Consider the following 72,089-nt stretch of genomic DNA (forward strand, 5'->3'; position numbering starts at 1 on the left):
TAACAAACATCCAAGGAAAAAAATAACAAAATTCTACACAAAATCCTTTAGAATTTTACACAAATTTCCTTCACAAATTATCTCCAGAGGAAATACTTTCCAATTCATTCTTTAAAACTAGCATTACCTTCACAACAAAACCAGACAAACACATTACAATTAAAAAAACCCTGCAGACCCATATCTCACAAGAATATAGATTCAAAAACTGTTAAAAATTTAATAAATAGAATCTGAAAATTGATAAAATATACATATTTCTGGTTAACACCAGAAATGCAAATTTGGTATAACAGTCTAAATGAATTCAATCACCATTTTAACAAACTAAGAAATACCCATATGATTATCCTAAAGGATATTAAAAAGAAAAACATTTGACACAATCTGGCATTCATTCCTGATTAAAAATTCATCAAAAAATAGAAAGTTTCTCAACCCGATGATAAATGGAAACTACCAAAAAAACCTACCACTAACACAGTTCTAGTGGTGAAAGACTCAATCCTTTCTTTATAAGATCAGGAACAAGAAAAAGATATCCCCTCTCTCCACTCCTATTCACTGTTTACAGGCGATATTAGCCAGCACAATAAGGAAAGAAAATAGAAGGAATACAAGACAACCAAGATGGGAAAGAAGTAAAAGTGTCCTTGTTCGTAGACAAAGGATGATGTGTGCAGAAAAATCTGATGAAATCTACACACAAAAAAGCTTTAAAACTAATAAATGAGTTTAGAAAGGTTACAGGATACAAGATCAATATATGAAAATCAAATTTACTTCTATGTATCAACACTCAACAAGCAAAATTTCAAGTCAAAAAGAAACACCATTTACAATGCCCTAAAATATTTAATAACTGCTTACTAAGTAGTAGATTCCACGTTATAATGGCAAAGAAAACAGGGGGCAATGGCCTCAGGAAACTTTATAAGTATGGAAACAAACATTAGGACAGATATAACTGCACTGTGGGAAGTAGAGGAATGGAGGACATTCCATCAATTATATTAACAACTCTTTTATTAGGAAACTGTTATGATCTGGAATGCCCCCACTACGCTCAAGTGTTAAGCAACAATGTTTAGAGGTGACATTTTTGGCTCATAAGGACTGCCTCCTCATCAGTGTATTAACCATTTGATGAAATAATAATTTGAATGGACTTGCTGGAAGGTAGTGAAAACAGTAGGCAGGTGAGACATGGTAGGAGGGAGCAGGTCACTAGGGGCATGACCTTGGGTACCCTATGTATTCCTGGTTCCTTGTCTCTCTCAGTTTCTCAGTTGCCATGAGGTGGGCAACTTTCCTCTTCCACCCCCTTCTGCCACGGTACTTGTGCCTTGGAGCCAGTTGACCATAGACTAAATAAATCCACTGGACTGTGAATCAAAATAATTTTTCCTCCTCTAAGTTGTTCTTGTCAGATATTTTGGTCACAGAGAAGCAAAGCTAACACAGAAACCTATTCTTCCATTGTCTGAGAAGGACCCACCAAGCAATCTAATTCCCTAAACTGGATCAGCACAACCAGAATGCCTAATGCTACTAGAATAGTGCTTTGTACACTGCCTACAGTAAGAGATTAAGTGATTTTAATCCACATTTGAGGTTTTATTATCTAATGAACCAATTCTCTTGACTGAAGAATTGGAGACTGGGAGGTCCTGTCTAAAAGATGTCAACTGCCCATTCCTCTTTGCATTTGTACCAGTTGGCAGGACCTGAGAATGTGCGAGAGTACCATAGGCCTGTAAGAGTGGAGCCACCACTAATCCAATAGGCCTGACCCAGAATCCTCTTTTGTGTTTTTTTCAAGGGTGTGAATCAAGAGCTGATTAATTAGAACCCGAGTAGAATCACGATTTTTAAGTAAAATAATTCAAATTCTTTAGAAAAAACAAAACAAATCCTTGAGCACTCAGTTACAAACAGAATTTTTATTCTGGGCTGCTTGATTTGTTAAGGGCGTCCCTTCAGGGCCTCTACTAACTGGGTTCAATAACCAGTTTTGAGTTCTTATTCCGATTCCTTAAGCATAACGATACCCAAGTGTTGTGGTAAGCCTGCCTTTTTAAGGTGTCCGATGTCAAAGCATATCACACCCAAAACCATAGACCACAAGGAATCTAAATCTCTGTTGTTCACACAGGCAAATGGAAACCAGTAGGGATTCTCTGACTACGGGATGGACCTACCATCAAAGGGTACTCCAAGGTCCACTAGAAGAGAAGAGAGAAAGAGAGAGATCCAAGGTCAGGGCTGTATCTATTCCCCCTTCCTCACGACATTTCTGAATCATGCCAAGCAGACTAAGTTCTGGCAGTGTCGGAGAGAGAGAGGGGCAGGGGAGGTTGCCTTACAAGTGAGGGTGTAGCAGAAGCAAGTACAGGGATTTTGCTAGTCTGTCAGTTTTCCCCTGGGGGCGCACATGGAGTGACTGCCAGTTTTCATTCTGACAGTTATTGAAATATTTTGCCAAATATCATTATGCTGGGGTGATTTAATTCCATTTCTATGCAATAAACAAGAACCTTTCTATCTAAAATGAAAAATGGACATGCTAACAAGTGAAATAACAATGTGATCCGTTCAAAAATAGACTTATATATGAGTATCAGAGCAAACCAGCATCCTGTCGCAGACATCACAGGAAGGCAGCGTTCCATCAGGGTTGTGGCGGAAGCTGGAAATGTGCCCGTGGACAAGGGAAGGAAGGGAAGTCCCCGCTAAGGGCTAGACCAGGTGAAGAAAGGTAGGCATGAAACAGTATGCATCCACAGACTCCGTGAACAGATTGGGACTGCTGGGCACAAATGACTGGGGAGAGTGGCAGATGAGGTCACTGAGAAGAGGGGGCCAGCGTGTGGACCTCAGCTGTGCTAAAGTGCTTGGGCTTCATCCAGTAAGCTAAAAAGACTTCTTGAAAGGTTCTAAGTGAGGAAGGGACAAGGTCAGATTCTCCTTTTCAAAGAAGGCCTCTGATAAAATGGCTGGGGAAGTGCTGAGGACACATCAGGAGCGAGTCAGCTGGGAAGCTCCCAAGAGCATCTGACACAAGCACCAAAACACCACCGGACTTATAATAAGGGTGGAGGCCAGGAAGCACATCAGCAGAGGTGAGGGATTAGTTACCAAAACACAAATCAGATCCCCTCAGTCAGTCTCCTGCTTCCCTCCTTCCTTGGTACATGCTCCTTCCAAGCTGCCCTCTCCTCTGCCTTCTCTCACTCTGCCTCCTTCATCAGCATTATCCTCTCCATCTTCTCTCTGTTCACACCCAGCCTACTCTTCAGAGTCAACTCACTCTGCCTCCCTTTGAGGCCCTCACATGATTACAACTCCCAGTAATCTCCTCCCTTAATAAATAAATCAAAATCAAAATGTATTTTCTCTGCATCCCTGAAATACCACACATACGCACCTTTGTGTATATGTGTGTGCACGTGCACACGCACACACACACACACACACACACACACAATGATATAATATGCAGTGTCCTGACGAATTATAGAAACCAGAAATCTGGGGCCATCCTTGCTTTGTGTCCTTTACTTCCCCAACATATTCACTAATCACACAGCTTGATCAGACCTTTCTGAAATATCTCCTGAATTTGACTATTTATGTCCTGTATCCTCCTGCATCAGCCTTCTTCTCTTATTTGAATTGTGCCTCCCCAGATCTCTCATTCCCATGTATTATCCACAATATAATAAAAGTGGTCTTAATAAAATGCCACTTTTTTGTGTATACCAGGGATGAACCCAGGGGCACTCAACCCCAGCACTTTTTATTTTTTATTTTGAGACACAATCTTTCTGAGTTGCTTAGGGCCTCCCTAAGTTAATGAGGCTGGTTTTGAACTTGTGATCCTCCTGCCTCAGCCTCCCAAGGCACTAGGATTACAGGTGTGCACCACTGCGCCTGGCATAAAACACTACTCTGAATCGTGTCACTTGTGAATGAAACATTTCAGCAACTCCCCTCTCCTCATGATATGGGTCTTGATTTCTCTACATGATACAATATTCTACAAAAGCTGACCCATGATTATCACCAATTCAGTTTCATCTCTATTTACCTGCATTACACTCATCTATAAACTTTTAGAAATTCTGCATGCTGTGCCTGAATACTCTTCTACCTGCCCTTTGGCTAGCTAACTTTTATGTATTCTCCTTATCTCAGTTTAGATACTTCCTCTTTTTCTGGAACTTTCTAATACCAAGATAGGTATTCTTCCTGTGAGATACCAGATCTCCCTATGCTACCATCCCTTTTCAGAGCTTCGGTCCCTAGCTGGCAATGATGAAACTGAATCTAGTTATTTAAATAGTGCAGAAATACCTTAAATATTAGGCAGCTGATAGCACCTCTGTGTGTTGCATGATGGAGTTTGGAAGCTACTTGGACAGTGTTAATGCCCCAGGTCTCACTATGGAGTGGCTTCAGTGGACACACCTGGACTGCATGGATGACCAGAAGCACCACTGATGCTGGGTGCTGGGTGCTGGGTGCTGGGTGCTGGCACTAGGATTCTCCCCCTGCCTCGGATGGGTGGGGCCTAGTTCCCAGGCCTGTACCCTTGCTGCAGGCAAGCTGGGAAAGCAAGCTCCTCTTATCTATCTTGGGGAGGACTCAGATGAATTGCTATACAGTTTTGTTGAAGAACAGCTGTAGGATTGGTAGTCACAACCATTTATTAAACGTAAAATCATTCATTCGTTTCTCAAAAAAAGGTTGCAGAAGGTAGTCTGTATCTTGACAATTTTCCAGAGACTTCTGTGGACATCATGTCCATGCCTAATAATAACAGGGGCTTATTAAGAGCATGGATTCGTGAATGAAATAGTGTCATATACTCTCTGAGCACAGAATGCACACCAATGGATAGGAATAAAGATTGGAAAGCAGGCAAGCTTTAGTCACAAATAAGGACAGGAAGAGTTTTACCCTCAGTCAAAGGACAGAGCCAAAATTCACAGCCTGGTTGGAAAAATTGGGGCACTGAAAGGTACCAATAAAGTGGCCAGAGAGGGACAGAATTGTTACAATGTGCTTCCATAACACTCCATACTTCTCTATTCCTAGTACTCACCAAATTTTATTAACTGGTTTGTTAGTTTCCTGTTACTCTTACAGAGTTATAAGATCTATGAAGAGAGGGACAGTACCAAAGTCCATCCAGTCTGCAGATGATGTGAAATGGATTTTTTTAAATAAATGAGTGAATAAATAAATGAAGGAGGTGAGGATGAAGGCACAGAGGTGGTAGAGGGTGTGGGCGTCAGAAAAGAGGGCCAGGTTCCAGTGGGGTGACTCAGATCAGCTCAGGCCCTCAGCTGGCCACTCCCACACAGCTCCTTTCTTTCCAATCCACTTCTCATTCTTCTTGGGAAGGATCGAGGTCTCTGGAAAACAGCCAAGAAACTGTTATGGGAACAGCAAGCCCAAATAATGCTCAGGCATCAGGAGGATCTGAGCACTGAAAGCCACTTCTGTTCCCCCTCCTTCAGCAGAGGGGCGGAGAAGGGTTCCCAAAGCCATAACTCCTTTTAGGGGGATTTAGAAGGCATACAAAAGCCCCTGGCTTCCTCATTCCTCAGTCGGTGCCAGAACTCTTGATCCTGCACTGGGAGAAAATGTCTATCCAGTAAGTATCTCTGGGAGTTTTGTTTTTTTTTTTTTTTTAAATACCTTAGTGATGGCATTTTATGGTGATGAAGAGTTTGTAACAAGACACTGGTTAGTGACTTGTTTAAAGAAAACCCTTAGGTCTTGATGCAGGAATTTCTCCATGTATTGAAGTAAATGTACAGAATTTTGGTAAGGCTTGTGTGACAGACTGGGGCTTGGAAGCATGGAGATTTCAGGCAGACTTGGGCTCCAATTCTTATAGAGTCATTTTCTAACTGTATGTCTTTGGACAAATCACTTAACTTTTTAAAGCCTAAACTACTTGTTAAAGGTTTTCCATACATGAAATGAGTAAAACAATAGTACTTACCTCACTGTGTTATGAAATTTGAATGAGCTGGTACTATGCAAAGTTCTTCTTATGGTATGTGGTACATAATAAATGCTTCATAAAGAGTAATTCTAATTAGGAAGTCTGAGGAGAAGTCTAAGAAGTCATAAAATGGCGGCAAACAGAAGATGTAGGAACTAAGTAAAAATACTCAACCTGAATCACTTGATCTGACTAGTTCTAGAAAGTACTATAGTTCTCAATGATTGGTAGAGAAATTAGATGATGGTAATAAATGATAGTATAATATGGGTGAAGGAAAAAGGATGAGGTATCTGACTTTAAATGATGTTGTCTCCCAATCTGTAGGAGCCAGAGGAACGAGTCTCTCCATGAGGCCAGAAAGTCAATGATGCATTCAGCAGAGAGTGTCAATAGGGCAGGGTAATTCTATTTTTTTTTTTGTTTTGGTTCTTTTTAGTTATACATGACAGTATAATCCATTTTGATACAATTATAAAAGCATGGAATATATCTTACCCTGTTTAGGACCCCATTTGTGTGGATATGCACGATGGTGGTGTTTTTGTGTATGTACATAGAAAACTTATGTTAGATTCATTCCACTATCTTTTCTTTTCCTATGCCTCTTCCCTTCCCTCTATTGTTGTCTAATCTACTGAATTTCTGTTCTTCCCTTCCCCCTAACCATTGTGGGTTAGCGGCCACATAGCAGAGAAAACATTCAATCTTTGGTTTTGGGGGGACTGGCCTATTTCACATAGCATTATAGTCTCCAGATCCATTAATTTACTGGCAAATGTCATTAAGTCATTTTTCTTAATGGCTGAGTAATACTCCACTGTGTGTATATATATATGTGTGTACCACATTTTCTTTATCCATTTATCTATTGAAAGGCACCTAGTTTGGTTCCGTAGTTTAGCTATTGTGAATTGTGCTGCTATAAACATTGATGTTGCTGTGTCATCGTAGTAAACAGATTTTAAATCCTTTGGGTAAATACCAATGAGCAGGATACCTGGGTCAAATGGTGGTCCCACTCCTAGTTTTTTGAGGAATCTCCATACTGCTTTCCATCGTGGTTGCACTAATTTCCACTCCCCACCAGCAATGTAAGAGTGTACCTTTTCCCCACATCCTTGCCAACATTCATTGTTACTTGTATTCTGGATAATTAGGGCAGGGCAATTTTTAAGAAAGGTCTTGTATAGAATCAAAGTTCAGGAAGATAAGTGATAGCAGATTTGTTGATTTGTCTTCAGAAATAAAGAAAAACTGAAGATGAAACAATTGAGTCCCCTGTGACCCCTGACTTGAAAGGAGGAGCACTGAGCAGGGCCGCCCTCTGTCCCTGAGTATGTCTCTCTCCCCACAAGCCCCAAGGGCTCCCTGCCAGACTGGCAGCACATTGGCTTGGAGCTGAAGGCACCTTCTCTCTTGGAGTGCTGTCTCTGTCTCCCTGGACTTCTTTGAGTATCAGTGCGAACCTCTTCCTTATCATCCTACCATTTCAGAGTGGAGCATCCTGCTGGTGGCTACAAGAAGTTGTTTGAAACTGTGGAGGAACTTTCCTCACCACTCACAGCTCATGTTACAGGTTGGTAACTATCGCGAAGCCATCTTCTTTGCTGTGAGGTCCCTCTTCTCTGGCTTCCTAGTCATTGACACTCTAAGTACTGGCTTCCACAGGAAAGGGAAATCGGAGGTTTAGGGTTTTTGGTTTTTTTTGTTTTGTTTGTTTGTTTGTTTGTTTTGTTTTGTTTTTTCAAATCCCAAGAATACATTTCCTCTCATTTACCCATACTTCACTTCTCTGAGGTAGATAAGTATTACCTAACTGGAATTCCTTGAGGACCTGGACTACACCTATGTCTTCTTCAAGTCGACAGCCCACCTCAGTGCCTGGCACATAGTAATCCCCTGTAAATAAAGTCTGTTGCACCAGGATCAGAGTAAGTGAGGGCCTGGTGACAAACATCTGGGAATATGACATTAAAGGGGAGGGTGGGGTTCATGCCTATTTTGTGGGAAGTCTTGGTTCTGTAGGTATAGTCACAGCTCTATTACATCACAATCTGTGAATCCTAAAAATTACTTAAAACTTCTGAATCTCAATTCCCTCACCTACCAAAATACAAACATTTTCCTCACGAGGATGTTGTAATTAAATGAGGTAATATAAATAGAATAACTAACCCAAAATCAGATACAAAGTGATCAATAGGTGGTAGTTATTATTACTGTCACCATCTATGTCCAGAGACTCCATGTGATCCATACAGTCTCCTTGCTTGGTATTTTATAGGAAGGGTCAATACCTGGGCAAAGCTCTTTCCTCTTGGTTTCCTCCTCTGTGGAAGGGATGAAGCAAATGATCTAGAGTCTGATGCTAATGATCTAGGCACTAGCAATTGAAAATTAGCATTGTGCTTTTAGGTAAGCCATGAATTCTCTTTTCAAGCTTTTATCCTATTCAGAGAAACTGCTGAAATTGATTTATAGGGAATAATCCATTTGTTTTAAAAAAAATCCTAGTGGGAATTGAACAGACACTGTACTTCTCAAAGGATAATAGGACACAAACCTCACTGTGTGAGCAGAAAGTCCTTAAGGGCAATTATGGGTACACTTCATTTTGCAGAAAAAGAAACCCAAGTCCAGTGAGCGCATGCAGCACATCCCGTACCAAAATCCAGGTCCCTACGCAATTTCTGCTACAGCAAGTTGACTTTCATCTAGACAGTAGTTCATACCATCAGAGGGATGGAGTTTTACATTTTTAAAAACCAGCACTCCCATTGCTTCATTTAAATGTTTCTTCTGTATACACACCTCTTTTAATGACTTGATCCCAACTCCTAATCCATTCTGCTATCCTTTAATTCACCACCATACATTAAGAAATTTTAAATTTGTATTAAAAGTGAGAGAGCTCACTTGTTATCTGGGAAAGTCTATTAGGTGAAGAATCCCATTCACCCCAAGATGCCTTTCCTTCACTCCTTCCAGCCTCTTATCCAAACTCTGGGGCATTGAAAAGTTTTCCACCATCCAGTCTCCTAGTGAAAGGAGACTCAAGTCAGCAGACACCTTCTAAGTGCTATCTGGCATGAGAGCTAGGAGGGGAAGTCACTGCCAGCTTTGTCCAGTATAGGTTTCCCAATCAGGCTGCGAGTGCTCTTACTTCAACTTAGAAGGGATGAACCTAGCCCCAGAGCAAGGACAGGAAGCAATGATCTGCGTCTCACTTCATCATAGGCAGGATCCCCGTCTGGCTCACTGGCAGTCTCCTTCGATGTGGGCCAGGACTCTTTGAAGTAGGATCTGAGCCATTTTACCACCTGTTTGATGGGCAAGCCCTCCTGCACAAGTTTGACTTTAAAGAAGGACACGTCACATACCACAGAAGGTAAGGGAGAATGGGGTCCCAGTCAGCTCCACGTCCCCTGTGTCTTTTAACCCGAACCAGTAAGACACTTCTAAACCCACTTCCTTCTCAGAATCTACCTGGATCAGGTGTCTACAGAGACACCTGGAAACCCTACCATGAGATAATGAAGAAGTTAGGAACTAGAGCCCTGGGATCTGACACACCTGGCTTCAAGTCCTATACCCACCAGGCACCACTTGCCTTGATAGATGACCTCTGGCAAGATGTTGAACTCTAATTCTCGGTTTTCTCAACTGTAAAATGAGAGAAATAATACAATCTACTTGACAGGTTCATTACAAGGATTAAATGAGAACATAGTGTCCAGCACCTGGGAAGAGCACCCAGTAATCCAAAAGTCATGGGATGGTTATTATTATTAACTATTAGATCATTGGTTATCTTGATTCCTTTCCTGTTAAAACCAGAAAGCACTAGAAAGGAGACAGGAGTGACACAAAGGAGGGAAGGACCAAGTATTCCATCAGGATACCAGGAAGAGTTGTTTTTTAAAAACCTGAAGTTATTACTAAAAGTCCTGAAAGTCTAGGTCAGCATTCCAGGATGTCCCCCAGCACAAGAAACACCATGTCTTATTTTAATATTCAGAACTGTTATTGATTTAGTTGATCACCACAGATTTCGGGCATTCTGAAGAGACATCAAAAGGAAGAGTAATTAGAAACTTGAATTAGTCAGGATACCTTGGACAGTATTAGAAAAGAAAGAGTTTACACCAAGCAAAACTTTAGCTATGAGAGCAAATTTTGGAGTTCAGATAAAGCTTTCGTATGCCTTCTAAAGACCTCACTCCTCTTTACAAAAGTGCAAAAATAAGATTTTAATTGGCTCTTCACATGAGAAATCCGAGGCAACACTTGCCAGCTAGCCTTGGATATGGTTCAGCAGATCTGCCCGCTCAAGACATTGAATTCGAGAATAACTACTTTCAAAAGTATCACAAAATAAATTCTAAAATTGAATAAAACACAGAAGAACAGAGAGATACTGAAAGGAATATAATTCAGCATACCATGTCCTACATTTTCCCACTACATGTTTGTTGATAGGTTGAAGGTTATAGGGATTCAGAAGTCCTATATGAACCTCCTGTGGAGTCAAGTGATGTGAGATGGAAAGCTCACTTTGTCCAACTCTGGCCAACTAGAGTTGTGACACAGCTCTGTGACACAGCTCGGTCACATGTGCTGTTCACTTCACTTCTCTGAACCTCAATTTCCTTATATGTCTTTATAAAGTTTAAAAATTGTATTTAAGCTGAGGGCATGACATTACCTCTTTCCCTGGGGTCACCCCAAGACAGGCAACTGACAATACTCTTCATTCTTCATGTGATCGATTTATGATTCTGACTTGACCAAGACACACGGAATGACCGTTCTAAGCTGCACTTGGGCTGCACTGATCCTCTCCCTGTCTCAATGTCCTTCAGGTTCATCCGCACCGATGCCTACGTGCGTGCGATGACTGAGAAAAGGATCGTCATAACAGAGTTTGGCACCTGTGCTTTCCCAGACCCCTGCAAGAATATATTCTCCAGGTCTCTGGAACCAAACTGCATGTTATTAAAGACATTTTACATCAACCCTTTTCCTCTCACGACTTGAAAGTTGTTGAACTGAATAATTCATTTGTTCCTGCAGGTTTTTTTCCTACTTTAGAGGAGTGGAGGTTACCGACAATGCCCTCGTAAATATCTACCCAGTGGGGGAAGATTACTATGCCTGCACAGAGACCAACTTTATTACAAAGATTAATCCGGAGACCTTAGAGACAATTAAGCAGGTAGGACACAGGTGCTCAGGTTTGTTGCTCAAGAATTTAAAATGTGGAACTTAGAATTAAATCAACTGTGCCATTTGATGGAAAGAACATGGGAGCCAGATTAAATTTCAAATCCTTGCTTTGTCACCAACTACCAGCTATGTGACATAGGACACACTTTGTTTCTTCATCTGTAATATTTTAAACAGTTATATGGATTGGAGGAAACTCATATAAAATGCCTAACATATTCATTCATTTTTTTATTCGTGATACAAATATTCATTAAGTACCAGAACTTTGCATGTACCAGAACTTTTACCAGATACAAGAGCTATATCAGTGTGAAAGACAACATGATTCCTGACCTTCAAGGCTTTTATAGGCTATCATGGAACTTGTACCTACTGGGTGTTCAGAAAATTATAGGTATTAATATTGAAACCCTTGCTGTTTGTGGCTCTAAAAAAATATAGGTTGTAATAACTTGTTCCTTATTGCAGACACATCTTATTAGAAATAACACTATATCTTAAATACCATAAATAAAATATCAGCCATGTTAGAAAGTGACAAATCATTCTGAGAATTTAGGCAATCTCAATGCAATTTCCATTAAAATAGACTCACAATTTCAAACAATATTTATTGACACCAACTTGCCAAGTAGCATTCTTGCCCTGAGGAAACCTAACATCTAGATGAGGAAATCAAACAGGAATAAAAATTATAATAGGACATTAAATATGACGAGTTCTTTAAGAAAAGGAAAACTATCTAAGAAAGCATGGATAAGAAATTGTTTCTGGCAGTGGCTAAGGATCTGAGCAGGGACAGGTCAATTGGTCAAAGAATTTGCACTTGAGCTGGAGCCTAAAGGCAAGTACAGCTTCAGTGAAATGGTTGAAAGGACAATCTAGATGGAGAGGCACAGAGGTGGGAAAACAAGGGACATGTCCAAAAATAATCTCTTTGGGCTGGAATTGCAGTGTTTCTCAGTGGGGGCACTAGCAGCAAGGGGCAGGAGGTGACTCATCCTGTAGCAGCTCTCTTAGGCATTGTAGGGTTTTGGTGTCTCTGACCCATCCACTAAATGCCAGTCATGTCCTCAATCACTGCTCAAACCTAAAATGCCTGTGACATTCCTAGATCTCCCAGTAGGGGGCAACAACAGTTCCATACCAGAATTACTTATCTAAATATGTAATGTCCAGGAGAATAACAGGACTCGGGGTAAGGTGAAACTAAAGCTTGACTAGTGTGCTAAAAATTTGGAATCAATTGTTTAGCTAATGAAAAACTACTGAAAGTCTTTACCGAAAGAAGTGGTATAAACAGAACTCTAAGTTAGGATGTTTAATTGAGAAGCTATGTGTGGGCTGAATGGGAGGATAAAAGAAATACAGATCACAGCTAGGAGATCAGTGATGGAATTCAAGATTACAGATAACAATAAAGTTCTGTATATTTCAAAAATCTAGGAGAAATGATTTAGAATGTCTCCACATAAAGACATGACAGATGATAGAGGAGATATGTTTAAACTGATTTAAAATTAGACAATGTATACATGCATTGAAACATCACATGGCACCCCACTGATATGTACAACTTTATGCTTTTATGTACCTGCTAAAAATAAATTTAATAATTAAAAAGAACTACAGATGCAGTGGTAACAGAAAGAAAAAAATAGTTCTGACACTGAGTCTCAATATCACACACTGATTTATAATTCTTGACAGATGTATTTGCTACATTTTAACATATACTCTCAATAGCTCTTTCCTGTTGATATATGTGTAACCGAGTTCAAGTGTGTGTGGATCATTTAGAGAAGAACTGAAGCTGAGTTTGTAAAACATCAATTTACTCTGAAGTGAATCCATACTACTTTAATTGGAAATGTAGAAGCTATGGTGTGTCTCAAAAACAAAAAAAACTTTGTTATAGGTCAGTTTTCACTGTGCATAGCACTGTACCCTGACTTTATATAAAAATATAATTCGAAAATTTTTATTTACTATTACTGACATAACCAGTACTTCTGCCTCCAGCTGATGTCCTTAAGTATAATTTCTTTAGTGCAGCAAAAGTCTTTTCTCTGAAATACAAACATACATGTGTTACTCAGTCTAGGGCCTCCAAAGTTTCTGAAGAAAAGTCCAAAAGAAGAGTCATATTAGGAGTCTTGCTTCCTAGAACATATATCCTTCTTTGCCTGCTTAACTTCTACTCACCATCAAGAATTAGTTGGGGGCTAACAGGAAGCTTGGGAAGCTGCCTAATCCCCCAGTCTGGGTTACACAGCCTTTCTCTGCAGGTACTGTGTTGCACTAACTGCCCTTTATGACAACTTATTGATCTAATGCAGTGTTGTCTAATAGAACTTTCTATAATGATGAAAATGTTCTCTGATCACATTTTCCAAGTGCTAATGAACTCTGTAAGTGTGACTAATGTGACTGAGAAACTGAATTTCAAATTTTATCTCATTATAATTAATTTACATTTAAATTGCTACACATAACTACTGGCTATCTTGACAGGATAGGTCTAGACCAAAGTTCTTAAAAGTAAGGATCTTCTGTTTTCCTAGATCCTGACACAGTGCATGGCATACTAGATGAATCCCAAAGTTTCTTTCAGATACAAATATATACTATGTGCAAGACACAGGGTTTGGTATTTAGGTTGTCCCATGCTGAATTGTAATTTTTGCTATGAAAAATTGTTGAGTAGCAATAATTTTACACAATTCAATATAGTACAATGAAAGAAGTATAAAGAAGTCGCAGGTGTTCAATTTATCATTGTTAGATATCAAGGTGTAGTTGCAAAAAGAAACTCACCAGAGCACTGTAGGGTATACATCAAGGGCCAAGCACACCGTAGAACTTCAGATTTTAGACTCACTCAGAGTCAGCATGGGGGTCAGAGGAGAGTTTTGCACTAATGGTGGGGCTTCAGGCAAAGCTGAAAGAGGGCTGGATCCAGAGAGATGAAAAGAAAGACAAAGTGCACTTACAGCAAACGTGCAAGGGGTAGTGGTCAGAGGAGACCTAGAAGAAGGCATGATCTTCTTTCTCTTAACATGGATGACATTTTTTCTCCTTCCCATAGGTTGACCTTTGCAACTATGTCTCAGTCAATGGAGCCACTGCTCACCCCCACATTGAAAGTGATGGAACCGTTTACAACATTGGTAATTGCTTTGGGAAAAATTTTTCAATTGCCTACAATATTGTAAAGATCCCTCCGTTGCAAGCAGGTGAGTTTATCAGTCTTTATTTTTCTGAAAACATGTATCTACATTGTGAAAAAATTACTGGAAATACGGGATGTTAAATTTCTCTCAAACTATAAAATTGCTTTCATTCCTACCCAAAGGTACTACAGCAAGAGATGATGACTTAAATACAGAGAGCAAGTGACCAAGTTCTCTTCCACAGGATTTCAAGATCTAGTGTATATTGGATTTGCTCATGCACAATTTAGTTTCAAATTCAGCAAACATGTATTGAGCACTTATTCATGTGCCAAGCAAATTTAAAATTAATTAACGTGTGCATAAAAACATACACACACACATATATATGCATATATGAAGGTGTAGTATTTTGTGTGTAATTCCCCAAACTGAAAACGAGTCTAGAAAAAAATTTAAAGAAGAAGGTTACTCAAGAATTCTCCATTCAATTTCCATTGCTAAGTCCATTGACAATCATCTTGATGATTGATTTGGATTCATGTGGAGTTTTGTTTGGTATGGCTTAGTATAGTTCTTGAAGTGGAGGCCATGGACCAGCAGCATCAACTGGGAACTTCCTAGAAGTATAAATCTTTAGCCCCACTTCAGGCAGACTGAATGAGACATTTTGGGAGAAGGGCCCACAATCAGTATTTTAGGAAGTCATTTATGTGCTTTTCTGACGCATGCTAAGGTCTGAAGACCACTAACTTAGTAGTAAATGAACTTTAATGTGCATAAGAATTATCATGTAGGATTATAATATATAATTTTAGGCATCTTAAGATGCCATAAAAGGCATTTTGACCATACCAAAGTTTTGCCTCTGACTACAACCCACCTCCATTTGTCACAGGATGTGACTCCGTAACACTCATAGACCTACTGGAGTACACTTATCCAAATCTGCTGCTATTTGGATTTTCCTGGGTGATTGCAGCTTCACATGAAATTTCACTAAGAGATGCCAATGACTGATAAAAAGCTCGGAAAAAATTCACTATCTGAAAATGTATTTCTTTACTTGTATAAGCTGTTCTAAATGCTTTGTATTTAAAAAAAAAAAATAAGAGGCTCTTCCAAAGCCTTTTAAAACCACTTTATTTCAGACAAGGAAGATCCAATAAGCAAGTCAGAGATCGTTGTACAATTCCCCTGCAGTGACCGATTCAAGCCATCTTACGTCCATAGGTAACTTGAAGGCCTGCCATGAATCTTCAGGAAAACTCAAGTTTAAAGATCTGCTTTGCCTACCTTTGATACCAATCCTGATCACGAAGTTTTCCTGCAGAAAATTAAATTTAAACATAATTAATTTCATGTAGGCACTGTTGATTCATGTAGCTAAGCATACCTTGTGTATACACGTTTCTTTGTCGCTTGAGACTCAGCCCTTCCATTCACAAGTGCGTTTGTCTTTCAGTTTTGGTCTGACTCCCAATTACATCGTTTTTGTGGAGACACCAGTCAAAATTAATTTGTTCAAGTTCCTTTCTTCATGGAGTCTTTGGGGAGCCAACTACATGGACTGTTTTGAATCCAATGAAACCATGGGAGTAAGTCTGATTTATTTGTCACATTGCTGATGCTGAAGAAAGTGTTTCATAATGTACACTTCTCTCCATTCTAAATGCATCAAAATAGTTTCCTTCCTTTTTAAGGTTTGGCTTCATATTGCTGACAAAAAAAGAAGAAAGTACCTTAATAATAAATACAGAACCTCTTCCTTCAACCTCTTCCATCACATCAACACCTATGAAGACAGTGGGTTTCTGATTGTGGACCTCTGTTGCTGGAAAGGGTAAGAAAAGATTTGGGTAAATGTTCCATCTCTAACAATTTCTGGACCTTCAGGGGTTCTTACAAGAGATGTTCCTTTCAATGTTGAACCCAAATCACATCTCACAAAGCAAGAGGTATGCAAAAGTCAAAAACTGTAATTGAAAAAGCAGTATGGAGTTTGAATAATTAGAAACACACACACCATGGTCACTGACTGAAGACCAACTGGGTCCATGTAGCAGACCTAAAGATAAAAGGTTCTGTGACCTGAGAAGTGAACATCAACCTGACTTAAACCCAATAAGGTCTCTAAGGATCCTTGAACCTCACTCACTCTAAGATTGGGAGAAAGAGACACTTTTATTTATTTATTTATTTTCAGATTAACCAAGTCACTAAAATCATAATAGCTCCTAAAGACACAAATATAATGGTGACAGAGAAGCAGAACAGAAAATATCCGAGGTTGCTGTTTTTAAAAACATGCCCACAAGGCAGGTTTCTCCTTTTTCACCCAGCATAGGCTAGAGGAAATACCTCTAATACACCTGTCATTAGTAGTCTGTGTCGCGAAGTAAAGAATGTGTGCTTTTAAAAGTCAGGAATCGTCTCTCTAAAATTGTTTATAATTGTGTTCATGATTGACTTCTTGTTTTGCAGATTTGAATTCGTTTATAATTACTTGTATTTAGCAAATTTACGTGAGAACTGGGAAGAGGTAAAAAAAAATGCCAGAAAGGCCCCTCAACCTGAAGTTAGAAGATATGTACTTCCTTTGAATATTGACAAGGTAACCTTCTTCCACATGGATTTCAGATATAACCAGGATGCTTCATCTCTCTAAGGAATGTTGTCTGGCTTCATCCTTACATATATGGTATTGAAATTTCAGAGCTGGAAGGAACTTTAAAAATAAACTAATTAAACTTCCCTCATTTTTCAAACAAGGAAACTGAAGCTCAGAAGAGTGATGTGACAGCCCAAGCCAACTGCAGCACAGTCAGGACAAAAACCAGGTTTCATGATTCTAAGCCTGTTCCTCTTTCAGTTGCAAAATCCTTTTAAAAATATACTTTGTCAGTGAATAGTGGAGACCCGCTGGTTTCTAGGATCCTTTGTCAATAACATACTTGAAATAATTTGAAATGTTGGAGCAATGAAGCATCAAAAAATACCCTTGTAGGGCAATCAGCAAATTATTTTGGTTTTCTATTAATCTGAAAACATCACTAGAGGACAAAAATCATTAATAGCATTAGATTGTTGTAGGGAAGTTCAAACTTCTCCTCTGAAGGTTTGGTAACTGAAACAAACTGACAACAGAATGGACATGCAAATTCATTAATATGTACGTGGGAGTCCTACAAAATATAAACTTCAACGAATCCCAGGTGGTTGGGATTCAGATACCCTATTCTAGCAGAGAGGGAAGTAGGGGACTATAGGCCTGTATAGAGAAGAAAAAACGATTCTTAGGAGAAGTGAATGAGACTATAGAGCAGACAATGGACAGAAACAAAGTTCCTCTGTGCTCCAGGTATGGTTTATGACTTACAGTTTCTTTCTCTGTGATACTAGTTCATTCTTCCTTGTGAAATGGAATTTCAGCAGGAAGATTTAAGGTAATTGCATTCTTCTTTGCTGGATTGAGTCTTTAGGTAGAGAAGAGAACTTTGGAGAGAGCCCTGCCCGGCACTTGCTGCTCTCCAGATGCTCAGTCTGAAGTCTGAAGGGGCATATTTGGGGATGTTGTTTTCTGAGCCCCAACGCAGTCATCTCTTTTTCTTCCCTGTATTTGATGACTCTCTTTTCAGAATGATCTATTTACATCCAGAATGTTTAACGTAAAAAAAAACCAAAATGCTAAATTCATGAAAAATATAATTTTCACATATAAATACATGAACATACACTCTTCTTTATGTCTGTGTGCTCCCTGGCATAAACGGAGTTGAGGCAGCTATGTGAAAGGTCTTTGAACCAAAGACTCACATCAGATGTAGTGGAAAAGAAACCCAATTTAGAACCAGATGCTACTGCTCTTAAGCAAGCTTAAAAACTGTTTAAAGAATAAGAAAGTGGAAGAAGTTAAGGTATCAGCCACAGAGATCTGAAAGATGGGTTGGAGTGATCTTTCTAAGCCTTTGGATGATATTTAAATGATAAGGGCCGTTGAAGTTTTTTGTTTTTTTGTTTTTTTGTTTTTTTACAAGAGATTGAACCCAGGAGGGCTTAACCATTGAGCCATATCAGCAGCTCTTTTTTATTTTTTACTTTGCAACCAGGTCTTGCTAATTTGCTTAGAGCCTTGCTAAGTTGCTGAGGCTGGCTTTGAACTTAAGATCCTCCTGCCTCAGCCTCCTGAGCTGCTGGGATTACAGGCATGCATCACCACTCCTGGCTCCACGGTTGTATTTTAAATGTGTGGGATGCATATGACACAATGGGGTCTATGTTTCCTAAAGGTCCCTCTGGCACGTCACGGAGCACAGATGGGACAGTGGAGAGGTTAGAAGCCCTACTAGACATAAATGCAATGGAGCACATAAAAGACAATAAATACCTGAATAAAGGAAACAGCAACTGAGATATAAAGGAAAGTACAAACTTGAGAAATATTTAGGAAGTGGAATCCACAAGAGTTGATATCAAGTTATATGTGAAGGAATTTGGAATGACTTTCAGATTTCTGCCCAGAGCAGTTGGATGAATGATGGTATGATTCACTGAATTAGAAACACAGAAGTAGTAAGAGCTGGTTTGCAAGAAATAGAGTAAGATTTATTTTATAATGGCTAGTTAGAAGCACCTAATGATCATCTCAGCAGAAATGCTCAATAGGCATTGGTTTACCGGCACACAGAGCTCAGAAGAGATCCTAGTAGGCTATCAGTCAATCAGCCAGGGCGCCCAGACACTCTTACTTTTCCCTGAGGAGTCACAGCTTCTCTGTGAAGCTGAACGCCCATAAACATATTATCAAATGAATGAGCCAGCTGATTTGGGGAAACTCTTATTAAACTAATAATGGTAAAATTGCAATCATCTTTAAATTAAGAAATTAAAAGAGGATCATTGAAGTAGCCACATTCCAAAATGAGGAAGAAGAAAGGTTGGTCATCATTGGTTGACCCTCATGAGTCATCAAATGGTGACCATCATTGGTCATCACTGGTTTTCATTTTACTGGACAGGTAATGGGAAGACAGTGAAGGTTTCTGAACAGAAGAAAAACTGATAGTTTTTGGTATTGAAATGAAGATCAAATATATAACAGTAGACGAGACTGCTTCAACGGAGGAAATCACACTTTAGTGTAGGCTTCCTAAAAGAAATATAATGAGCTTGCTTACTTCTGAAATAAGGAATTTGGTAGCTAGTAAATACCAAGAGAGAAGAAAAGAGAGCCAAGCTCAGTAGCTTAGGAAATAACCATACGCAGAAAAGTGCTAGAAAGAAAGGTACCAGAAAAAGACAGAGCCACAAGAGCCCTAGTGACCACCAAGAGGGGGAAATGCCAGATAGGGGAGGGCAGGAGAGGGGTTGAAGAGCACCCATAGCTATAGCAGATGGAAAAGAAGGAAGACTAAGAATGCTTGATTTGGTGATTTCCAAAGGAATGGAGCAAGAGAGGCAGAAATCAAGTTTCATGGGCAGCAGATGACAAATATGTGGGAGCAATACTGAGTCTATACTTTTAAAGGTTTGGTAATGAAAGGAAATATAGAGAGGTCATTAATTAGGAGGAGAGGTAACAAGAGATCAAGGAAAGGAAGAGAAAGACTGACAGCATAAAATGAGTGAAGTTTTGATCTGATTAAGATAATGGTAGTATCTTTAAAATATATCTTTATTATTTTTGAAAAGCAGTATGTTTAAGCTGTAAAAAAATTCAAAATACCATAAAAAGATACATTGGAAATCTCCCTCCAACACCTGTCTCCATCTACTCCCTTCCATCTCCTTCACTTCCTGTGTGTAACTCTTACTAATATTTTTCTTTTTCTTTGTTCATGAAAATACTTATGTGCATAGAAATACATATGTACATACAATTATATATAATGTTTATGTTCATTCTTTTAAACAAAAGATACTTCTTTCTATATTCACTATCCACTTTCTATCTCCAAAGTTTCTTACTTTGATATATTTAACAACATGTACTGAATATTATAGTATATCTTGTTTTTTCCAAGTGTACAGTAAAATTTTTGTGCACATACTCAAGTTTATTCAACCAGCCCCTCAATGCAGGACAGTAGAAATGTTTCCAGTCTTTGTCTACTACAAATAACATCACAAGAAATAACTTTGCATGTATGTTATTTCACGTATGTACAGATTTACCAGTAGAATAGTCTCAGTAGTAAGACTGCTAAGTAAAAGCATGAAGGTATCTGTGGGAATAAATGAAGTTGAAAGGAAGATCTGGTTTTTTGAGGAAAACAAAGTTGGTATTACAGATGTCTTATAATAAAAAGCAAATTTAGCAATAGATAAAAAGATAAAACACTAAAATATTTCAGCTTAAAGCCAGGTAAACGATAGGTTTGATATAGACCTTCATGCTTACTGTATGCAGGTATATAAATATATTAGCTATACACACTCTTCTCCCCAGCATCACCATGAAGTGTCTTGAGACCCCAGTTCACATCTACTTCCCTATTTGCTCATTACTTCCTTCTCCTGGAGATCTTCCACTATTTACTCTTAACCATAATCTATTTCCAGAAATTCCCTGTACTCTCTCCTCAGAATGTTCCCTCCATGTTCTCTAGGACACTGGTCTCCCAACAGCAATTTCCAGGGCTGGCACTTTCTCCTCTGCACAAGGAGAGCAGAAGAGAAGAGGACAGTATTGTACACTGGGCTGAAGTTGAATTAGGTGTTCTTGTTCTTCTTGGCTGCTTCCAGATCACTGTTTCCTCCATCTACCTGCAAATTCCTCCATTTTTAAATATCATTTCAGCTAGACACAAACCCATTCATACAACCCTCATTATTGATGTCATGGACTAGTCACCAGTTCCTCACCTTCCTGGCTCAGCGTCACTTTATTCCCAGTTCTATTCCTGTCTCTTAATTATTGGTGATTTCAGTCTGCACACTGTAATTGATTCTTCTGACAATCTCACCTCTTAGTTGCTTGACCTCTCCACTGATCTTATCTTCTATTTCTCATCCTTTACGGTCCAAAGTTGTGCCCTTCACCTTGCCACTGCCTATGATTTTGTTCCATCTATGATCTGTGCCATGCATGACATACTCTGATTGTCACACTTTGTCTTTTAATTCACTTGCTCTACCACAACTTCTGCCATGAGCTTCCAGTCCAGTGAACACATCACTTTCTCACCATCACTCACATCCTTGAAGGATTTGCCTTTCCCGCCTCACTCAAGTTGAATTCCATGGTCAATAATTACAACCACACCCTTACATAGAACCTCATTTCTTTTGCTTCTTTCCTATTTATCAAATTCATATGTCAAAACCACAACCCTAATTTAAGTTGGAACTTCCACCCACTCCATGTTTGTACCTCAGAGTCCAAACTGAAATGCTGCAAACACATAATCATGTTGAGTGTTCCAATTTTAAATGTACTACCACAAACCTGACTGCTGCATTTCCCAACTTCACTTACTGTCTTATTTTGCTTGTTAAATATTCCACACCCTCCTCTGTTCAAACTTTTAACACTTCCCATCTCCCACCTCCACACTCAACTGTGGATGTCGATTGTGCTTCCTATCCTCTGAACAAATAAATCAGAAAAGAACCATAGACTCCTGCTACCACATCTACCCACCAGCATCTGCACTCATATACTGAATTATTCATCTTCCTATCCAGAGATAATCTCTCCATATTCCCTCACCCACACAGGGACACTTTCGACATGCTCACCTCTCTCCTAGATCTTCCCTTCCCTATGCTTTCAATGGATTACTCCATCAAGCTTTTAAAAAATCCTTCTCTTGACTCCTTTTTCCCCAACCAGCTAGCCACACATTCTTTCTCTTGTTGAGGGCACCAGAACTCAGTCCTTAATCCCCCTACCATCTATCTGCACACTCAGTTCCTTTCAAAGACTGATGCTTTCAAGTATATTTCCCACTTTTCCTTACATTCAAGGTTTTTATAACCTACTTCCAAATGTACATCTCAATCTCCATATTGGATATCCAATAGGCATCTCAGGCTTAGTAAGACAAGACCTGAACTTATCTTCCTCCACCTACAGTAGTCACAACCTTTGTTGTAACAACACCAACCTTTAATTATTCAGGTCAGTTGCCAAGGTGTTAGACTTGACACCCTTCTTCCTTTGATACCCTCTCCATCAGGAAATCCCCTTGACTCTGTCTCTCATGTCTCATTGACTCCAATGCTACCAGCCTAGCTAGAAACATTGCTTTCTTTGGATGAGACTACTCTCAAGACAAATGGGTTTCCCTGATTCCTCTCTTACATCCCCACTAATCCCAAGGTGAGACTCAACAGAACAGCCAGAGTGATTCTTTTAAAAATAAGTCATAGCATGTTACTCCTCTGCTCAAAACCCTCCAACAGCTTCCCATCACTCATTTACAAAGCAAGGCCAAGTTTTCATACCAACCTGTACACCACTACACACTCTGGTCCCATTACTTATCTGCATACTCTTCTTTGCCTCTCCCCTTTGCTTGGTCAGGTACTGGACACTGGCTTCTTTGATGCTCCTCAAGTACTTTCAGGCCCTCATCAGGTCTTGCACTGTTCTCTCTGCTTGAATGCATTGCTAATTTCCTCATCTTTTTAGAGTTTGTGTCAAATGACACTTCTGCAAAGAGACCTACCCTGACTACCTATTAAATTTCATCCCTATGAACCCATCACACTTCTGACCCTGCTTCCTCTACTTTTTCACCCTACAGTCATGATATATTATACACTTTACTTATTAAGTTTATTTATTGTTAATCTTCCTTAAATAGGAATTTCATAAGGACAGGGACTTCACCCTCTGAAGTATCCCAAATGCCTAGAATAGAGTTTATAATCAAATACTAAAAGCATATAAACAAGTAAATATATAATCAAGTATTTGATGAAAGTATTAATAAACTAATAAGCTCTTAGAAAAAGCTCATGGTATCATTTTCATGAAATAACGTGAAAAGTTTGCATGGGTGTGTGGCGGGGAGTCTTGCACATGTGTACATGAAATAAGAGCTCTTAAAAACCCTTTGGTCCTCTTTCTTTCTTTCTTTCCTTTATGGCAACATAACTGCATGTTTTTTTCCCCAATAAAACCAAAAAATATCCTGAGTATAAAAGAGATAAATACTCTTTGATCCTACAAGGAATCCTACAAGGAATATTTGCCAGTTTGCAGAAAATATTTATTTATTTATCCATTTTTTTGCAGAGGTCCTTCCTCAGAACCCTAAATTTTCTTCAAAGACAGACTCAGTCTACAAAATGAGAATAATTCTACAGAAAATTGAGGGCCTACGAGGTTCTGTGACTTCCCCAGTGGCTCCTGGCGGGTACCTGCACAGCCCAGCTTCCCTCATCTAGTTTTCTACATTGCTCCTTCCGGAACATTGACCTAAGGAAAAAGCAGGAGATTAAAGGGAAGTCTGCACATATGGCTGTTCCAGTGTTGCTTCCTACTCACTGAGGTTTCTGTTATCTTCTTTCTCAGGCTGACACAGGCAAGAATTTAATCACGCTCCCCAACACGACAGCCACGGCAATTTTGTGCAGTGATGAGACCATATGGCTGGAACCTGAGGTTCTCTTCTCAGGGCCTCGCCAGGGTAAGTTGATCTAGAGAAGCCCTCCCTCAGAAGAGATCATATGTTCCACTCAAAGAAACCAACTCAGTGTTTCTAAGTGTGTGCTCTGTTTTGTAGCATTTGAGTTTCCTCAAATCAATTACCAGAAGTATGGTGGGAAACCTTATACATACGCCTATGGACTTGGCTTGAATCACTTTGTTCCAGACAGGGTAATTAATGCATCTTTCTAATATTGGTACAGTGCTTTGAGTCATATGCTAGTCAAATAAAGCTTATTGACGATTGATCAGCTGATTTTTCTTTTACAAGCAGCTCTGTAAGCTGAACGTCAAAACTAAAGAAATTTGGGTATGGCAAGAGCCGGATTCATATCCATCAGAACCCATCTTTGTTTCTCACCCAGAGGCCTTGGAAGAAGATGATGGTAATGAAAAAAAAAAAATGAATATGTCGAATCCTCTTCTTACCAGAGTTCTGCGAGTTAGGTCCTTTTGAGAAGAGTTGGGTTGACTATTCTCTGACATTCAATAATGATTCCTGATACTAGGAAGGGACAACTCTGAAGAATTTAAACTTATTCACATATGAGTTTAATCTCATGATCAAGTCTTGTTGATTCCTAGTGGGAAAATGCTAACACACCGTCTGGTGTCATGTTGGGGCCTCAGTGTCTGCTCTAGATGTAGGAGAGGAGAAAGGAGGCAAGCAGCAGGAATTCCATGCAGGTGTCCACCTCTCCTCACCAAGATACATTTTTGAAAAGGAAATGTGTTCTAGGAAGGTCAATGGAGTCTTCCAGCAGATAAAGAGAATGAGAGCACAGAGCTCTATGACTCTAGTTTTGAATTTTTCTTATAGTAAGCTGGGGCTAGAAAAGATCTAGAGTCACTGCCTATAATAGAGCAACTCTTTAAAAAGTATTAGTTGTAGTTAACCATTAATTAGCAGGGACAAGGAGGTAGATTACACTCTCTGGGATTAAAATTTGGGAAACCACAGAGAAATGATATAAATAATTGCTGAGCCATTTCATGCTAAATAATTTTATATATACAACCCATTCAGTTGAAAGTATAAAAGGCTTATTTTCATTTTGTTTTAAGGAGTCAGTATCCCCATAGATCTTGGAAATTAGGGCTATAATATACCATGTTGCTTTTAAAGCCTTTTAATATGTTTTCCACTTGATCATCACAATTTTTGCAGTAGTTAGAACAAATGTTATATTCTTATGTTATAAATAAGAACAAAGATTCATTCATTCAATAAGTACTTAATAAGCACCAATAATCTAGTCATTGTAGTAGGATATTGGGATATAGTAGTGAGCAAGACAGACATGGTCATTCCCTTCTTGGAGTTTATGATTCAAGAAGGAAGAGTTTGAGGGACCCCTTCAGGAGGACACAGAGGCAAGTGGTGAAAGAGACAGAACAAGAAGTCTGATTTTCTTTGTCAGTATAATACCTCCTATTTTATTTCAATGACACTTACTCTATGGTCCTAGGTTCTTTTAAATTCAAAACTGCCTTATGTACTTCTGATTAACAGGTGTAGTTCTGAGTGTGGTGGTGAGCCCGGGAGCAGGACAGAAGCCTGCATATCTCCTGGTTCTGAATGCCAAGGACCTGAGTGAAGTTGCCAGGGCTGAAGTGGAGATTAACATCCCTGTCACCTTCCATGGACTGTTCAAAAAATCCTGAGTATATTCTAGCAAGATATGCTTATGGTGACAAACTAAGAAAAGTAGCTTTGGGTCTGCAATCAAATTCTGTTCCGTTTTAGCCTGCTGTATTCTGTGGTTTTAACTTGCACATGCACACAGTTTTTCAAAGTTTTATAGAAAGCACTGAGCTGAGCAAGCAATTTCTTGAAAAACAAAAAAAGTATTTTCTTGATAAAATAGATCATAACTGAAATTTTTCTTTTAATATTTAGAATCAAATAGCAGATTAATGTGGACTTATTAAACTGCTTTTTATTCCTATATAAAAGATCATTGTAGGTAGCTATCTGCTCCAATGTTTTTTTTAACATTTAAAAACCAAAGTCTTCTACACCTGATATGTCTGTAGATTTGCTGAATCAAGGCAAAAAGTCTTAATTACTAAATGTCAAACCAAACTTTTCATTAAACCAGGGACATAGCAATTTCTTTGCATATATGTAACTGCTTAAAGATCCTTAATGAACTTTAACCTCTTTGTTCAATTTTTTTTCAATTCCATGCTTCATTCCGTTTAATACTGGCAATTGCTGTCATTTCTAATTTTGCAATGAAAAAGCCTATGTCCCATTGACTGTGGTCTCTCAGTCAAATAACATCTCAGAGATTAAGTATATATTTAAAGCTTATTTAATGCCAACACAAGTACATTTAGCAGCGACTGGTTTTTTAAAAGCAGCATAAAATACTGCATAATATCAACTTAAAATCTGAATGTGGGATAATGTTGAGGGGTTATGCTATGTTGCCTCTTCTGTTTCATCATATTAAAACACTGTGCAATCACCTGACTGAAGGCAGAGAAAAAAATTAACTCAGTAACTTTCAAGTATTAACACATTTTAAGCACCTTATATTTAAATTACTCTCTTCTGTGCTATAGATTACAAGAAAAAAATGGATATTGGCAGGCAAATTATATTCTATATCTTAATCCTTGCATCTATCTTATGCCCAAAAGCATTACATATCATCATATTTAAAATGATCAGAATCATGCTTGACTAGGTAAAAATAGTTTGAAAGAGCACATTGACCAGGGTACTTTAGGCATCTACTTGATTTCCTTACTTAGTAAGATGAAAACTCATTTTTTAAATTTTAAGTACCTATTAAAATATACTTCTCAAAGCAAATCCAAAAAGAAAAATAAAATTTAAAATGTAAAAATCACATAGTGCCCATCTAAATTCGGTTACTATTAAGACTTGAGTACTGGTCTTTTCATATTTTTCTCCCTGTAGATTTTTAATATAACCATCATTTATCTGTGGATGATTCCTAGAAAGACATAAAAATATCAAAAAAGAAAAGGGAAAAAGCCAGAGAATTATGTGGAACACGTCACTGTAAATAAACTATCGATCCATTGCTTTTTGCCTCTAGACATAGCACATGGACAGAATTTCACCAAGAAAGGCATTTTTCCATTTCTTTATAAAATGCAAAACAAATTATTGAAAAATTGCTAAGTTTTAGACTTCAAGTCTGAATTTAAGAGAATTCCTTCCACTGTCACTTCCTTCACTTGCCGTTCACTCACTCACTCCCTGGCTTTGTCCTGTCCATTCTCCACCAAGAAAACCTCACGATTCAAGGTACCCACATCTCCCTTCTGAGATGAAGACGGGACAGAGGCAGATCTATCATTTAGCCTAAGTTGGAATTCTCTATTACCATCATTGCTAATATTATAACAAGAGGGCTTAGGAACTGCTTTACAAATCCAAAGATGGAATGTAGGCTTTAAAAACTTCAATCAGAATGAGAAAGATGTAAGTCAGGCAAGAGAGGTTACCTCATTAATTCAAACTGAATAAATTAAGGAAACTTCTTTCAAAGAAAATGCCATCCATCTGGGTGACTGAGAGAACTATGTCCCATATAGAAACAAAGAAATCTGTTTTAAGGGAAAAAAAAGTTCCACTGAAGTATTGTAAATCAACCTGCTAATAAATAGCTATTTTTAAAATAACAAGCTATTTAGAGTCAACTTTTTTCCACTTTGAGTATCTTCTATTTTTCATAGCTAAGGGGAAAAAAGAATAAAACTTTTGGCATAATTCATCAAAAGATAATTTAACTGATAACTACCTCATTGCAAACAATATAGGCAGAGTCCCTACACTATGTTCTAAAGGAGAAAATACCAACAGACATCAAAAGAAAACTATCTATCTTCCAAAACTTCTACGGCAGTATGACACCATCAACCCATAGTCCAGTTTAAGAATAAAATGTCATGTTTTCTTCTTTCAGTCTGAGAGGAAGAGTATAGGCACATACCCCAAGAAACACCAAATCTGCTAAATCTCTGTCTCAGTGGAAAACTAAACTCTGAAATACAGAAAAGAAACTCCCACTTACTTAATGCCTACTGTATGCTAAGCACTTTCATTCTTCTTGCTATATCCAACATGGTATTGTCTTCATCATTTTAAAGATGAGAAAGAGTCGGGCATGGAGGTGCACACCTGTAATCTTCTCAACTGGAGGCTGAGGCAGGAGGGTCGCAAGTTCAAGGCCAGCCTCAGCAACTTAGTGAGACCCTATGCAATTTAGTGAGACTCTGTCTCAAAATTAAAAGTAAAAAAGACTGGGGATGTGGCTTAGTGGTTAAGTACCCCTGAGGTTTGATTCCCAGTACAAAAAAAAAAAAAAAAAAAGACGAGAAAAAGATGCCAAATTACTTTTCTAATGAGTAATAAAGCTTAAACTGAACTCTGTGTTGAAATGAAAAACTGTCTCCCTGAAAATTTGGTCTTTGATACCACCTGAAATATTCCTAATAATTTAAGTTTTCTCTTCAAGTAAAACCATGATCATACTACTTAATTACTAAGTCTGAGCACAAATAAAATTTGTGATGATTTGCTAACTCCTACCAGTTATTATTGGGCCAAAATATTTCTTGAATAATACTTACCATGTTCCAAGTTTTTATTATGCTTGGGATTCCACCATTTCATCTCTACAGAGCCCTGCATGTGGGCTCGGTAATCCTATTTTGCAGAAGAGAAAAATGAAACTCAACAAAATTAAATAACTTGGCCAAGTTTTCACACAGAACTGAGATCTAACTCCAAATACCATCTGTCTCTGTTGGATACTGTGAACTACTAGCTAAGGTAATTCTCAGTTTCTGCCTTCCATCACTACCTTCCTCAGGATGGAATTTTAAGAGGCTGGGTATATGGTTTGGATATGAGGTATCCCCCCAAACTTCTGTATTAATTCAGGAAATGAAATAATTAGATTATGAAAGACATAATCTTATCAGCAGATTAATCCATTTGAGGGATCAGTAATTTGAATAGACTTCTGGGTGGTAACTGTGGGTAGGTGCAGAGCAGAGGAAGGATGAGGATTACTGGGAGAATGATTTGGGGGATTATATATTTCGTTCCTGGCTCCTTGCACTCTCTCTGCTTCCTGGCTGTCATGAACTGAGAAAATTTCCTCTGCCACATCCTTCCACCATGATGTTCTGCTTCACCTCAGGCTAAGATGGAGTCAGCTGACCATTGAATGAACCTTTGAACCTCTAAACTGTCCTCGTCAGGTATCTCGGTCACAGTGACAAAAAACCAACAACGCTGGGTTTTTGGAAGTAGCTATGAAGATACAAGGACCATGCAAAAATTAATGTGAAAGGCTGGGGATGTAGCTCAGTTGTGTACAGCATGCCTAGCATACACAAGGCCCTGGGTTCAATCCCAATACCACACACACACACACACACACACACACACACACACACACACAGCCTTTAATTTGTTTTCAAAGGAGCAGCAAAGAGGAGAGTCTTCAGTGTGAAGCTATAATACCACCCTGGCTGGCCCCCTGCAACCCTCCTGAAACTCACAAAAACAAATCCCCTAAAAATTGCTAGTCCAGGAAAATTCAACTCAGTTATTGATAAGCATAATGTTTTCCTATCATTATCGTAAAAACAAGTTAGGTGGTTTAAAATAATAGAAATGAATTATCTCACAGTTCTGGAGGCCAGACAACTGAAGTCAAGGTGTCAGTAGGGCCATATGTCCTCTGAAACCTGTACAGGAAACCTTTCATGCCTCTTCCTTGCTTCTGGTGACCCTATGTGTTCTTTGGCCTGTGTGTGTGGTGGCGGGGGGACTCTAATCCTCTGTCTTTAGATAGCATTCTCCCTGTGTGTCTTCACACTGTCTTCCCTCTGTGCATGTGTATCTCCCTTTTTATAAAGGCACCAAACATATTGGATTAGTGACTACCCTCATGACCTCATTTTAACTGGGTTATTTTGTATAGACCCTGTTTCCAAATAAGACCACTTTCTGAGGTAGTAGGAGTTAAGTCTTCAACATAAATTCGGAGATACAATTTTATTCACAGCAACAAGAACTAAGGAAAACACTGGCCTGCTATTGAAGGAAAGTAAAAAATGTGAAAAGTGCAGCAAAACTTTGCCAAGAAATTTAAAAACAAAACCTCATAAACAAAAGGATACCTCTAAGTGACAGACCACTTGAACATTGGAGGCATACAACTGCTCAGTATAATGATAACAAATCTTAGCTTCCCTTGCAGCTATGAGTAACTTCTAAACAATGACATGTAAGCACAAGCATGAAATTAGGACTTCTCCTTAACAGTATCCTCCCCTGCCTCTCTCTTCCTTCATGCTAGCTGGAGTGAGGATGCAGTAGAATTTTGGATCCTGCAGATGAAGACAAAAGGCTAAGCTGGAGGTGCAACAGGATGGAAAAGGAGTGGGTATAATGTTGGAATCCAAAGCTGACAAAAACTGTACATGAAAAACTACATTCCAATCTAATTGGCATAGTGCTATGAAATGTTTAAATAAAATACTATGAAGGTAAACCCACATTAAAAGAATGGGCAACTTCTAGAAGAAAACATAGGCTCAACACCCCCAACATATTGGTTCGGGCACCAATTTCCTTAATGAGACCCCTAAAGCTCAAGGAATAAAATCAAGAATTAACAAATGGAAAGACGTGAAATTTAAAAAGTTTCCTCTCAGCAAAGGTAACAATTAAGAGCATGGGAGAAGATCTTTGCCAGATACTCCTCTAAGAGAGGATTAATATCCATAATACATAAAGAACTCAAAAAACTTAACACACACACCAAAAAAAATCAGTCAAAAAATGTGCAAAAGATTAAGCAGATATTTCTCAAAAGTAGAAATCTAAATGGCTAACAAATATATTAATAAAAAAATAGGGTTAGGGAGGCGGGCAAGAATGGAGGAAGGAAGGACTGTATAAAGGGAAAAGAGGGGTGGGAGCGGTGGGGGGAAGGGAAAAAATAACAGAATGAATCAAACAACATTACCCTATGTAAATTTATGATTACACAAATGGTATGCCTTTACTCCATGTACAAACAGAGAAACAACATGTATCCCATTTGTGTACAATAAAAAAAAAAAGAAAACAAATGCCAAATTACAAATTCAAAAAAAAAAAAAATGTTCAACATCTTTATTAGCCAGGGACATGCAAGCCAAACCTCACTGAGATTTCTTCTCACTCAAGTCAGAATGGCAACCATTGAGAATACAAATAATAATAAATGCTGTCAATAATATGGGGGGAAAGGTACACTTATACATTATTGGTGAAATGCAAATTAGCCAACCCCTCGGGAAAGCAGTATGTAGTTTCCTCAAAAGACTAGGAAGGTAACCACCATGTGACTCCATTATCCCACTCCTTTGTATTTATCCTGAAGAACTAAAATCAGTATACTCTGGTGATACAGGCACATCAAGTTACAGCAGGGTAACTCACAACAGCCAAGTTATGGAACCAGTCCAGGTGCCCTTCAACAGATAGATGGGTAAGGAAAATGTGATATTCATACACAGTGAAGCTATACTGAGCCATATAGAAGAAAGAAATAATTGAAATTTGCTGCTAAATGGATGGAAGAGGAGAACATCATGCTAAGTGAAATAATATAGACCCAGAGTCAAGGGTCAAATGTTTTCTCTCATAACAGAAGCTGGAGCAAAATTAGAAGGGAAGGAGATAACCCCATTAAAATAGAAGGGAGTAGAAGAAGATTGAGGGGAGAAGATGAAGGATGGGAAAAGGGAGGAACTGCGGAATGAAATTGATCAAATTGTGCTATGTACATATATGAATATACCAAAGGGAATTCCACCTTTATGTATATCTATTAAGTACCAATTTAAGAAACAATAAATTAAAAATTGAGTATATTTACATGAGTGAGGTTTACTCAGGAGTGCAAAGATGGTTCAACTATAGAAAATTTATTTTATTCTCTAATCATACTAAGATATCAAAGAAGAAAAATCACATAAGCATCTCCAAAAATTCTGAAAATACATTTGGAAAAATTCAACAACACTTCTAAATGGAAACGCTCAATGAACTATGCATATGTATTTCTACAGCGTAACTAGATGTATATCTTAGCTCAAGTGCCAAGATCACACTTAATTGAGAAAAATAATATGTCTTTCTTCTAATGTGAGAAAAACATCAGGATACCCAATATTAACATTTTTTGTGAAGATGTCATTCAATTCAATTAGTTAAGACAAAGAATTTAAAGTAAAAAATTGTAGCAGAAGAAATAAATTAGCACAATTGGCAGATGATAGGACTAAATAACTCAAAAGAATCTGTCAAAAAACCATGAAAAACTATTTGAAAATTTAGTAATTTAACAGATAATAACCTAAGACACAGAAGTTATTAATACATCCATGTTATAGCTAATAATCAGCTATAATATGGAGCAGTCCTTGATAATAAGAAAAACAACAAAGATGAAATGCTTAGAAATAAACTTGAGAAATGTATGGAACTTACATGAAAACTACTTCAAATATCACTGTTAATATCTTGACTAGTGGTGGGTACACAAACTTACACATTTGATAAAACTATATCTAATATACATATACATATATAAATAAGTACAAGTAAATTTAGACAACTTTGAATGAAATAGGTATCAACATCAATATTCTGGTTGTGCTGATGGGTTAGTTTTGCAAAATGTTACCAATTGGGGCAAACTGGGAAGAACATACATGGGTCTCTCTCTAGTAATTTTTCTTTCAAATGAATGTGAATCTGCAATTATCTTATTCAAAATGTCCACTTAAAAAGTACTTCTAAACCAGGCACAGGGATGCATGCCTGTAATCCCAGCAACTTGAGAGGCTGAGGCAGGAGCAACTTCAAGGCCAGCCTGAGCAATGGAGCAAGACCCTATCTTGAAATAAAAATACAAAAGACTAGGGATGTAGCTTAATGATAGAGCACCCCTGGGTTCAAATCTCATTGTTGGGGGAAAAAAAATACTAATGCAAATGTGTACCGTGTTCTGCAGTAGGAAGATCCACCAATATGTTTATTAATCCTAATAATAGGGATACACTGTAAAAATTTAGCATGCATATTCTTTATTCTATGGAAATTTTCAATGCTGATTTATAGCGCTGAAGCAGAAGTCTCTATACATCTCTATAATTTTTCTGTTAAAAATAGTTTATTAATAATTCCAACTGTAATGAAAAAGAGAAGAGCTGAACTTGGCCTGAAACTATAATAACTGGATCCACATGTTGAAGAACAACCATAGTTCCCTACAATTCGAGTAGATCAGATCCATAATCCTCATTCAGGCGTTCTCAGTTGTTCCAAAGGTATCCACCACTTTTCTCTATCATGAACCTGTTCATCCTCAGTATCCAAAAGCCCATATACCATGCTGTTTGTGTCCCTTTGTTTCGTATATTCTTCCTTATTCTTTACTCTGTGGTTCTACTATTATTCAAAACTAGCACAAATAGTCTTAGTCTAGCCAGGTACTATGGTGCACACCTATAATCCCAGGAGTTTGGGAGGCTAAGGCAGGAAGATCGCAGGTTCAAAGTCAGACTCAGCATCTTACTGAGAACTTATCTTTAAAATAAAAAGATTTTAAAAAGTAATAAAAGGATCTGGGGATGAGGCTCGGTGGTTGAGAGCCTTTGAATTGAATCACCAATACCAAAAAAAAAAAAAAAAGTCCCAGTCTATGATCACTTCTCCCAGAGTTTCTACTTATTAACTTTATGACCTTTGCAAGTACATTCATCTGCAAAATCAGAATGATATCACATAGTTTGTGATGTTTTTCAGGAGCTTAAATTTAAAAATATGTTAAAATGCTAAGTAGAATGCTAATGTCATGGTATATTTTCTGATTTTGAAATGGAAGCTGCACTTTGAAGAATTATTTTGGAGTGGAGGACAGTATAAAATGTCTAAACTGTCTGCTCAGCTAACTGAACTGAACTGCTCTGTTTTTAGCTTTGGAATTACCATGATAACTACCTTGTTTTCTTCTCTAGAAAGTAAATACTTTAAAAGTAAAGACCATATCTTAATCATCTGTATATTATTCTTGACATACTGTCAGGCACGTAGGTTATCAATAAATATTATTTATTCACTAGTTGACAGATTGCTTCCTTCCAAGAAGCCTTGCATCACACATTTTGGAGCACATGGTAGGTGCTTAATAAATACTTCCTGATTTCAATAGAATTTTACTCATTGGAAAAGAACACTCTGAAAGATCTTTTAATATCAGGTGGGTTGCCCAAACATTATCTGAGCTCTCTGGTTCACCATTGAATTCTAAGGAAGGAGAACAATTACTGTATTTATAAAGAACTTGCTTGGTTTCAAGACACATAGAGTTGTTATAGCTTATTGGTGAGGTAGGCAATATTCCTGACTTGCTTATTTTCTTTATTTTTTTAATGACCAAACCAAAGTTCAGGTAATTTAAGTAATTTGTCAAAATACAGGATTTCAAAGTCCATCTTTTCTATTGTTTTTCACTGCATCTAAATTCTCCATAGTGTAATACAAAGCCAATACCCAGCCCTTTCAGGTGCAGCCATTTCTCCCCGCCTCCCAACCACTTGTCAATCTGTGCTCCGCCCACCTCTTACGTTAGAGGAATTTCTGGCCTACGCTATAGCCATTTCCTGCTTCCCACGTTATGTCCTAGCTTGCCAGTCTGAACATGCTAGCTAGCTATTGGTTCATCAGTCAGCTTGCAAGTATTCTCCTCTGCTATTGGTTCCTTCCAGCCCAGGAGATTCCAATATCTGGGAGAAGTGTCTGTGCCATCTTTCTCTTTTCCTTCTTTTCAACCCCTGAGCGGATGCGCTAGTCATCAGCATAATAAAGTCTCTTGCGTGAGGCCCTGTGTCCGTCGTGGATTTTCTGGGAGCTATTGTTGAGCCGCAACTGAGACCCGGCATATGGAGCACCAGTTCCAGCGGAGGGGCTGGAACTACCGCGGGTCAGCTGAGCTGCATTTTTCCTTACACATAGGCTCTAAATTAACAAAGATAAAAGAGAGACCGAAACACAGTTCATATGTGGGCTAATACCAAAGAGGTACTAAAAGAAGCTAAAATGGGCTTAAATTCATGTCTGTGTTTGTTACTACTTATCAATAATTCCATCTCCCTTCAAAGTAAATAAGGAAGCAGAATGTAAAAGAGAAAGAGTCAGAAACCTGAGGTCTAGCCCTATCTTCTTTCTCATAAACTATGTAATCTAATGTAAACCAAAGAATACTCTGATTTGTAGCTTGTCTGCAAAGTTGGGATAATTGTATCTGCTCTATCAGTCTTCCAAGATTATGGTAAGAGTCATGAGATGGCATATATAGACATCTTTTGTAAATCTAGGAGAAGGGGTCAATGCCAGGCACTGATCCAAATAATGTAACTCTTACTTATGTGAGTAATGAATGGATCAATTTACAGTACTGTAAAAATTACAAACTTAAGAAATATATATATGACTATAATGTTTAAAATTGAAATTTTAAAAATCTTTAAAAGAAAAACAAAACTTAAGGAGCAGAGGCTGATGGCGAAGCAAAAGTGAGGTCACCTTTTTGTCATTGAAAGTAGTTTTCTGTCTTCCAATGAAGGTTGCTTGGGAAACCGCTACAAGTGGATTACAAATCCCTTGACAACCAGCTCTGTTCACCATCACAACCACCACCAACACACACACACACACACACACACACACACACACACACACACCACATTTTTTCCTTAACAAAAATTCACTTCACAGAATGAGTTTTGAAAGAGAGAAATCAAAAGATTGTTTAGAAAAAAAGAAGAGAAACGAGTAAGGTCCAAAGGTAAAAGTTTGCTTATCAGCAGCAACAGAAGCCAGGAAGACACATCATACCTAAAACATGACCACAGTAACAGTTTATCACGAATCTGTGAAGCAAGAGATCCTTCATGGAAGCACAATGGAAATGAAAGCTCTTCAACGTGATTCAGATCACTGACCATTTGAAAAGAGCTTTTGATTCTCAAAAATCACTACAAGGTAGACCAGGTGAACAAACTTGGTTCATTCAAACCTTCTGTTCCATTACCATTTATTGAGCAATTCTATGTTCCAAGTACTGTCTAGATCAGTAGAACTTTCTGTGATGATGGACATATTCTATATTGTGTTGTCCAATCTGTAACTGCAGGCCATGTGTGCCTATTGAGCACTTAAGTGTGGCAAGTGTGACTCAGAAACTGAAGTTTAATTGGCATTTTTATAACAAAGAAATTTGGTTTCAGCAACTGTATTACTACTTTCTGCCAATATTTCCTTTCCCTACCCCAACTCTTCCTCCTCAAGTATCAAGGACCAGCCCAGAAACACTCTACTTAAGCCTTGCTACTGACCTTTCCTAAGTGCCCATTTGGGTCAGGTATGATGGCTCACACCTGTAATCCCAGCTACTAAGGACACTAAGGCAGGACGATCACAAGTTCTAAGGCTAACCTACATTGCTAAGCAAGACACTATCTCCAAATTGTATAAGCAGGGGTGAAAATACACTTCCATGTAGAATGTTCCTGGGTTCAAGTCTCAATAACCAAAAAAAAAAATTTAATTTAAAAATAAATGCCCCTTTAAATAGTGAGTCTCCTCACCTGCCTGAGGAAACTTTTCCTACAAAGCCCCAAGGTGGGAGGTATCTTAGGAGACATTAGTTTTTATGTTTTGGTTGCACCAAGCCTGGGTTGTGTCATCATGTACCAGATTCAGTATTTCCAATGTGTTGTCACCCCTGCTGTGGAAAATTTTATCGTATACTCAAGTAGGTGAGGCATAGAGCAAATGGAGTCAGAAAATCAGATTTCCCTGTAAAGTGCATCCCAGGATGCAGAGAAAAGAAGCACACTAACCTGAGAAAGGATCCTCTGATGGGGATTTTAAGTTGAGTGAAGAAAAAAGAAAAGGAGGATTCCTCATTCATGTATTTCCTTATTTTTAAGGGTAATAGCAGTGATATAAATATTGACAGCCAACACTTACAGAGTGCATCTCTTTTAAGTACTTTACATGTATTGTATCATTTAATCCTTCCCCAATTTCTCCCCCCTGACACTTTTTTTTTTTTTTTTTAACTAAGAAGCTTGCATATACTAGGTAAGCACTCTGGCACTGAGCTACACCCCAGGCCTCCAGGCTGTATTATGTAGGTGAGAAAGCTGAGGCACAACAAAATTTTGTGACTTGCCCAAGGTCTCACTTTTTATGAAGATCAAAGGTAGAACTTGGACCAAGGCAGTCTAGCCCTGGAGTCCTCACTCACAACCACCAGTTCTGGGTTCCTCAAGAGGGCGCTGCTGCAATCACTCTACTAAAGCTATTTCCAACTGTTTCCTAATGACTCTCCTTCTCCCCCCTTTGCTTTTCTCCTTCTTTCCCTTTCCTTCATCTCCAACTCCCCTTACTACTCCATGAATCACTACTGCATCACATTGGCTAAGAGCATAGTTCCTAGATCAAGATTAAGATTTATGATTCTAAGATACTCCTTGCCATTAATTATTTCTGTAATGCTAAAGGATCCTGGAACTAGGAATTCACAGACCCTCAAACCTTTTATCTACATTTTCTCTTAACTGGATATTCAGAATGTATTAACAGAGTTTAAGGACCAAAATCACATTTCAACAGAAGTCATCAAATTCCATGAAGTGGCATCCGTTTGAAAATGTATCAGACTTATATCTCATTAGTCTCTACTTGATTTATCAAGTTAATATTTTATTTATATGTTTTTATAAAAAGGAATAAGTATTTTATCTCTAAACTTTAAATTTTGTTGCCACATTGTATGTTCATCTATAGTTGGCATTAATGCACCTCAATCATTTTTAATAGAAATGATTAATTATTTGCCTGAACAATGTATTTAGAAAGAAAATCTCTTTTTTTCTTTGCCAGTTTAACATCTAGATGAGACTCGAATTCCTGAGGGACCTGTCCATTTAGCTCTTCCAGTTTATAGACAGGACCATCATATTCCATGGGCTCTCCAGATGGGAAAAACTTGGGGTATAAACTTGAGATATTTCACTTCAAAACATGAAATTATACATGAAAATATAAACACATGCATTAGTAAATAATTATGATATCTAGCACATATGTTACACATATTTTTCCATCAAGAAAAGCATTCACCTGGTTTTGGTGTCAGAAAGGGTTGTGTTTCTCTTAAACAATTGTTTTTATCTTGTGTGATTTTTTTTTTTTAATGGATTGGAATTCCTTTTGCATCAGGTGGCTAAAAAAAGGTAAGAACCAGATCTGTGACCAGTGATTGAAAGTATGCAAAATGCTGCAGTGTGTCTTCTATAGTCTCATCCTGACTCTATTTTGTCTCAGCCTTAACTCTGCTGTCTTCACCTGTTTTTGATTTTACTCTTTTGTACTTCAAATAACTTAGTAAACTGCTTTAAAATCCTTAAAATAATAATTTATTTCTTCATTTCCAATACTTTTTTTTTTCTTGCTTTATTGCACTGGCTTGAATAATCACTGTAAGGCCAAAGTGATAAAGAGCATTCTCACCTTTTTCCCTATCTCAGATAGATTGCTTTCAACAGGTCATTTTGGTAAATACTTATTGGATAGAGGATTTCCCCTACTACTTCAGATTTCTTACGGTTTTATTATAAATGAATGTTGACTGCTACCAAATTGTTTTCCGTGTGCAGGGACACATGACATGTCTTCCAGATTCTGTTGATGTGATGAATATGATTTTCAAAGGAAAAATCAAATTTGCATGATTGGAAACAAACTCAGGTTGGCTCTGTTCTACTATTCTCTTTATAAATTCCATCAGTTTTCAAATGAAAAACTGAACTTACATTATGATAAATAAACCAGGTTGCTTTTGTTCTATTATTCTCTTTTTAAAATCCTTGACTTTGTATACTCTGTTAGTTAGGTTTTCATCACTGTGACCTAAATACCTGACAAGAACAACTTAAGAGAAGAAAACGTTTACTTTGGGTTCACAGTTTCAGAGGTTCAGCCCATAATGGCTGACTCCATTGTTCTGGGCCCCAGGTGAAGCAGAGCCCCATGGTGGAATACAAAGGCGGAGTAAACTGCCCATTTCACAGCAGCCAAAAAGCTGAGAATCAAAGGGAGATAAGGGGCCACAGGAAAAATAACCCCTTCAAGGGCACACCCCCAGTAACCTGCCTCCCCCAGTCACACCTCACTTGCCTACAGTTACTATCCAGTAAGTTCAAAGTGGGATGAACTGATTAGATTACAGTTCTCCCAATTCAATAATTTCACCTCTGAAGTATTCCTGCATTAACACAGGAGTTCTGAGGGATATCACATATGCAAACCACAATATATACCAATGTTTTAGTTAGAATTTTTGTACCTAGGCCATGAAAAAAAATTTACCTGAAATTTTCCTTTATTCATTTTAAAACTCTAGTCAGAATTCATCATCAAGGTTATTTGGTCTCTTTTTAAAAAGTTGAGAATTGTTCCATTTTTCCTATTTTCTGGAAAAGTTTGTGTTAAATGTATTTTTTCTTCCCTTTATATATTTGGCAAAATTCACTGATGATACTATCTTCATTTGAAGTTTTTGCTATAGAAGGGTGTTTTAAGTACACATTGGAGTTTATAATTGGTTATAGAACTTCTTAGATTTTTTAAATTTCTTCTGTTGACTTAACAAGATTTATTTTCCTAGAAACTTATCTATTTTATTTAAATTTTCAAATTTACTGGCATAAATTTTTTCATAACATTTTTACAAGCTTTTTAAAAAATGTCCTGTTTTTAATTCCTTTCACTTTTTGTAACTTTCTGCCTTTTTTTTTTTTTTTTTTTTTTTGTACCAGGGATTGAACCCAAGAGTGTTTAACTGCTGAATCACTTTCCTAGCCCTTTTTATTTTTTTTTTTGAGACACAGTCTCACTAAGTTGCTTAGAGCCTCACTAAATTGGTGAGGCTGATCTCAAACCTGCCATCCTCCTACCTCAGTTACCCGAGTCACTGGGATTACAGGCATGTGCCACTAAGCTGGCAACTTCTGACTTTTTGAGTTGATAATTTTTACCTACAGTTTATGAACTTCATTAGTCTCTACAAAGAGGCAATTTTTTGCCCTGTTTTTTTTAAATTGTGTACATGTTTCCATTCAATATTTTATGCTTTTGTTATTTATTTTTCCTCCTGCTTTCCATATTCCTAGTTTGCTATTAATTTTCATGCATCTTGAAATAGCTATGTAGAACATTGATTTATACTATGTATGTTTTTAATATTTTATATTTTATCTGCAAAGCTCATTGCATTCACACTGAACCCTAACTCCTTAACATGGATCAGAGTTAGCTCCCAATCTATAATCATTGCATAATGGTGAACAAGAACTGGTTACAAGAACTGATTCTTCTTATAAATGCTAAGTGATAATTATTTGGTTTTCACAAAAGTGCCCTAGTTTTTCTGTGTTCTGAGAACCGCATTTGGAAGAAAACTGATTTGTTCTTTTCCTGCTAAAAGTTCAGAATGGCTCTTCCCAGGTCTTCAATAGGCCTATCCTCTTTGGTAGAAGTTGTTATTAAAACTGGCCCAGTGAGGAATAGAGACCCTATGATCTTTACAGTTGTATATTCTTCCAGTAGGCTAGAAATGCAGACAGCTCTTGCTTCACAAAAGTCATACTAACTAAAGTGAATGAGAGAAATCAACAAAAGATATCATTTTTCAGGCCTTAAAATTATATCTTTGTATTTATGTTGTATCTTAATTTCTGAAAAACTCAACTTATAAAACAATGAAATGTTCAAAATCATGATAGTACCTAATATTGTCAGGGGTCAAATTTGTAATTTCATATTGTTAGGCCAAGAAAATAGAAAATATCAACTATACAAAGTTAAATGAGAGACATACATTTAATTCTACTGTTATTTAAGATCATACGGGGAAAACCACTTTAATAAAGAAATAGAAATAGTGATAAGAAACCAAGCAGAACTTCTATAAATGAAAGACACAATTAAGCAAATTAAAAATTTGCTTGAAAGCATCACTAACAGATTAGGATGTACAGAAAATAGCATCTCAGCCCTTGAAGACAGAACTTTAGGCCACAAAGACAGGGTATATGATCTTTAGTACACAGAATGCAATAAAGGGAAAAAAATTATAGAACTGAAATATAAGAGAACTCAGAGACAACATTGAAAGATCAAACCTAAGAATCATTGGATTAGAAGAAAATAAGGAGATACATACTAATGGAATAAAGAACATTTTCAATGAGATAGTTACAGAAAATTTTTCCCATATCGGAAATGAGGTAGAAATCCACATATAGGAGGATGACAGGATCCCAAATAGGTCTATTCAAATGAGAAACTCACCAAGACATATCATAATCAAAATGCCTAACATACAAAATAAGGAAAGAATATTAAAAGCTAAAAGAAAAACATCAAGTCCCGTTCAGAGGCAAACCAATACAGTTCACTTCTGATTTCTCCGTTCAGACCCTAAAATCAAGAAGGGTCTGGAATGAGATAGTCCACATCTTAAAAGAAAATAACTGCCAATCAAGGTTACTATACTCAGCAAAGCTCAGTTTCAAATTCAAAGAGGAAATAAAAACTTCCCATGACAAGAATGAACTAAAAGAATTTATGAGCACAAAATCAGCACTACAAAGAATATTCAAAGATAAACTGCACACAGAGGAACTCAAAAAGTTCCCAAAGCTCCCGAGCAAAGAAGGTTCGATAGAAGAATAACCCACTAAGTGAAAATCAAAACAGGATAAAATATGGCAAAAATATCAAAATGACAGGAAACCACAAAAACATATCCATACTAATGTTGAATGTTAATGGTCTCAACTCCCCAATTAAAAAACATGGATTAGCAGAATGGATCAAAACACAAGGTCCAGTCATTCATCTAGCCTGAATTTCAAGTGCTAAATTCAGTTCATTTTTGTTAGAAAAATAGTAGTCAAATAAAATTCTAAGTTTCTTTGAATGATTTATACTCATTTGAACTAAAGTACATTATTTATCATTTTGGGAGCTAGAAATCTAGAAATTGTTTGAAAAAATCTATTAGTAAAACAATTATAGATGAAGCACTTGATCTTTGACAGATGGTTCTGATTCTTAATTCTGAAGCCCCTCAGCATAGATCAGAATGCCTTGTTTCTACTAGTTTTTCTCTTATTCATCCATACAGTATGGTAATGACTGTATTTTTATATGTCAATTTGCTTCCTGCTAAAGATTGTCTTCTAATCCTCTTTAAAAATTCTCTTATTCTAATCAATCTCCAGAGAAATCTATTGTCTGAACAGAGGTGTTGTTGTTTTGATTTCTACAAATCACTGTGTGAGATATCAATAAATGCTTGTCTGATGATTTTACTTGCTCAGATTTGCCTGGAAATAATGAGCATCATCTACCTAATGTTCAAAAGGAACTGAAATGTTGTTGTGGCATTTCCACCTGCATTTCATCTTTTTTCTTTTTAAAAATGAGGGAAATCATTTTCTTCTACATATCAAATATTTTAGGAATTTCAACATTTGAAAGAAAGTGCTTGCGTTCATTCCTTTGCTTTCTTTTCGTAGGTAAACATGTAGTCATGTTGAATATTAAAGAAAGAAATGACATGAAGTATAAAATACAAAATAAAGTTTCCTATAACTCTAAAAAAATAAAAAACAAGGTCCAACTACAAGCTGGTTATAAGAGACTCATCTTAGATGCAAAGACTTCCACAGGCTTAAGATAAAAGGATGGAAAAAATATATATTCCATACGCAAGGACCACAAAAACATACAAGACTATCTCTTCTCATATCTGACAAAGCAGATTTCAAGCAAACATTAATCATAAGAGACAAAGAAGGCCACTATATCCTAATAAAGGGAATATTCCAACAAGAAGATATAATGATGGTAAAAATTTATGCCCCAAATGTCAACACATCCAGTTACATTTAAAAATAAATAAATCCCACATAGATCCCAATACAATAATAGTGGTTGATTTTCAACACACCCTTATTACCCAACATAAAATCAACAAAGATATTTCCAACTTAAATAACATTATAAATCAAATGAACCTGACAGACAGCTATAGTATATTTCACCCCAAAACAACTGAATTTACCTTTTTCTGAGTAGCACATTGAACTTTTTAAAAATGGATCATATTCTAGGCCACAAAGGAAATAAAAAATCGATATAATCCCATGTATTCTATCAGACCATAATGGAATGAAACCAGAAATCAACAGCAAGAAAAATAATAGAAATCACATAAACACATGGAGATCAAACAATACTCTCTTTTATGAAGAAAAGAGATCATAGAAAAATATAGAAATAAAGAAATTCTTAGAAATGAACAAGAACAGAGACACAACATGCCAAAATCTCTGGGACAGTCTGAAAGCAATTCTAAAAGAAAACTTTATCATTGAGTGCCTACATTAAAAATTAGAGAGATCTCAAATAAGTAAGCTCATACTCCATCGCAAGTCCTTATAGAAAGAAAAACAAACTACCTCCAAAACCTGTAGAAGACAGGAAATACTCGAAATCAGAGCTAAAATTAATGAAATTGAGAATAAGAAAACAAAAAACAGGATTAATGCAAGAAATAGTTTGTTCATTGAAAAGATAAATGAGATAAATTCTTGGCCAAACTACCCAAACAAAAAGGTGAGAAGACTCAAATCAATGAGATTAGAGATAAAAAAAAAAAAGAGAGATATCACCACAGACCCTTCTGAAATCCAGAGAATTATCAGACCCTACTTCGAAATTTTATATTCCTATAAACTGTAAAATCTGTAAGAAACGAATTTGTAGACATATATGACCTGCCCAAATTGAATTAGTATGATATAGAAACCTAACCAGACTATTATTAACTAATGAAATTGAAATAGTAATCTAATGCCTTCCAAAATAGAAAAGCCCAGGACCAGATGAATTCTCAGCTGAGTTCTACCATACCTTTATAGAAGAACTAATATCAGTCTTTCTCAAATTATTCCATAAAATTGAAAAGAAGGGAAGACTTCCAAATACATTCTATGAAGCCAGCATAACCCTGATACCAAAACCAAAGACACATCAAGGGAATAAAACTGGAGACCAATATCCCTGAGAACCTGGATGAAAAAATCCTTATTAAGATATTGGTAAACCACGTTCAAAAACATAGCAGAAAGATAATACACCATGATCAAGTGGGTTTTATTCCAGTGATACAAGTTTGGCACAACATATGCAAATCAATAAATGTAGTTCATCACTTAAACAAATAGAATTAAGGACAAAAATCATGTGATCATCTCAATTGATGCAGAAAAGGCCTTTGATAAAATCCAGCACCCATTAATGTTAAAAATTCTGGAGAAGGTAGGGATCAAAGGAACTTACCTCACATCATAAAGGCCATTTATGACAAACCCAAAGTCAACATCACACTGAATGAAGAAAAATTAAAAGCATTTCCTCTAAAATCAGGAACAAGACAAGACCACCCACTGTCACCCCTCCTATTCACTAAAGTTCTTGGAACATTAACCAGAGTGATCAAGCACAAAAAGAAAATCAAAGGGATACAAATAGGAATAGAAGAAGTCAAACTATCTCTGTTTGCTAATGACTTGTTCCTGTATCTAGAAGACCTAAAATACTGCACCAGAAGACTTCTAGAACTTACATGTGAGTTCAGCGAAGTAGCAGAATGCAAGGTCAACACCCAAAAATCAATACTTCAACTCTGTAAGCTCTGGAGGTTCATTTGTAGGAGAAGATGTGGTGGTCAAACTTCCAAGATTCCAGACACATCCAAATGAGGCACCGCACACAGCAGTCCTGTCCTGGAAGGAGAGGAAGGAAAGAGAAGGGAAAAGAAGGGGAGGGGAGGGGAGGGGAAGGGAGGGGAAAGGAAGGGAGGGGAGGGATTAAAAAATACAAAGACACAATAATTATTTGCAGAGTAATTTCTGGTTTAGATTATATATTAACATATTTCCCTGGCAATATCTCTGTTGAATAGAAAAGACAGACATCATTGATTTGGTCGCTGGTAGAGGTGGTAGAGGTAACAGCACTGCTAAAAGTGCTGGTCATACCACTACCCCATGACCACACAGGGAAGACTACTGGCAGTCGGAGCAGCAGTTGTCCTTCCACTCATATTTGGTCATCATCATCATCCTTGGTAGAGAAAGTCGAGTTTAAAAAGTTTCCCAGGGGCAGATGACGGACACAGCAGTGGCCCCAGCAGCAGTTGCTGTGGGTCTATGCTTGGGCTGTGGCGGCAGTGGTGACTCCTTGAAGATCCTGCATGGGGTACATGCTCTTTGTTATCAGTGAGAGTGGCCAGCAGTCAGGGCAGAGCAATTGTCCCCGACAGTCTCCCCAGGGCCTATGAGGGCTCCAGTCGCTGCTGCTCCTCAGTTCCGCTGCTCCCCTGCGGAGCTCATTCCTGCCATGGGGCAGTAGCCATGGCCTACCCACCTGGGAGCTTTGGGTGCTTGGCTCTCTATGTTCTCTTTGTTTGTTGATGCCCCCTGAACTGGCGGGTCTGAGTGACCCCCGTGCCGACCCTCTGGGGCCCAGTTCAGTGCAGAAGACCCTCGGGCCAGCACGTGGTGGTGAGTGGCAAGGTTCAGCCAAGATGACCATGGATGGTGGGTGCTGCAGGACTACAACTGCATTAGCTCCAGGTGCTGCACAAGGATTTTTTATGCCATATTCCTAGAAGCATTTTTGTATCCAATCTCTATTATCAATTTTTCAGTGTTATGAATCAAGTGAACAATGAAGATAAAATTAATGCAAACCAAAGGTATACAAGTCTTTAAAAGGATTAAAAGTACATTGTATCAAGCTGGTGTTCTCCACCTAAAGTTGTAATGGTTCAACTTATGAGAGAACCAGCCCCAAGAGACCACTGATTTCCAACACCCATTCAGTCAGAAGACTATGTCTACATCAAATTTTTCCAGAAAGGACTAACACCTTGCTGAAATGGAGGAGACTTTACTCACAACATGGACTCATCACATCTGAGTCAAGACAACAGAAAAATGGACAGCCCTCAGACACCCCAACCACCATCTAAAGATAAGACTAAAAAAATGTTAAAAATGCTTTTTCTCTTGCTTGAACTGTCAGGAATAACTCCATGCTTAGCCCTTCAAATTTTTGAGATTACCAAATGGGATAAATTGTGCTACTGTTCACATCATTCCCCAGATGTACTATTATGATAAAGAGGAAAGAAGAAAACATATGGGACTAATATCTAAACAGTGGTCCCTGACTTAGTTCCACTCCTAGTGGGAGTAGGCATAGTGGGCTCCACAGCTGTAGGAACCACTGCCCTGATTACTGGAAACCAGAATTTCAAAACTTTAAGTAGACAGATAGATTTGGTCTTAAATATGTTAGAGATAGAATCCAGTCTGTTAAGCTAATGGTGTTGCACACTCACTATAATCACTTATACCCTACTAATAAATCAATGATTTGATTATGTACAAAAATCCAGTGGGGAAGGTGATGGACTGACAGATCTGACTCCATGAGAATGTTATAGGCCAGACTCTAAGGAAAATGACTAAACAGTCTCCATTTTGCTCTGAGAATCCATGTTATGTAGGAAATAAGCTTCTCCCATGGGAACACCCTGCCTCTGTACCCATCATTAGTTACTTGGTGTGACATGTTTAATAATATACAATGGCAACTCCTATGTAGTAAAGAATTGCTCTCTTTTAATTCCTATTGCTCCTAAACAATGTACCATGTGAAGAGTGATTGTGTGGATATTAGCAACCATTCTTTAGTTTGTACCTAGGAAAGGGTCATTTTGACCCACTTTCCCCTCTGTCGATGATCTCATGATGTTAATATGTAATTTTGAATCATAGCAACAGACACTTATGATTAATGTAATTTTTGGTATAAGAACTCCTACAACCCTGTGGTCGGGGCGGTTCTCCCAATACACATTTTTTGGGGCATTGTGTGAGACAGTCAGCTGGCTGGCTTAATAAAGACTCTCAAATTTGGACTTCTCAGTGGTGATCAGTCTGTTCTTAAATTGCACCCTATAACAAGAACTGACACTCATCAGTACAATAGCTCATATTCTAGGTCAATATCAAGATTATCATGTTAGTATAAGTGAACGTTAGCTAAACAGAGGAATTCTCACATATTTCATTCAATAACTGAAGTAGTAGAGACAAAATGACTCATTCCATCATCTGTAGGTCACAGTATTTTTTTCAAAAGACAAAATCAAACTACTTTTATAATAAAAGAAAACAAAAAAACCATGTAATTAAATGCTATTTGGGTGAAAGTGCATTATAGGGCATATACTATTTATTTGCATTACATAAGTTTGCATGTATTTAATGTAAACTATCATATTTGAATTTTAATTAATACCATACATGTAATATTTGAATCCAAATGGAATGGAATGAAGATTTTAAAAGGCCCCAAGAATCATATTGTTTTATTTCATCATTGTCATTTTAACACATTAGTGTTTCTTTTTATTCATTTGACTAAGCCAATTTTAGAGGTAAAATCCACAACCAAAGCATATATAGTATAGCTGAAAATACTAAATAGTATAGTCTTCAGTTTGTCAGAAGTAGTGATTGTGGGGTTTCAAGATGGCAGACTAGAGGGCGACTGCATTTCATGTTGCTCCAGGACACAGGATTCAAAAGAGGAGATAGTGAGAGACTTGGGACCAACTCAAAGCCGCCGGGTGAGTCTCTCCCGGTGGGGAGGCGTCCCGGATGGGGCGGTAGCCATGGAATGCAGGGAACTTTGTGAAGTAGAGTTGCTCGGCGAGATGCCCCTCCCCCCACAGGAGCAGTAAACACGGACAACTGGGATCATCGTAGAGGAGACGGCTCAGCACACCGCTTGGACTCGGAGCAACCACTGGGGCTCCGGGCGGCTGCCTGAGGAGGAGCTGCGTGGTGAGCTGTTTGGACTCAGAACGACCGCTTCTGAACACCGGGGGTGCTGCCCGGAGGAAGAGGAGGAACGTGGCGGGTCCCTTAGTCTAGGAGTGACTGCATCAGAGCTACAGGCGGTTGCCAGAGGAGGAGCTGTGTGGTGAGCTGTTTGGACTCAGAACGAACGCTTCCGAACACCGGGGGGTTACCCGGAGGAAGAGAAGAAGCACGGCAGGTCGCTTGGTCTAGGAGTGACTGCATCAGAGCCACAGGTGGTTGCCAGAGGAGGAGGCAAGTGGTGAGTTGTTTGGACTCAAAGCGACCACTCCTGAACACCTGGGGGGCTACCCCAAGGAGGAGGAGGAGGAACAGGGTGGGTCACTTGGACTCGGAGTGACTGCCTAGGGCTACGGGAAGTTGGCGGGAGGAGGAGACGCGAAGTGAGTTGCTTGAACTCCTAGTGACTGCGTGGGAAACCAGGCGGCTGTCTGGAGGAGGAGGTGTGTGGTGGGTCTCTGGGTCTCTGAGCTATTGTACGGGTCTCCAGGTGGCGGCTCAGAGGAGGGGCCGCATAGTCAGGCGATTAGGTGCAGAGCAGAGTCCCAGGAGCTAGGTGGCTTCTTGCTGGAAGAGCCGCACAGAGACACGCCTAGGGGCGGAGCGAAGTTTCCAGGACTGCGGGCAGATTCTCTGAGGAGAAGCAGCCTAAGGAGACTCGTCTGCGAAGGGTGAGGCTCCCAAGCCCAGGAGGTAGGTCCGGGCCCCTGGGAATGTTGCAGAGGAAGACAGCCCAGCCCAGGCGGTAGTTGTAGATTGAGGGGAACCTCTAGGAGGGGAACTAACCAGCGAGACCTCCCCACTGGGTGAGTCTTCCCTGCCGGGTGAGGTTTTCCCACAAGGATGGTAAAACCAGAGATACAGGCATAAACAGGCCTTGCCTCAGCCTGCAGCCTAGTTCCCCTTTGGATGACCATTGGTCAACAAGTGGAGGCACCTCTGCCCACTATCAGGGAATATACCCCACCTGAGGGTCACCATCCCTAGAGAGGCAGCTTCCTTGTGGAGCACCGCATTTTCAACTTCCTCCAAGTCTGCAGGCTACTGAAGGATAAGAGGGGTTATACTAGCAATCTTCAGGGACATTATAAGTCAATAGAGGAAATCTGCAATATCTTAATGACCCACTGATTCCTGAACAATATGAGAAAACAAGGGAAGAAAATGCCCCAAACAAATCTAGATATTACATCAATAAAATCCAACGACAGCATGGCAGAAGAAATGACAGAAAGGGAGTTCAGAATGTACATAATTAAAATGATTAGGGAAGCAAACGATGAGATGAAAGAGCAAATGCAGGCATTGAACTGATCAGCACCAATCGACAGTTAACAGAGCAAATACAGGAAGCAAAAGATCATTTCAATAAAGAGTTAGAGATATTGAAAAAAAACCAAACAGAAATCCTTGAAATGAAGGAAACAATAAACCAAATTAAGAACTCCATAGAAAGCATAACCAATAGGATAGAACACCTGGAAGACAGAACCTCAGATATTGAAGACAAAATATTTAACCTTGAAAACAAAGTTGAACAAACAGAGAAGATGGTAAGAAATCATGAACAGAATCTCCAAGAACTATGGGATATCATGAAAAGGCCAAATTTGAGAATTATTGGGATTGAGGAAGGCTTAGAGAAACAAACCAAAGGAATGAACAATCTTTCAATGAAATAATATCAGAAAATTTCCCAAATCTGAAGAATGAAATGGAAAATCAAGTTCAAGAGGCTTATAGGACTCCAAATACACAAAATTACAACAGACCCACATCAAGGCACATTATAATGAAAATACCTAACATACAAAATAAAGGCAGAATTTTAAAGGCTGTGAGAGAAAAGAACCAAATTACATTCAGGGGGAAACCAATAAGGATATCAGCAGATTTTTCAATCCAGACCCTAAAAGCTAGAAGGGCCTGGAACAACATTTTTCAAGCTCTGAAAGAAAATGGATGCCAACCAAGAATCTTATACCCAGCAAAACTTACCTTCAAATTTGACGATGAAATAAGATCATTCCATGATAAACAAAAGCTAAAAGAATTTACAAAAAGAAAGCCAGCATTACAGAACATTCTCAGCAAAATAGTCCATGAGGAAGAGATAAAAAACAAAGAAGCAAATCAGCAAAGGGAGGAATTATCCTAAAGGAACGGTCAAATAAAGGAGGAACCAAGTTGTGTCAAAAAAATAAATAAATAAATAAAATTTTAAAAATTAACCAAATGACCGGGAATACAAATCATATCTCAATAATAACCCTGAATGTTAATGGCCTGAATTCATCAATCAAAAGACATAGACTGGTAGATTGGACTAAAAAGAAAGATCCAACAATATGTTGTCCTGCAAGAGACTCATCTCATAGAAAGAGATACCCATAGACTAAAGGTGAAAGGATGGGGAAAAACATACCATGCACATGGACTCAGCAAAAAAGCTGGAGTATCCATCCTCATTTCAGATAATGTGGACTTCAAGCCAATGTTAGTCAGAAGGGATAAAGAAGGACATTTCATACTGCCTAAGGGAAGCATAAATCAGCAAGATATAACAATCATAAACATCTATGCCCCAAACAGTGGCTCATCCATGTATGTCAAACAAATCCTTCTCAATTTTAGAAACCAAATAGACCGTAACACAATAATACTAGGTGATTTTAACATGCCTCTCTCACCAGTGGACAGATCTTCCAAACAAAAATTGAACAAAGAAACCATAGATCTCAATAACACAATCAATAATTTAGACTTAACAGACATTTATAGAATATACCATCCAACCAAGAGCGAATACACTTTCTTCTCAGCAGCACATGCATCCTTCTCTAAAATAGACCATATATTATGCCACAAAGCTAATGTTAGCAAATACAAGAAGATAGAGACACTACCTTGTATTCTATCAGATCATAATGGATTGAAGGAAGAAATAAATGAAAGAGAAACTACTACAACACCTGGAGATTAAACAATATGCTATTATATGATGAATGGATAACAGAAGATATCAGGAGGGAAATTAAAAAATTCTTAGAGGTAAATGAGAACAAAGAAACATCATATCAAAATCTCTGGGACACTATGAAAGCAGTACTTAGAAGAAAATTTATTTCATGGAGCGCATTTAATAAAAGAAGTAAAACTCAACAAATAAATGACCTAACACTACAGCTCAATGCCCTAGAAAAAGAACAGACCAAGACCAAAAGTAGTAGAAGACAGGAAATAGTTAAACTCAGAGCTGAAATCAACGAAATTGAAACGAAAGAAACAATACAAAAATTGACAAAATAAATAGTTGGTTCTTCGAAAAAATAAACAAAATTGATAAACCTTTAGCCACACTAACAAAGAGAAGACGAGAGAAAACCTAAATCACTAAAATTCGGAATGAACAAGGAAATATCACAACAGACACGACTGAAATACAAAACATAATTAGAAGCTATTTTGAAAATCTATACTCCAACAAAATAGAAAATTTCGAAGACATCAACAGGTTTCTAGAGACATATGAATTGCCTAAACTGAACGAGGAGGACATACACAATTTAAATAGACCAATTTCAAGTAATGAAATAGATGAAGTCATCAAAAACCTATCAACAAAGAAAAGTCCAGGACCAGATGGGTTTTCAGCCGAGTTCTACAAAACTTTAAAGAAGAGCTCATTCCAATACTTCTCAAAGTATTCCAGAAAATAGAAGAGGAGGGAACCCTCCCAACTCATTCTATGAAGCCAATATCACTCTGATACCTAAACCAGACAGAGACACATCGAGGAAAGAAAATTTCAGACCAATATCCTTAATGAACATCGACGCAAAAATTCTCAACAAAATTTTAGCAAATCGCATACAAAAACATATTAAAAAGATAGTGCACCATGATCAAGTGGGTTTCATCCCAGGGATGCAAGGTTGGTTCAACATCAGAAATCAATAAATGTCATTCACCATATCAATAGACTTAAAGTCAAGAATCACATGATTATTTCAATAGATGCAGAAAAAGCATTTGATAAAATACAGCACCCCTTCATGCTCAAAACACTAGAAAAAATAGGGATAGTGGGAACATTCCTTAACATTGTAAAGGCCACCTATGCTAAGCCCATGGCTAATATCATTCTAAATGGTGAAAAACTGAAAGCATTCCCCCTAAAAACTGGAACAAGGCAGGGATGCCCTCTTTCACCACTTCTTTTCAATATCATCCTTGAAACTCTAGCCAGAGCAATTAGACCAAAGAAATTAAAGGGATACGAATAGGAAAAGAAGAACTCAAACTATCCCTGTTTGCTGATGATATGATTATATACTTAGAGGAACCAGGAAATTCCACCAGAAAACTTTTAGATCTCATAAGTGAATTCAGTAAAGTAGTGGGATATAAGATCAACGCACATAAATCTAAGGCATTTTTATACATAAGTGATGAATCTTCAGAAAGAGAAATTAGGAAAACTACCCCATTCACAATAGCATCGAAAAAAATAAAATACTTGGGAATCAATCTCACAAAAGAGGTGAAAGACCTCTACAGTGAGAACTACAGAACACTAAAGAAAGAAATTAAAGAAAACCTTCAGAAGATGGAAAGATCTCCCATGTTCTTGGATAGGAAGAATTAATATTGTCAAAATGGCCATACTACCAAAAGTGCTATACAGATTCAATGCAATTCCAATTAAAATCCCAATCATGTACCTTACAGAAATAGAGCAAGCAATTATGAAATTCATCTGGAAGAATAAAAAAACCAGAATATCTAAAGCAATTCTCAGTAGAAAGAGTGAAGCAGGGGGTATCGCAATACCCGATCTTCAACTCTACTACAAAGCAATAGTAACAAAAACGGCATGGTATTGGTACCAAAATAGAAAGGTGGATCAATGGTACAGAATAGAGGACACGGACACAAACCCAAATAAATACAATTTTCTCATACTAGACAAAGGGGCCAAAAATATGCAATAAAGAAAAGATAGCCTCTTCAACAAATGGTGCTGGGAGAATTGGAAATCCATATGCAACAGAATGAAACTAAACCCATATCTCTCACCGTGCAGGAAACTAAACTCAAAATGGATTAAGGATCTCGGAATCAGACCAGAGACAGTGCATCTTATAGAAGAAAAAGCAGGTCCAGAGCTTCAACATGTTGGCTTAGGACCAGACTTCCTCAACAGGACTCCCATAGCACAAGAAATAAAAGCAAGAATTAATAACTGGGATAGATTCAAACTAAAAAGGTTTCTCTCAGCAAAGGAAACTATCAGCAATGCAAAGAAAGAGCCTACAGAGTGGGAGAAAATCTTTGCCAATCATACTTCAGATAGAGCACTAATCTCCAGAATCTATAAAGAACTCAAAAACTCTACACCAAGAATGCAAATAATCCAATTGACAAATGGGCTAAGGAAATGAATAGACACTTCACAGAAGAAGATATACAAGCAATCAACAAACATATGGAAAAATGTTCAACATCTCTAGTAATAAGAGAAATGCAAATCAAAACCACCCTAAGATTCCATCTCACCCCAATTGGAATGGCGATTATCAAGAATACAAGCAACAACAGGTGTTGGCGAGGATGTGGGGAGAAAGGTACACTCATACATTGCTGGTGGGGCTGCAAATTAGTGCAGCCACTCTGGAAAGCAGTGTGGAGACTCCTTAGAAAACTTGGAATGGAAACACCATTTGACCCAGCTATCCCACTCCTTGGCCTATACCCAAAGGACTTAAAATCAGCATATTACAGAGATACAGCCACATCAATGTTCATAGCTGCTCAGTTCACAATAGCCAGATTGTGGAACCAACCTAGATGTCCTTCAATTGATGAATGGATAAAGAAACTGTGGTATATATATACAATGGAATATTACTCATGCCATAAAGAACGATAAAATTATGGCATTTGCAGGCAAATGGATGAAATTGGAAAATATCATGCTAAGTGAGATAAGCCAATCTCAAAAAACCAAAGGACGAATGATATCGCTAATAAGTGGATGATGACACGTAATGGAGGGTGGGAGGCGTTAGTGTTAGGGTTAGAGTTAGGGTTAGGGAGGGGGGCAAGAATGGAGGAAGGAAGGACTGTATAGAGGGAAAAGAGGGGTGGGAGGAGTGGGGGGGAAGGGAAAAAAATAACTAAATGAATCAAACAGCATTACTCTATGTAAATTTATGATTACACAAATGGTATGCCTTTACGCCATGTACAAACAGAGGAACAACATTTATCCCATTTGTTTATAATAAAATAATAAAAAAAAAGAAGTAGTGATTGTGATTAAAAAAAACTTTAATTCATGTATGATGATCTTACAAAATATTTTAGAAGTTTTATATGTTGTTTGCACTGTAATAGAATTGATCTGGATAATATGAGTAAAGTGTGCTCAGCTATGAATAAATGCAATTTATATTTAACTCTAAAAAAAAAAAAAAAAAAGTTTCCCAGGGTCAAATGGTAAGTCAAGGATACATCCAGGATTAAAATCCAGGCACACTGACTCCTAATATGTAAAAGCCCAGTCTGAGAAAGTGCCTCACAGATATGGGATGAGAACTAGTAAAAACTCAGATCAAGGTAATCTGCCTCCAAAGTCTGTGGATCCCTCTATCTAGACCTTGTATCAAAGTATGACACCTGTGTTTTCCTGTCCCAAGTCCTAATTGAAAAAAATTTTAAAAGTCACAGGGCAGATAGCCTGTACTCTGGTAAAGTAAAAAACAACAAACAAAAATAGAATTAGGAAAGCACAACTTTAAGGTATATTTTAAAATTTGGACATGAACTAAGTTTAAATAGCTGTCAAACTCTGTCTACTAAATTATCCTTAATTTTCCCTAAGCATTGAAAGTCCTAATTATCAAAATAGGCATGTATACAACTAAGTTCAAGTATGATTTTCTTTGGAGAAAACATTAAATTAGCAATATTAATGACAAGCCTTTTAAGTAGGGAAACTATAAAACTGTTCTTCATTCTTCCATAATGACAGCCAAATGAAAAGTTCCATATTGTGGTGACTTGGTTCACCCCAAATTCTCATAAATTTCATTGGTCATTATTGTTGTAGCAATGGATGCCTTATAGATGAAAGATTTTTAGTATCTTATGAAAATTTTTCTAAAATACAGAAAAGCCAGTCACTCAGGAAAGTCATTCCTGGTTCACACCTTCCTGTGGCTCCATGGCCACATTCTGCACACTAGATCCAAGGTGGCTACAACAGTAGGACCCTGGTCTTGCCTTTTCCAACTGGTGGAAGGAACCTGATATCTTCCTAAGCCACTCTAGGCCAGAACCCCACTGCCACCCTGACTCCCAGATTGCTTCTGATTAAAACTGCCACAGGTTGATCTTACCCTGGCCCTTTCATCTGCAGTCTATGTGGATGCTATCAGCTACCATGTTCTTCAGCTTAAAACCCTAGGTCATCTCCCTACTCAATACTCTCTAAGTCCCCACCTGGGCAGTGCATCTTGACCTTGTACCTCCAGTCTCTCCCCTCAGGGCATGGGCAGCCAAGACCACCAGCTCTACCACCCAGAATTCTGTAACACTACTTCTTTCCTGAGGTGCCCCATCCTTGACCTCTGGGTTCAGTCTGCCACACCCTAAGTCTCCCATTGGCAGGCACCACTTCATGTAGCCCCTGAGCCCTGGGCTTGGCAAAGGGAAGTGACACACTCCTGTCCTGTGACACCTGTGTTCTTCTGCCCTTCCTATTCCACCAAGAGTGCTTCCCAGGTTCTGTTTTATTTCTGATGCCCCAATGAAACATGCTCCTCAGGCCCCAGAACAGTGAGAAATCAATTTCTGTTGTTAAAAATTGCCCAGTCTAAGGTATTTTGAAACAACAGTATGAAGGAACCAAGGCATCTGAGAACATTTCCATTTCTCTCTGCCATGTATAGGACAATTTTTCTGGCCATAGGATTCTTGGATAACAGGCTTGTCCTTCGTCACTTTGAGTGACTCACTGCCTTCTGAGTTCCAGAACTTCTGATGAAAAATGTGATGAGGACCTAAAGGGGAGATTATGATGAAGGTGACCTTCCTCTCAACCCCACACATGTTAACGACATAGCGTATGGTGTCCTAGGGTACAGAACATTTTTGTTACAGTGCCATGATGTAAATGAATTGCTACCATCCTTTTGACATCAATCATTCTGAGTTGGAAGAAAAAGGAATTTAATATCTTGAGTGTAGATGTGATGAGATCATTAAAAGTCAAGTTATCGCAGAATTTCAGACTTGAAATCAAAGGGCCATTTAAACCTACAGGTTTTAATTTCTAAACAGAAATTAAACAGTAAATAACAGTCTCCATAACCCTCTGAAGCAAAACCTTCTGGAATCCTTTCTATTAGTAAAGAGGAAACAGTCCTGGAGGTCAAAGCATGAGACAACCATTGCGATCTATACCCAAATATAACAGGGCCATTTCTTGCTCTGTCTCACAAGGAGTCATTGTAAGGGAATTTTGAAGACTGGTTGGAGTTGGGTTTTTGTCCATGGGCACAGGTTGCCATTGGAGGCAACCTGTCAGACTCACAGATAGTTAGCTGGTTTGGCAATTTGGTGGTTCTGGTTTTGGTTTTCGGATTGGTCTTTTGATTTGGGTTTTTTGTTTTGTTTTGTTTTGTTGGTATTTCTGCTTTGATGTGTAGTGATGAGAGTCAGAGTAGTAAAATTACTAGAGTGTGGCAGTGTGTCCTGACCAGCTCCTTCTTGAAGGATGCCCTCACATGCCATTATCAGGTTCCAAGGACAATGGGCAGGGCAGCTTTGCCAAGGTGAAACTGGCCCACCACATCCACATACAAACAGAGGTGGTTGTGAAATTCCTATGAAAGGTAGAGTTAGGACTTGCCCCTCATTAAATCTAAGATGGATAAAAAGAAGGCTGTGGAACACCCAATGGTATCCAACTGTTTTAAATCCTTGAGGCCATTGGAAATATTTCCTCATCATAGAGCACACAGGTAGTGTGTGGTGCTGCTGCACTACATCCCAGAGGCCACGGGCATGCAGGAGGGGAAGGTCCAGAAAGGGTTCAAGCAGATCACATGCATCATGCACTACTGCCACTGAGAATAGCATCATGCAAATACCTGAAGGCAGAGGACATCCTGGTAGATGCCTGAGGAAGCACAGGCTCTGTGACTTCAGCCAGTGCCACACGTTCACAGCTGCACAGAAGCCCGACATGGTCTGTGGTCCTTTCTTATATTGGGCCCAGAGCTCTATCAGTGGCACAAATACAATGGTCCCATGGTGGACATCTGGGGCCTGGGTGTCCTACTGTACTTTATGGTCACAGGATGTCTCTCATTTAATGGGACCAACTTTGTGCACCTAAAGAAACAGGTCCTTTGTGTGAGGTAGGACATTCCCTCTCACGTGTCCATAAACGTGCAAAGTCTTATTGCTCAAGTACCAATCATAGACCCTAGGAGCCCACAGTAGACAAAATCATGAGGCACTGTGACTGAGCAACACTCACTGAGTCATTAAGTGAATCACTCCCCATCTACCCAGACCCTCAATAATGAGGGTTTACGGTTGACCTGGGATATGGCCTATATAATACCTGGGTATCTTTGATGAGCAGAAAATTTGATGAGTTGATGGTTACATATCTTATGCTTAGCACCAGATCCACAGAGAGCAGGCTGCACAGTTCAAACGAAGTCTGTGCACAAGGAGGTTGGGCCTTGCCCATCCCCCTCAGATCTTTTCAGCTTCACTCTCTGCCCAAAGAGGAGGGTCAGTGAGCCTTCCTTTCCCTTTTTGCCTGTGTGAGCATCAGCTGCCTGAAGGGGACAAGCAGTCAGGGCAGAAGAGCAGCAGACCCAACCTGCCTGCCATTCCCCTCTTGTAGCCTGCAGGTGAGCATCCCACTCCCAGCAGAGCCCCCAGCATATCCTTGCAGCCCTGCCACCCCCACCTCCTTGTAGATCAGCAGTGGGTGGGAGGCAGAGAGCAGCAAGTCCTCCCGGTATGTGTTTTCAGAGAAAAGCTCCCTCCTCACCAAGCAACCTCCTGATGGGACCACAGGCTGTTCCCATGAAAACAGCAAAGTCTGGAAGAGGGTGACTCGGAGGATTGGGACCTGTATCTTATGAACGTGCTGCTGTTTGCTGGCCCAAAGACAGACCCTAGATTCAGAAACAAAGTGCCTCCCCTGAGAGGAGCGAAAGACACGCAGAGGATTCCGGAACAAAGTGCTACAGTGACAGTGGACGACTGAGGAACAGGCAAAGCCAAACACAGGACAGGATCTCACTTAGGTAGAGCAGCTGTTGGACCACGCTGCCTTGGCCTCCATCCCACATATCCCAGTCAGGAGGGCATCGGAAGATGCCTGGAAGAGACATCAGAAAACTTTTCCTGGGACATTTGCCCTTGCCCTGCTCTTCTCTGTCCCTTCACCCCATGTTTCTCGGGATAGCAGAGATGGTTCTTAATAAATATCTGATTTTCACAAATCTTATAATAAAATTGATGCACCAATTAATAAAAAACTGCATGTACCACTGTCTTCTTAAGTAGTTAATTCTGACCCCTCCCTCTCGGCTTTTTCATTATATTCTGCCTGTTCTATAGGTTCATTCGTTACTTTATTCATGCACTAAATATTTATCCACCTAGCTAATTCCTGTTGTCCTTCAGTTTCAGTTAAATTGTGATCATCTGTGAAGTATTCTCTATTTTACCATTAATGAAACGAAAACAAAAGATGAAAACTAAAATAGGAAAAAGAAATGATAAGAAAATAAAAAGGAGAGAGTAGAGCTTTAGCAAGTGTGTGAACAAAATGTAAACTAAACTTAAAAAGTAGAAAGGGATTTTTTTTTTAAGAGAAAGACAAAATTCACAAAATTCAGTATGCAGCTTTATTAGATGTATTTGGAGGACTCTGAAGCATTGGCTGCTTATTTCCTAGGTTTTGACTCCTGTGTTTCTAAACAGACTGCTATGTATAAAATAATGTTTTTGAAAAAAAAAAATCTGTCACCTTTCAGCTTAAAACTTTTCAGTTGTTTCTATTCACCCATGAGGAAATATCCTAAATCCATAACATGTCTCACAATCTTGCCACTTCTTGACTCTTTCAGCCTCATTAGTCATCACTTCCCCTTGCTCTGCCTGGCCCAATCACATCAGACAACTTGCAGTTTGTCAAACATATGTGCTTTCTCATACCTGCAGGATGGTCCCCCTATAATTCCATCTAAATGGAGAGCTCATCCCTACCCCAACACTCTGCTCCCATAGGAATTACATAATTCCTATGTAACCTTCAAGTTTTGGCTAAGGCACCTGTTCTTCAAGAAGAACATCCCTGTCTTAGACCACACCAGGTACCCTGGAATGTGTACCCATAGCTGACTTTAAATAGCTAGTTTACAATTAGTTATTCAATCTATCTTCCCATCAGAATACAGACTCCACTGCAGTCCTAAACCTTTTAACACATCATATCCCCCAACCCCTCATATAATGCCCATCACAGAGCAGATGCTCAGAAAATATTTGTTGAACTGAAATAACTGAACAGGTGAAATGCTACTGCATTATCATTAGTTGCCATCCATGAACTCAGTGATGTCCTTGAAGGAGAAGAGACTCCAGAATTAGAGAAATTAATTCCTTTCATTAGTTTCATAGCTAGGAATTAGCATAGCTGGCAGAGAAATTTCACCAGATGTTCCAGAGACCAAAGATTATGAACTCCTGCCGGGAGTGAAGATCACCCAAGTACACTTAAGAAGTTTATCTTCTAGCAGGAGAAAACAACAAACAAGAAACTAAACTACTTCTCTTTTCTCAGTGAGAACTTTCTCCAGTAAGAACTGGAATGAGAGGTGACCCCACACCCCACCAGAGAAGGTACCTACATTTTGGGGCATGGGTAAGCCACGGACTGACTGCTAAGTGCTATAGCCTCAGTCTTCATCATCCTGAATAAGCTGAGCCAGGCATGCACTAGCATCTTGTGATGGTTTCCCTTGTGTCTAAGGACATTATTTTCCTTTCTTTGTCTGATGCTATCAATGCATCTTAATATCTGAGCTTTAAGGATCAATACTAATAAATGATCATTTTTAATTAATATGTTCCATTATCAGTGCAAGAAGATTTTGTTTAACTTTTGTACCTTTTTGCAACTTTTATTTCAATGCTTAAGAGTATCCCTGCCTGTATTATTTACAGGGTCATTTTCTGTCTCTTCATACCTTATATTTTAAGGTTCCAGAATATCCAGCTACTAGGAATTCCCTATATGTAATATTTGTCTCACACCTATAAATCTATTATTTTATTTCCTTTTATCAGAAGGTCCTTTCCACTCATTCTTAGCCTAAGTAATGCCCGCTGTTTTGTCAAAACTCAACTCAGCAATACCCTCCAGAAATTCTTAGGAATCCCTCTTCTATGCACCCATAAACTTTTCCACATTGTATTAAAATTATCTGTGTTTTATCTTTGAGACTGAATGCATTTATTCACTCATTCAAAAATTATTGTTATATACCTCAACATTGTAAAAGCTATACATGTTAACCACAAGGCCAACGTCATTCTCAATGGAGAAAAACTGAAAGCATTCCCTCTAAAAACTGAAAAAAGACAGGGATGCCCTCTTTCACCGCTTCTATTTAACATAGTTCTGGAAACTCTAGCCAGAGCAATTAGAAGAAAGAAATTAAAGGGACATGAATAGGAAAAGAAGAGCTCAAAATACCCCTATTTGCTGACAACATGATTCTATATTTAGAAGACCCAAAAAACTCCTTCGGAAAATTTCTAGAACTCATAAATGAATTCAGCAAAGTAGCAGGATATAAAATTAACACCCATAAATCAATTGTGTTTTCTATACATCAGTGATCAATCAGCTGAAAGAGAAAGTAGAAATACTATCGCATTGACTATAGTCTTAAAAAAAATAAAATACTTGGGAATCAGTCTTTTTAAAAAAGTGAAATACCTCTACAATGAAAAGTACAGAACATTAAAAAAAGAAAATTGAAGAAGACTTTAGAAGATGAAAAGATCTCCCATGTTCTTGGGAAGGCAGAATTAATACTGTCAAAATGGCCGTACTGGGCGGGCCAAGATGGCGGACTAGAGGGCGGCTGCATTTCATGCTGCTCCAGGACGCAAGATTCAAAAGAGGAGATAGTGAGAGACTTGGGACCAACTCAAAGCTGCCGGGTGAGTCTCTCCTGTTGGGGAGGTGTCCCGGATGGGGCGGTAGCCCCGGAATGCAGGGAATTTGTGAAGTGGAGTTGCTCGGCAAGACGCCCCTCCCCCCGCTGGAGCGGTAAACACGGACAACGGGGATCATCGTAGAGGAGGCGGCTCAGCATAGCGCTTGGACTCGAGCAGCCGCTGGGGCTCCGGGTGGCTGCCTGGGGAGGAGCTGCGTGGCGAGCTGTTTGGACCCAGAACAACCGCTTCTGAACACCCGGAGGGGGGGGGTTGCCCAGAGAAAGAGGAGGAGCGTGGCGGGACGCTTGGTCTAGGAGTGACTGCATCAGAGCCACGGGTGGTTGCCAGAGGAGGAGCTGCGTGGTGAGCTGTTTGAACTCAGAGTGGGCGCTCCTGAGCGCCGGGGGACTGCCCGGACGAAGAGGAGGAGCGCAGCGGGACGCTTGGTCTACGAGTGACTGCAGCAGAACCACAGGCGGTTGCCAGAGGAGGAGCGGTGTGGTGAACTGTTTGAACTCAGAGCGAGCGCTCCTGAGTGCCGGGAGGTTGCCCGGAGGAGGAGGAGGAGCGCGGCGTGCTGCTTGACCTGGGAGTGACTGCATCAGAGCCGCGGGCGGTTGCCCGAGGAGGAGCTGCCTGACGAGCTGTTTGAACTTGGAGCAGCTGCTCCAGAACACTGGTGGCCTGCCTGGAGGAGGAGAGCGGTGGGACGCTTAGTCTGGGAGTGACTGCATCAGAACCACAGGCGGTTGCCAGAGGAGGAGGCGAGTGGTGAGTTGACTGGACTAAAAGCGACTGCTCCTGAACACCGGTGGCCTGCCTGGAGGAGGAGCGTGGTGAGTCACCTGGTCTCGGAGCCACCGCTCCTGAACACCCGGGGGGGCTATCCCAAGGAGGAGGAGGAGGAACAGGGCGGGTCACTTGGACTTGGAGTGACTGCCTAGGGCTACAGGTGGTTGGCGGGAGGAGGAGACCCGAAGTGAGTTGTTTGGACTCCTAGTGATTGCGTCAAAAACCGGGCGGCTGTCCGGAGGAGGAGGTGTGTGGTGGGTCTCTGGGTCTCGGAGCTATTGTACGGGGCTCCAGGTGGTGGCTCAGGGGAGGGGCTGCATAGCCAGGCAATTGGTGCAGAGCAGGGTCCCAGGAGCTAGGTGGCTTCTTGCTGGAAGAGCCGCACAGAGACACGCCTAGGGGCGGAGCGAAGTTTCCAGGGCGGTGGGCAGATTCTCTGGGAGAGGCAGCCTAAGGAGACTCGCCTGTGAAGGGTGAGGCTCCCAGGCCCAGGACGTAGGTCCGGGCCCCTGGGATCGTTGCAGAGGAAGACAGCCCATCCCAGGTGGTAGTTGTAGATTGAGGGGAACCTCTAGGAGGGCAACTGACCAGCGAGACATCCCCACCGAGTGACTCTTCCCGGCCGGGGGAGGTTTTCCCACAGGGACTGTAAAGCCAGAGACATAGGCACAAACAGGCCTTGGCTCAGCCCACAGCCTAGTTCCCCATTGGATGACCATTGGTCAACAAGTGGAGGCACCTCTGCCCACTAGCAGGGAATATACGCCACCTGAGGGTTACCACACCTAGAGAGGCAGCTTCTTCATGGAGCTCTGCATTATCAACCTCCTCCAAGACTTCAGGCTACTGAAGGATAAGAGGGGATATACTAGCAATCTTCAGGGACATTATAAGTCAATAGAGGAAATCTGCAATATCTTAATGACCCACTGATTCCTGAACAATATGAGAAAACAAGGGAAGAAAATGCCCCAAACAAATCTAGATGTTACATCAATAAAATCCAACGACAACATGGCAGAAGAAATGACAGAAAGGGAGTTCAGAATGTACATAATTAAAATGATTAGGGAAGCAAACGATGAGATGAAAGAGCAAATGCAGACATTGAACGATCGTACCAATCGACAGTTAACAGAGCAAATTCAGGAAGCAAAAGATCATTTCAATAAAGAGTTAGAGATATTGAAAAAAAAAACAAACAGAAATCCTTGAAATGAAGGAAACAATAAACCAAATTAAGAACTCCATAGAAAGCATAACCAATAGGATAGAACAGCTGGAAGACAGAACTTCAGATATTGAAGACAAAATATTTAACCTCGAAAACAAAGTTGAACAAACAGAGAAGATGGTGAGAATTCATGAACAGAATCTCCAAGAACTATGGGATATCATGAAAAGACCAAATTTGAGAATTATTGGGATTGAGGAAGGCTTAGAGAAACAAACCAAAGGAATAAACAATCTTTCAATGAAATAATATCAGAAAATTTCCCAAATCTGAAGAATGAAATGGAAAATCAAGTCCAAGAGGCTTATAGGACTCCAAATACACAAAATTACAACAGACCCACATCAAGGCACATTATAATGAAAATACCTAACATACAAAATAAAGGCAGAATTTTAAAGGCTGTGAGAGAAAAGAACCAAATTACATTCAGGGGGAAACCAATACGGATATCAGCAGATTTTTCAATCCAGACCCTAAAAGCTAGAAGGGCCTGGAACAACATTTTTCAAGCTCTGAAAGAAAATGGATGCCAACCAAGAATCTTATACCCAGCAAAACTTACCTTCAAATTTGACGATGAAATAAGATCATTCCATGATAAACAAAAGCTAAAAGAATTTACAAAAAGAAAGCCAGCATTACAGAACATTCTCAGCAAAATATTTCATGAGGAAGAGATAAAAAACAAAGAAGCAAATCAGCAAAGGGAGGAATTATCCTAAAGGAACTGTCAAATAAAGGAGGAACCAAGATGTGTAAAAAATTTTAAATATGAACCAAATGACTGGAAATACAAATCATATCTCAATTATAACCCTGAATGTTAATGGCCTGAATTCATCAATCAAAAGACATAGACTGGCAGATTGGATTAAAAAGAAAGATCCAACAATATGTTGCCTGCAAGAGACTCATCTCATAGAAAGAGATACCCATAGACTAAAGGTGAAAGGATGGGGAAAAACATACCATGCACATGGGCTCAGCAAAAAAGCTGGAGTATCCATCCTCATTTCAGATAATGTAGACTTCAAGCCAATGTTAGTCAGAAGGGATAAAGAAGGACATTTCATACTGCTTAAGGGAAGCATAAATCAGCAAGATATAACAATCATAAACATCTATGCCCCAAACAGTGGCTCATCCATGTATGTTAAACAAATCCTTCTCAATTTTAGAAACCAAATAGACCGTAACACAATAATACTAGGTGATTTTAACATGCCTCTTTCACCACTGGACAGATCTTCCAAACAAAAATTGAACAAAGAAACCATAGATCTCAATAACACAATCAATAATTTAGATTTAACAGACATTTATAGAATATACCATCCAACCAAGAGCGAATACACTTTCTTCTCAGCAGCACATGCATCCTTCTCTAAAATAGACCATATATTATGCCACAAAGCTAATGTTAGCAAATACAAGAAGATAGAGACACTACCTTGTATTCTATCAGATCATAATGGATTGAAGTTACAAATTAATGAAAGAGTAAAAAACAGAAACTACTCCAACACCTGGAGATTAAACAATATGCTACTATATGATGAATGGATAACAGAAGATATTAGGAAGGAAATTAAAAAATTCTTAGAGGTAAACGAGAACAAAGAAACATCATATCAAAATCTCTGGGACACTATGAAAGCGGTACTTAGAGGAAGATTTATTTCATGGAGCGCATTTAATAAAAGAAGTAAAACTCAAAAAATAAATGACCTAACACTACAGCTCAAAGCCCTAGAAAAAGAAGAACAGACCAAGACCAAAAGTAGTAGAAGACAGGTAATAGTTAAACTGAGAGCTGAAATCAACGAAATTGAAACGAAAGAAACAATACAAAAAATTGACAAAATAAATAGTTGGTTCTTCGAAAAAAGAAACAAAATTGATAAACCTTTAGCCACACTAACAAAGAGAAGACGAGAGAAAACCCAAATCACTAAAATTCGGATTGAACAAGGAAATATCACAACAGACACGACTGAAATACAAAACATAATTAGAAGCTATTTTGAAAATCTATACTCCAACAAAATAGAAAATTTCGAAGACATCAGCAGGTTTCTAGAGACATATGAATTGCCTAAACTGAACGAGGAGGACATACACAATTTAAATAGACCAATTTCAAGTAATGAAATAGAAGAAGTCATCAAAAGCCTTCCAACAAAGAAAAGTCCAGGACCAGATGGGTTCTCAGCCGAGTTCTACAAAACTTTTAAAGAACTCATTCCAATACTTCTCAAAGTATTCCAGAAAATAGAAGAGGAGGGAACTCCCCCAAACTCATTCTATGAAGCCAATATTACCCTGATACCTAAACCAGACAGAGACACATCGAGGAAAGAAAATTTCAGACCAATATCCTTAATGAACATCGACGCAAAAATTCTCAACAAAATTTTAGCAAATCGCATACAAAAACATATTAAAAAGATAGTGCACCATGATCAGGTGGGTTTCATCCCAGGGATGCAAGGTTGGTTCAACATCAGGAAATCAATAAATGTCATTCACCATATCAATAGACTTAAAGTCAAGAATCACATGATTATTTCCATAGATGCAGAAAAAGCATTTGATAAAATACAGCACCCCTTCATGCTCAAAACACTAGAAAAAATAGGGATAGTGGGAACATTCCTTAACATTGTAAAGGCCATCTACGCTAAACCCATGGCTAATATCATTCTAAATGGTGAAAAACTGAAAGCATTCCCTCTAAAAACTGGAACAAGGCAGGGATGCCCTCTTTCACCACTTCTATTCAATATCGTCCTTGAAACTCTAGCCAGAGCAATTAGACAGACCAAAGAAATTAAAGTGATACGAATAGGAAAAGAAGAACTCAAACTATCCCTATTTGCTGATGATATGATGGTATACTTAGAGGAACCAGGAAATTCCACCAGAAAACTTTTAGATCTCATAAGTGAATTCAGTAAAGTAGCGGGATATAAGATCAATGCACATAAATCTAAGGCATTTTTATACATAAGTGATGAATCTTCAGAAAGAGAAATTAGGAAAACTACCCCATTCACAATAGCTTCGAAAAAAATAAAGTATTTGGGAATCAATCTCACAAAAGAGGTGAAAGACCTCTACAATGAGAACTACAGAACACTAAAGAAAGAAATTCAAGAAAACCTTAGAAGATGGAAAGATCTCCCATGTTCTTGGATAGGAAGAATTAATATTGTCAAAATGGCCATACTACCAAAAGTGCTATACAGATTCAATGCAATTCCAATTAAAATCCCAATCATGTACCTTACAGAAATAGAGCAAGCAATTATGAAATTCATCTGGAAGAATAAAAAACCCAGAATAGCTAAAGCAATCCTTGGCAGAAAGAGTGAAGCAGGGGGTATCGCAATACCAGATCTTCAACTCTACTACAAAGCAATAGTAACAAAAATGGCATGGTATTGGCACCAAAATAGAAAGGTGGATCAATGGTACAGAATAGAGGACACGGACACAAACCCAAATAAATACAATTTTCTCATACTAGACAAAGGGGCCAAAAATATGCAATGGAGAAAAGATAGCCTCTTCAACAAATGGTGCTGGGAGAATTGGAAATCCATATGCAACAGAATGAAACTAAACCCATATCTCTCACCGTGCAGGAAACTAAACTCAAAATGGATTAAGGATCTCGGAATCAGACCAGAGACCTTGCATCTTATAGAAGAAAAAGTAGGTCCAGAGCTTCAACATGTCGGTTTAGGACCAGACTTCCTCAACAGGACTCCCATAGCACAAGAAATAAAAGCAAGAATTAATAACTGGGATAGATTCAAACTAAAAAGGTTTCTCTCAGCAAAGGAAACTATCAGCAATGCAAAGAAAGAGCCTACAGAGTGGGAGAAAATCTTTGCCAATCATACTTCAGATAGAGCACTAATCTCTAGAATCTATAAAGAACTCAAAAAACTCTACACCAAGAATGTAAATAATCCAACTGACAAATGGGCTAAGGAAATGAATAGACACTTCACAGAAGAAGATATACAAGCAATCAACAAACATATGGAAAAATGTTCAACATCTCTAGTAATAAGAGAAATGCAAATCAAACCACCCTAAGATTCCATCTCACCCCAATTAGAATGGCGATTATCAAGAATACAAGCAACAACAGGTGTTGGCGAGGATGTGGGGAGAAAGGTACACTCATACATTGCTGGTGGGGCTGCAAATTAGTGCAGCCACTCTGGAAAGCAGTGTGGAGATTCCTTAGAAAACTTGGAATGGAAACACCATTTGACCCAGCTATCCCACTCCTTGGCCTATACCCAAAGGACTTAAAATCAGCATATTACAGAGATACAGCCACATCAATGTTCATAGCTGCTCAGTTCACAATAGCCAGATTGTGGAACCAACCCAGATGTCCTTCAATTGATGAATGGATAAAGAAAATGTGGTATATATATACAATGGAATATTACTCAGCCATAAAGAACGATAAAATTATGGCATTTGCAGGCAAATGGATGAAACTGGAGAATATCATGCTAAGTGAGATAAGCCAATCTCAAAAAACCAAAGGAAGAATGATATCGCTAATAAGTGGATGATGACACATAATGGCGGGTGGGAAGGGTTAGTGTTGGGGTTGGAGTTGGGTTTAGGGAGGGGGCAGGAATGGAGGAAGGAAGGACTGTATAGATGGAGGGGAAGGGTGGGAGGGGAGGGGGGGGAGGGGAAAAAATGGCAGAATGAATCAAACAACATTACCCTATGTAAATTTATGATTACACAAATGGTATGCCTTTACGCCATGTACAGACAGAGAAACAACATGTATCCCATTTGTTTACAATAAAAAAAAAAGAAGTATTGATCTTCCATTAAAAAAAAAAAAAAAAAAAAAAATGGCCGTACTACCAATACACTTCCTATTAAAACTCCAATGACATATAAATAGAAAAAGCAGTCATGAAATTCATTTGGAAAAATAAGAGACTCAGAATAACCACAGCAATCCTTCATGGGAAAAGTGAAGCAGGAGGCATCACAATACCAGTTCTTAAATTATGCTACAGAGCTACAGTAACAAAAACAGTAGGTATTGGCACCAAAACAGACATGAAGACCAATGGTACAGAATAGACGGCACCACAGAGACAAACCCACATAAATATAATTATCTCATACTAGACAAAGGTGCCATAAAACATACATTGAAAAAAAAGATAGCCTCTTCAACAAATGGTGCTGGGAAAACCAGAAATTCATGTGCAACAAAATTATACCCCTATCTCTCATCCTGCACAAAACTCATTCAAAGTGAATCAAGGACCTAGACATTAGAACAAAGACCCTGTGCCTACTATAAGAAAAAGTAGGCCTATCTCTCCATCAAGTCAGCTTAGGAACCAAATTCCTCAACAAGACTCCAAGAGCTCAAGAAATAAAATCAAGAATCAGCAGATGAGCTTTTTCATAGCAAAGGAAACAATCAAGAATGTGAACAGAGAGCCTACAGAATGGGAGAAAATCTTTGCCACCGCACCTCACATACAGCATTAATCTCCAGTATACATAAAGAACTTAAAAAAGTTAGCACCAACAAATATCAAATAACCCAATCAATAAATGGGCAAAGGAACTGAAACAGATGGTTCACAGAAGAAGAAATACAATTGATCAACAAATATATGAAAAAACATTCAACATCATTGACAATTAGAGAATGCAAATTAAAACTACACTGAGCCAGGCACAGTGGCACATGCCTATAATCCCAGTGGTTCCAGAGGCTGAGGAAGGAGGATGGCAAGTTCAAAGTCAACCTTAGTAACAAAAAGGTGCTAAGGAACTCAGTGAGACCCTGTCTCTAAATAAAATACAAAATAGGGCTGGGGATGTGGTCAGTGGTTGAGTGCCCCTGAGTTCAATCCCTAGTACCCATTCCCCCCAAAGAAAAAACTACACTGAAATTTCATCTCACTCCAGTCAGAATGGCAATTACCAAGAATACAAGTAACACTAAATGTTGGCGAGGATGTGGGGAAAAAGGTACACTCCTACATTGCTGGTGGGAATGCAAATTAGTGCAACCTCTATGGAAAGCAGTATGGAGATTCCTCAGAAAACTTGAAATGGAACCACCATTTGACCCAGTTATCCCACTTCTTGGTTTATACATAAAGGATTTAAAATCAGCACCGTGATACCACCACATCCATGTTTATAGCAGCTCAATTCACAATAGCTAAGCTATGGAACTAATCTAGGTGTCCTTCAATAAAGAAAATGTTGTACATATTCACAATGGAATATTACTTGGTCATAAAGAAGAATGAAATTATGGCATCTGCAGGCAAATGGATGGCACTGGAGACTATCATGCTAAGTGAAATAAGCCAATCCCAAAACACTAAAGGCTGAATGTTCTCTCTGATATGTGGACGCTGACTCACAATAGTCCAGGGGGTGCGGGTAGTGGAGGTTTACCAGACTGAACAGAGAGGAATGAGGGGAAGAAAGTGGGGATCAGAATGGAAAAGACAGTAGAATGACTCAGACATTACTTTCCTGTGTTCATATATGAATAAATGACCAGTGTAACTCCACATCATATACAACCACAATAATGGGAAGCTGTACTCCATGTATATATGATATGTTAAAATACATTCTACTATCATGTATAACTAAAAAGAACAAATAAAAACATTTTAAAAGAGAGAAAAATACGTTATACAAGTATTCATTCATTCAACAAACATTTCTTGAGTGCTTACTACAAGTCAGGCATTATTCTCAGCACTCAAGTTAAGGCAGCGAGTAGGGACTGGGGGTGCAGGTCAGTGGCTTAGTTGTAGAGCACTTACCTAGTGTGCATGAGGTCTTTAGTTCATCCCAGCACCTGCACAAAAAAGAAATAAAAAATCTATGAGTAACATTAAATTTCCTGCCATCATGAAGGTGATGTTGCAATATTATTTCAGAGTGATAAGTGCTATAAGGTGGGTAAGGGCAATTCCATGACTGGGAATGGATAAGCTATAATAGATAGGATGGTCAGGAAAGGGCCCTGTGAGATGACATTACCTAAGGTTCAGCAATGAAGCAAACATAATGCCAGGGAAGGAATCTCTCCAGCAGAGGGAGCAGCAATGTCCCAGTCCCTGGGGCAGGAAGCAGTTGTGAAGTTCAACTGGGGGGGGCCACACAGATGTAGGATAATAGAGCTGGAAGGCAGCAAGTCGAGCAGAAATAGCAAAGATGAAGTCATTGCATGGGCAGTGGCCAGATTATGTAGGAGCTTTAAGGAGGGTGGATTTTATTTTCAGTGAGATGGATAGTCACTGGGGTTGTTGATAAAGACAGTCACATGATCTAATGGTTTTAAGACATTATTGTGGCAACTATGTGAAGAATAGACCAAAGGGATCCAGCAGGAGAGCTGAGCGGTTAGATGTGACACCTAGCACTAGGGATGCAAGGTTGGAAAGACGGAGGCACCCAGAGAGTGACAGAGGTGAACTCTGGAGCCGGACTATCTGGGTTTGAACCTTGGATCTCTTTCCTGTGTTGTGTGACCTTTTGCAATTCATTTAATGTCTCTATGCTTCAGTTTCTTTATATATAAAAACAGAGTGATAAGAAGTACAACCTACGGTGGCTGTGAAGAGTTTGAAGATTGAGTCAGTACATGATGAAACCAGTTCTTCTTGCAAAAAGATCGTTCTAAATGTTAGCTATAAACATTAAAAACTGGGGATGGGGTTACAGGTTATCAGCTGCATTGGAATTTATGGGGACAACAGTGAGTGTTAAGCAAGGTGGCAGAAGCTCAAAGGACTTCCTGCCTTCCCTGATGGTCAGCACATTGGCTAGTCACATAGTAGATGAAAACTAAATGCTTAATGTGTCCAAATGGATGGTCTTCCTTGTTCTGATAGATCTTTTGAGTATTGATTTTTAACTCCACACAGTGCTATTACTGGCATACAAGAATCATTAATCTTTGGTTCTATTTGTTACAGTAGAAGTCAGCTTCACTTTTAACTAGTTTTTAAATTAGAATTCCCTCTAAGTATCACACAAAATTCATTTAAACCCCTCTATTCTTCTAAGGAAAAAGTTATTCCTTGATAACAAATAGATATAGGAGTCCCTAGAGATTACAGAATAGTGAATCTGTACCAAATATACAACTACCTTTGACCTAAAAGCATCATTCCATTCCCTAATTTATTAGCATGAGTCATTATAGCATAGGGGCATCTTATGGATTGTAGATGAGGATAAAAGTAACTAAAGAAAATGACCTTGTTAAAAAAAAAAATCTTCTGAATGACTCCTTGTAATGACTAAAATATCACCACAGGAGGGCCCGATGTCTTTCCTTGAGTGCAGAGTATTCTTCGTGTTCTTCCAAAGAAAGACAAGCCTGGTGACTTCCAAGGACGAGCACATAAAGGAGATGAATCACTTTCCAGTTTTCATCAGTGAATCACCGTTGAGATCACCCCTACTTAATTTGAGCTTTTCAAATGTATGAGTCACCACACAAGTCTCTGC

At 38.8% G+C, this 72,089-nt stretch overlaps 1 protein-coding gene across 2 annotated transcripts; it reads left to right on the plus strand.

Annotated features, from left to right (window-relative positions):
- The first annotated feature begins 5,499 nt into the window (after positions 1 to 5,499).
- Positions 5,500 to 28,267, plus strand: Rpe65 (retinoid isomerohydrolase RPE65). 2 transcript variants are annotated; one of them, XM_047534547.1, is made up of 15 exons: positions 5,500 to 5,662; positions 6,347 to 6,421; positions 7,516 to 7,598; positions 9,260 to 9,410; positions 10,885 to 10,992; positions 11,096 to 11,237; positions 14,340 to 14,487; positions 15,576 to 15,657; positions 15,890 to 16,022; positions 16,128 to 16,267; positions 16,909 to 17,038; positions 23,948 to 24,062; positions 24,159 to 24,253; positions 24,357 to 24,468; positions 25,596 to 28,267. In XM_047534547.1, exons 1-15 carry the CDS (start codon positions 5,652 to 5,654, stop codon positions 25,745 to 25,747), a joined length of 1,677 nt encoding a protein of 558 aa, XP_047390503.1. In that variant the 5' UTR covers positions 5,500 to 5,651; the 3' UTR covers positions 25,748 to 28,267. The 2 variants fall into 2 exon arrangements, with proteins under 2 accessions (XP_047390503.1, XP_047390569.1); XM_047534613.1 differs by lacking the exon at positions 6,347 to 6,421.
- The last annotated feature ends 43,822 nt before the right edge of the window (positions 28,268 to 72,089 follow it).

This window comes from Sciurus carolinensis, chromosome 1 (genome assembly GCF_902686445.1).
Source record: "Sciurus carolinensis chromosome 1, mSciCar1.2, whole genome shotgun sequence".
Taxonomy (NCBI): domain Eukaryota; kingdom Metazoa; phylum Chordata; class Mammalia; order Rodentia; family Sciuridae; genus Sciurus; species Sciurus carolinensis.

What these genes read in the sequence shown, in the direction of transcription:
- Rpe65 (XM_047534547.1), top strand. An exon ending in ACTCACAGCTCATGTTACAG is followed by an intron (nt 7,599 to 9,259) that starts GTTGGTAACTAT and finishes ACTTCATCATAG; the next exon opens with GCAGGATCCCCGTCTGGCTC. An exon ending in ATCACTTTGTTCCAGACAGG is followed by an intron (nt 24,254 to 24,356) that starts GTAATTAATGCA and finishes TTTTACAAGCAG; the next exon opens with CTCTGTAAGCTGAACGTCAA.